The sequence below is a fragment of the Cornus florida genome, unplaced genomic scaffold (genome assembly GCF_030987335.1).
Source record: "Cornus florida cultivar Cherokee Brave unplaced genomic scaffold, ASM3098733v1 CherokeeBrave_3.0.0_Hap2_Chr04, whole genome shotgun sequence".
NCBI classification, from domain to species: Eukaryota; Viridiplantae; Streptophyta; class Magnoliopsida; order Cornales; family Cornaceae; genus Cornus; species Cornus florida.
In genome coordinates, this window is record NW_026775574.1 from 8,968,458 (window position 1) to 9,031,125 (window position 62,668).

Genomic DNA, 62,668 nt, shown 5'->3' on the forward strand with positions numbered 1-62,668 from the left:
TTCTTATTCAATAGATTCATATTAATTAGTGTCTATCTCGTATTCATATCCTACATTTTTATAATTTGATAGATCTAATTTATTAATTGTGATTCATATTAGCCAATGTCAATCTCTTATCCGTATCCTAAATTTTTATAATTTAATAAATCTAAGTTATTAGTGTCTCAACGTGTCCGTCTCCGTCTCTCGTGTTTGTATCAATGTTTAGCATCAAAGTGTTAGACTTGACTGACATAATAATGAAAGGGGAAAAAAAATCGAAACAACTTAAAATTAGATCAACAAATCCCAACCATTTAAATTTATGATAGTAACATAAAAGGATATAATGACTCCCACCATAACATGTAACTTCAGACTCAGTAAAACGGTACACGAGAGTCACAAAACTTCAAACAGAATCAAAACCATATATACACACACTCACTGTATATATACACACACAAATAAACATATACATTCATAGATAGAAAATGGATATAACGTACCTTTCATAATAATCTCATCAAATTTGTTCTACGTATTCTTCAAATTGAGTATCTCAAAAATGCTTCTTCACGGAAACATATCCATACCTCTCCGTTCATCGCTCTTTCTCAAGACTCCCAAAACGTACCCCCGCAACGTCGCCGTTTCAGCCCAATTACCGATCAAGAACTACGCAATCTCCGACGAAGATCTCCAATCCCGAGGCTTCACTCTACGGCGATCGATCGCCGACCTGAACCTGGACCACCTCAACTCCGTCTTCGTGGCCGTCGGGTTCCCTAAGCGCGACCCGGATAAGATCCGGGTGGCTCCGGAGAACACGGACTCGTTGCTGTGGGTGGAGTGCGAGAAGACAGGGCGGCCTGTGGCGTTTGCTAGAGCGACAGGCGACGCTGTGTTCAACGCGATCATATGGGACGTGGTGGTGGACCCCAGCTTCAAGGGATTGGATTGGGGAAGGCTGTGATGGAGAGATTGTTAGAAGAGCTGTTACGGAAAAGGGTTACTAATATTGCTTTCTATTGATTGGTAGAAGGCTGTGATTATTTCTATTGATTATTTGTACTTCAAATAACTTATGCACAAAAAGACAAGGAGGACGGACACTTTTAAGTAAGTATGGTGTTTATGGACACTCTTAGACACGCGTCTATGCTTCTTGGCCGTGTCTATAATTTAGAAATATTTTTTTTATTATTTTAGACACTTCATTAACATATTCATATCATCGAACACTCGGACTAATATATCTCACACTCTCAAGTCTTATAGAACACATACATATGACAATTGTGGAGGCAATATTATGAACATTCATCAAAGTGTCCACCTGTCCAACATTTTTTTGGTTATACAATTAACTTAAATAAAATGTCATGGTATTAAATTATTAATGAACAAAATTATAACTATAATGGACAAAAAGCATAACTATACTGATAAAATAATAATATAATATTTTTTTATATTCGAATAGGTTATGTTCTAAGAAACTTTAGTATATATGGAAATTATAAATCAATTAAAGTTAAATAAGTTTTTTATTCAAAAGATTTATATTAGCCGTGTCTAGTACGTTTTTAAAATATAATGGGTCTAATTAATCGGTATCGCATCTTGTCTGTGTTTGTACCTATGCTTCTTTGTATCAAAGATTTTGTAACGACCCTTAAACTGATACCATTTATAAAAAAAATTCGGCATGACCTCCGCTAAAAGTTGTCCTACGACAACCTGCTTAAATGCATAAAATTGCAAATAATACATTCTAGCATCCCTTTCATCCATTCATCAGGTCTCAACATAGTTCATCTCACGGTGGAGCATCCACATACCATTTAATCCAAATATCGTGATTACAATCTCAACAATATATGGTTAAGATCTAAAGTCTATCTCTTACAACATTTAGACCACTTATAATAAAATTACAATCCATAAATATAATTACAATAACAAGAGTTCACAAATCTCAATACTAAATATAACAAACTAAGATTTTACAAAAAATATGGGACTTAAATATAAATATAGCAAAACGATATTCTAATCCAATTTAGGTCTGTGGTGGAACGTCATCCGCCACTTCTTTTCCGTTTCCTGAAAAAAAAAAAATTAAATAAAAGGGGTGAGCAAAATTGCTCAGTAGGTGATGCCTAAGACACACCTCTTGTGTCCCAGTGAATTCAAACAAGGAATAGGACAATAGGAATCGGGGTCATACTATGTCAGGAAAATACAACATTAAATCCAATCTCAGCATACATAATATGATGTTATGAACTGCAGTGCATGCCGATATCGCTCCCCATTTTCAACATTCAAATCCATCACTTTCGAGCTGTTAATATGACCCGCCCTTTGGTGACCCCGCAGCGCCACGAGAGAATGATTGGCTAGTGTCCCTGACCCTTGGTATCCCCACAGCGTCATTTTGGGCCCAGCTAGCTCAACCATGCTAGGACAATCTTTCTAGTTCCCTCTAGGCTATATTAACACACCGGCCCTTTGGTGACCCTGCGGCGACCGAGTTTTCTCAAAACCATTTTAATCAAAATTTCTTCCCAAAATTTCCCTTTTTATTTTCAAATCATATTAATCCCATTTCATGCCCAATGCTAGTGCATAGATACATCATGCCATGTCCAAGTTCATCATTCCATAACTAACTCAAACTTAATTACTATAGCATGATTCACAAGAATTTTCAAGTAAAACTACAACATGCTTTCATACAATCGAGATCTAGCATGATAGGCATATAAAAATCAACAGTTAGGCATGCTCTTCACATGGGTCAATTAATACACATAACTACACATCAACATATATACAACAACCAAGTAATTTGCTAGATTTTACACAAATTAGTCATGCTAGACAATAATTCATAAAGGATCATGAACTTTATACATTACAACACAATTATTCTAGGATAATTATCATCAATTAGACAAATTAACAACAATTACATGAAATTAACTCACAAAGGAACAAGAGAATGTGGGTTAGAGACCTCTACCTCAATATAAGCCAAAAGCCTCAATTTTCACCTCAAACCCTCAAAATGGGTCTCAATTTCGGACTTCCTAAAGTGGCCAAAAGCTGAAATTGCTGGTATGAATTTGAAGATCTCGTCGTGGGCTTCAATTTGCCGCAAACGGCACTTAAAAATACTAAGAAATAAGGGAGAAATCAAGGTACAAGGATTTGTGGCCAAAGAAAAAGAAAAAAACCAGAGAAAGAGGGTGAGAGAGTGAACCAGCGGGAGAAAAGAGAAATGAGACCATATGTGGTATCTTTGGGCCTTAATTGGTTTAATGGTGGGTCCCACCATTTTTTAATTTTTTTTTAAATTTCTTTTCTCTTTTTCTTTTACTTTTAAATTACACCACACACACACAAATATATACACATATGCACTTATATTTATAATAAGATACAGACATTATATTAGACTTTAATGGCAAAATTTATAAATTATATTATCCAAATATAGATGATTTAGCTTGGCTAAATTTGATGAAAGAAACAAGAGGATTAAAAATGAATTTAAATTCTCAATAAAAACATACAATTGTTGTGCATGACCTTACCTTAAAAAACAGAAGACTTTATCCTCTAATGTATAGTTTTTACATATTCAATAAGCGGCCGTGTTGGACAATATTATACAATTGTCTGGAACCAATTAGATCAACTAATCCCAACCATTAAAACTTATGATAGCAACATAAAAATAATAATAATAATGAGTCGCACCACAACATGTAACATCAGGACTCATTAAAACGGTACACGAGAGCCACAAAACTTCAAAAAAATCAAAACCACATATGGAGTGTGAATACACAGTACACACAGCATATACACACACAAATACTCATATACATTTGTTCTTGCTAGACTTAAGCTTCATCTTGGCTTTTTCTATTCCTTCTGTTTTTGGGTTGCAATCCAGGAAAAATTATCAACTCTCGAGTCTTGACAAGAATTTAATGGATTATATGATGCAGCCTAATGTATGTATATTGTGCTTTAGTGATGCAGAGAGTCATGAACTCAATTTCTATCAATGTTCATACTCGAAACTTGTTTAGAATAGAATTTAACAGAAATGTAGGTTTACTACAAACCCTAGTTCTTGGCAAATTTCCTAATTTGGGCATCTTCAAATTGGAAGCAAAAAGCAAAGGATTGTAATATACTTACTTGGAAGCTAATGCTAGCAAGTTTTGTCTACCACATATGGAGGGAACGCAACAACATAATCTTCCGCAATTTGAGTGGTGATCCATCTAAGACACTCAATATAATTGTCAATTTGGTGACATACAAAATTGTTCTCCATCAAGAAATATTCATACCCACGTGCTTAAGAAATTGCAAAGGATTGGAACCTACATAGCTCCTTCTACGAACCAAGCCACTCGAACATCTTCTACTCCTTTTCACAATCCTTATCTACTCCCAACCACAACCAAAACCATCACCACAACTGCCATAGCCAATTCCCAAACCTCTGCTGAGACACTTTAGATCTTGTTGATGAATTCCCTCCCATGCTTATGGACTGGGTTTGTGATTTTGAGACTTGATATCCATATTGGGCCAACTATTTAGACAATCTGGATGTGTGTATTTTTATTTATTTATTTATTTTTTATTTTGGGCTTGTTGCCTTTTCTTTTGTTGTTTGTTTTTGCTTTGGTCTTATGGCCCATTGTTTTTTCAATGGGGAATGCCCCATGTGCATTTGTAATGTTTTCTCCTATGCATACTATTTACCCAAATAATAATAATAATAATAATAAGCCGTGTTGGACAATATATACAACAGTCTGGAACTATATATATATATATTAACAAGGTAAGAATAATTAGAAGTTAAATTCGTAAATGCAGAGTGTCGAAGCCTGAAACTTCAAAATCCACCGGAACCACTAACCTACTAGACTATCGAGGCATCTGCGGTCTGAAACTAATTGGATCAACTAATCCCAACCATTCAAACTTATGATTGTAACTAAGTGACGTAAAAGGATATAATGACTCGCACCACAACATGTAAATTTTTATTTCCTTTTTCTTTTTCTTAGTTACTCACACACATACATGCCTCCACTGAGACTCGAATACCTAACTTTCCTTTAGAAAGTAGGGATCTAATACCGTTAGGCCACCTACCTACTTTTTAAGACATACATTATATCCATCTCTATAAATTCAAGTTAGAAAAATTAATAGTAAATTTTTTGTTATAATGAATTACGTCCATCTCGATTTGGGTCAAGGTATTAAATTAATAATTTCGTTAAAATTTATAAGATAAATACATTTCAGAAAAATCCTTATAAATTTTACAAGTCTCACTTATTAAATTAATAATTTGGTAAATGCAGGATTGATTATAATATTTTTTTTGAAATATGAATACAGTCTTACTTGTCTTTCCTAATTTAAGAAGTGCATGTGATAACCCGAATTTTTAAGCTTTTAATTTATTTCATTACATTTTTTTAGTTGTCATAATTAATTTGATTAATTATGATCGGAGACTTATCAATTGAAGATTGATTATTGGATTTAAGTTGGTTTTATTACATTTAGATATATATAATGGAATTTGATATGAAGACATGCAGGTGCCGAATTGTGATGGAAAAAGGAAAAGTGGTTCTTTTTTTGGCAGGTCCCACTTGGTTTGATTTAGTTACTTTATATATATATATATATATATATATATATATATATATATTGTATGTTGTCTGTGGGTTAGTCGGCAATATGTGGGAAAAGATAAGGGAGCAGCCGAGATTAGAAGGAAAAGAGAAAAGAGAGGTGATTGTGATGATGTTGGTGTGGGACCCACGAGAAAAAATTTGTGGCCAAGGATTCTTGTTGCTTAGGCATGCATGTGGCTGAGGTACTGAAGGAGTGTTGTTATTAAGTGATATATAGATGTTTGGTTGTTTAGTGATGTATAGAAAGTAAAGAAAATTTAAGGAAAAGATAACAGTGGCAGGGTCCACTAATTGGTTGATATTTATGTGTCGATAAATTGCCTATTTATTAGGTGTGGTGTCCGTATTGTGACCTTGTGAGCAGATAGAGAAAAAGAGAAAATTAGACAAGATTAAGATAAAGAGTTCGAGAGACAGAAAGAGGAAAGAAATAGAATGAAGACACAGAAAGAGTGAGCCGAGAAAGATAGAGTGAGCAAAGAGAGAGAGAATGATAGCCGAGATGAACAGACAGGGAGAGGTCCGAGAGTTACAGAGGAGGCCGGGAGCTTGAGGCTTTGATGATCTAGTGAGGAAAATTCTTTTTTAGGGTAGGGGTGCTCTAATCCACAATTTCTTGGATTTCTTGTGAATTTTTCCTTTAATTTGACTCTAAGCATGCTTAATTTTAATTATCTTGATCATGTTTATTATGGTTGTTGGTATTTAAGTGATAAAGATATGTTATCTGTTAAATGAGTTTATGAATATGATTAAATTCTTGATGGTGAAGAAACATGTTTAGCGTTGATATATTATATGCCCTATAATTTTAAATTGCTATGAAAAGTGATGTTATAGTTATGAAAATAAATGATTTTATTTTAGGCCATATGTATTTAATGTAATGACCCAAACCCGAGGGTCCGAATTGCTAATCAAGTCCTTATCCGAACCCGAGGTCAACTAAGGGCACTACTATCATTTTCTATGTCAATACATAATAATAATAATAATAATAATAATAATGGGATCATAACTATAAAATATGTCAAAATAGTCCACTAACCCGTCAAAACCTGTGGAGGAGCGTCGTCCGCCACTTCCCTTCGGTATCCTGAAAAATGTTAATAATAAAATGGGGTGAGCTAACCGCTCAGTAGAAAGTGTCTAAGATACACCTCTTATGACCCTGTGAAACCACATATAGAATAGAAATCAAGAGAATGAGTTCATACTATACCAGGGATATAATCCATAACCACAACGTCAAATATAACCACAATTGTCATCAAAGTCACAAGTATACCATGTATGACAATGAAGTGCAATGTCATTCCCATGTCGCTCCCCTTATCCGAAACATCTCCGTTTCAACTTCCAAATCGTTAGTGTAATCCGACCCAAGGCACCTCCAACGCATCACGAAAGGAGGATTGGCTAACTATCCACGACCACACCTCTAAGGTGTCGCATCCGGCCTAGTTAACTCAACTACACTCCCTTCTAGACTGTAATGACCCGGTCAATTTCCTCCCTTTCCTTTTTCTGAAATTTTACGGATAAATTTTTTCCGTTTAATTTTCTTTACTGAGTTCAGTTTCCTTATCTCATAGTGTCGTCTTGAGTGCTCGAAAATGGTTTTTGAGACTCTTTCGTTTGGATTGACAACTTCCTTTAAGGACCAAGTCATTTCCACATTTTTACTTTTCGTACACTATTCACTTTTCGTCATTTTCCCTATTTTGTCTTTTCACTGTTTGTCACTTTTTGGCACGACCTCACTTTTCGTGCTCGGAATTGATCTCTAACTTCACGTGCCTTCATTCTAAGTAGTTTTCACGAAATACGTATTTTTACTTTTATAGAAAAGTATTCTGGTTGCTCCCGGTGTCCATAGAGGTATGGATGCACAGCTTTTCAGAATTTTTTTCTTTTCTTGGGGTGTTTTTCATAAATATCTTTTGAAGATATTTTATTTCAGGAGTTTTTTAGAAAATATTTTTGGAAGATATTTTCATTCTGGGTCATTAGTGCAGTTAACCCTTTTTGGAAGGGCCATTGTGCAATTAACGAAAGTTATTGCAAAATACCTTGTTTTGAGCCTGGATCCTCGTACAGGATTTATTTTCACATTTCATCGAATTGTGTACTCTTAGAATTTCCTTCTGATCATTTTTCTCTAATTTCAGGGTTTCTGGCCCCGATTGCTGCCGAACTTGTTCGGGGCATATCTCTCTGTTCGGGACTCAGTTTTCGATGCCGTTTCTTCTGTTGTTCATCTTTTCTCATTTTGGTTCTTTGTCGTTCACGGAGTTTCACCGTTTGAGCGTGTCTGCTCAAATTAGACTTTTCCGGACCCGGCGGGACCCTTTCGGGGAACTTTTTGAGGTTTTCTATAAATTTGACTTTTTGAGTCTTAAGTCAAAAAATCAGATTTCATCATCTTCCTCCCTTCTCTTGGCCAGATTCCATGGCAGCTATGGCTGCCACCTTCTCTTTCCTCCTTTGAACCACTTTTCCTTGGTGAAAAGTCTTCGGCCTTAACGTTTATTGCTCGCTTTAACGACGCGCATCTTTCCCCCTTATTAGAACCCATTTCTGACCATTTTTCGAGTTTGGGTTTGAAGTCAAGTTGTGATTTTCATGGGGCTTCCTTGGGGTTAATGATCATCGTGTTGTCCCCGACAAAACCCTAAAGTATCGTCGGATTCAGAACACTTTTCTTTCGGTGAGGATTTGAGATTTTCATCTCAAATTGAGGTAAGGGTGTTATAATTTATATTCTTGATGTATTGCATGCTATTGATGTTTATACAACTCATTTACATGCTTTGATACAAAATCTAGAGATTTTATTATTTATTTTTCTTGTATGAGATTTGATTTTCTGGTTGGTTATAGCTTGGTTTAAACATGTGGCATAATAAAATATTATTCTTTGATATGTTCATTGACATATATTAAATTGAGAACATTTGGATAAGTATTAAAAGTTTTATTTAATATTTATCTTGAATAAATATTTAATTCATGTGGCCTTAATTAGCTTGAAATTAACACGTGTTGTTATATTATATTAGGCCCTAGCATGCTCTTCAACATAGGCAAATTTGAGAGTAATCGGAGATGTTTTGAAATCTAGTAATAGTTAATTAATTTGATTAATTAATTTATTCCATGTGCACTATTCACTTCATTGAAATTCCGACTTGATATTCTTGATGTGCATGCCATATAGTTTCACATATATTAAATCGCGAATATTTGATTAGGTTTTAAAAACCTTGCATTTAATTATTTCTTAGTATTAAAGTTTAATACTCATGGCCGTATCTTGCTTAGAATTCACTTGTATCATATTTTTAAATCAAGTCTTGACATGTTGTATAACATATATTAATTTGAGATCATTTAGATGAATTTCAAAATCTAGAGATTTTAATTAAATGAATTAATTAAAATCCATTCAATAGTTCTATGAGCTTAATTCACATTGTCGTGTCTTGTATGAAATGAACTTGTAACTTGATATTAAACTTGTCCTTAACGTGACCCTTGACATGCCTTGTTCATGGAATATTTGGACTTGCCTTGTAATCTTGATTATTTAATCCCTTTAGTAGATTAAATTCCCTTTTATGCTTCCATCGAGTTAATTATGCTTTGATATTGAACTCTTGTCAACTTATGAATCGGACTTGTATTTCACGGACTTTTATCATTTTATCAAGCATCGTGACCCCTTGTACCTAGGTTTCATTAATGTACTTAATGAACATGCACATTTGTCTTGGAATGGTTTAATTACACATGTATTGTTTAGTAAGTAATTGAATCATGTATCTTATACTTGTGGTATATTTACTTCAATGGATTTCTTGTGCTATATATCTTGGTTCTAGTCTATATAGATGCACACTATGATTTCTTAACATTTCACATGCTATCATAGTTGAGAACTTAGGGCATGACTTGTGTGTTCCAAAATCTTGGTTGTGCATGAAACGTGGTTAATGCATTTATTGTATTTAGATACAATCTTGACTTGCACAACTTGTTGATTTTGGGACTTGGGATATCAATCAAGAATTGACATGGTTAGGACTTGGTTCTAGTACGGGAGATAAAGAGCTCCCTACACTGTAGTGCGCACTAGGGGAAGGTACCCATGGGTTAGTAGTCCTAAAGTGATCCCAAAAGTACGGTTTTAATCTGGGCGATATCCGAGTTTCCACATTGGTTAATTTCACTCTTTAAATTTCAAGTTATTATTTCTTGAAGATTTAAAACTTGTCGTGTTATGTGAAATGCTCCAATCTTGTTAATTACATAGATATTATGCCATGTTCTTGATTTCAAGTATCCTTCTTATCGTGTTAATTTGAAATGTTCCAATTATGTAAATTGCATTGATAATGTGATCTATGTATTCAAGAACCTTTCTTGTTGTGTTGTATGGATTATTCCAATCTTGTCCAATTATATTGATAATGTGATTCATGTTCAATTATAAACTTGTCATGTTCTTTGGATTATCCCAACCTTGATTCGTTTCATATATGTATATATCATAATTCTTGTTGATTTATACTCTATTGTAGCTTAGGATGCTCCCTGAGTCTCACTTTAACATAGACGTTAAGTGGCATGTCCCTTTTCAACTGTTTCAAGTTAAGGTAAAAATCTCTAAAGAAATCGAGTTTATACATGCTCATTCTCTACAAGTAAACTTGTTTACTCACCCCGAAGTTAATGGGGGTTTTGTTCAGGTACGGAGACTTGGTTCGTGATGCTCATCATTCTTTGGATGACTTGTAACTTTTAAGTTTCCATTTCATGCAAATGTTAGCATGAAATGTCATTTTGTAGTCTTATGAAAAAACTTGTATATTTGATTCTAAATATGTAATGTGTACATAAGTACACCTTTTGTGATGTATTTGATACGTATGACATGAGGCCAAGGGCCACAAACTTTAAAGTTCAAGTGTATGTATGTAAACTTCAACTTTTGCCTTTGAAATGCATTTTTTCCAACCTTAGAGGTTTGACATATAAAATTTTGTAAATGGAATGTAATGAAGCCGTAGGCCATTGTAGCACATTTAAAATGCAATATTACACTTGCGTGTATGTTCACATCATCACACATTAGCATATAATGTAAATTGATCATGCCATGGGGGATTCAAATAAGACTTAGGGACTTTTCTTCATTATTGGTGCATAGCAGACCTGATTTTCAGTTTTTCGACTTGTTTCAGTCGACCGATGGCTTGTTCAATTTGGTTTGAACAACATTTTGTCAAATCTAGTAGCCATTTTTCATCTTGAGCCAGAAATCAGTCGACCGGTTCATCATTTCGGTCGACCGAAATGAAGGCTTATTCTTCTCTTTTTCCTGGCTTACTTTGGCCTACCGAAGCTCCATTTCGGTCGACCGCAATAGAGCTGCCATATGGGTTTTGTTTGGTTTGTTACCTAGACAGGTTAACTTCATCTGTTCATTTCCACTTGATCTTGTTGATCTTGTTTAAGCCATTTAATGGCGTACGTGGTCTAGTTTGAACTACATCTCGTTCCTTCGGTTGTCATTGGTGCCATAGGGTACCATTTAACCTTTTTATTCTAGTTTCCGCTTCCGGTTATTTTCTTGGGTTTCGTGACTTCATAGAAGGTCACATTTGTGTCTAAGAGATGATCTATATCTCTTAAGACTTTGGTTTATCTTTTGCTTCCGCATTTACTTCCTTTGGGTTCTGTGACCTCATGGAAGGTCATCTTAGGGTCTTAAAAGTGTGTTATGGCTTGGGAGACCGTCATCTTGTTTCTTGCTTCCGCATCTGGATCCATTAACAGGTCAATCTTCGGTTTATCACTGACGCACCAGGTTGAATTAAAACTCGGGTCGTTACATAGACTACACTAATACCATGGACCACTAGGTGCCTCCTAGGCGTCCGGTTTTCGCAAACACATTTCAAAATTTTTTTTTAAAAAAGAACAATTTCATTTGTTTTGTAAAAACACTTTTCCCTTTCTCTTTGTTTCCTAATGGATGCATGAATGTTTCATACTTTTAAGCACAATTCAACAATAAAATTCTACATGTTATTCTACATCATCATCATTTTATTATTATTATATCAATTTCCATAGCAATTGAGAATTCACAAGTCACACAATATACCAAAATTAAGCATGCTTCTTCGCAATAATGTAAATAACTATGTATATAACCCAATTAGCATGTAAATTTGTCATTTTGAGTACATACAACCACAATAGCAATGGGCAAGATAATTAAAATTAAGTATGCTTATGGTTAAATTAAAGAGGAAAATTCACAAAAATCCAAGAGTCATGGATTAAAACACCCCTACCTTTTAAAAGAATTTTCCTCACTAGATCATCAAAGCCTCAAGCTTCAGCCCTTTTTGAAATCTCGGTTCCTCGTTGTCTGTCCTCAAACTCTCACTCTGTTTTCTCAAACTCTCGAGTCACTCTTTGCCTTCTCTCTCTGTATCTCTCTATCCTCAAATTCTCTTTCTATGCACTCTCGGTTCTCTCTCTCTCTCTAATCTCTCTCTCTTCGGTCTTTACATTCACTGCCCAAACACCCATTAAATAGGAAATCCACCGACACTACAATACTACAACTCACCAACAAATATCAATATCAACTCACTCCATCAGGTACAGCCCACGTGAAGCCCAAACAAAAAGGCATTTTTGGTCACTAATTTCTACCCGTGGGTCCCACCAAATATCACATTACAATCTCATTTCCTTTGCTCCCTACTATGTCGGCTACCATCCCTTCATGATTAGACAAGTATATATATATATATATATATATATATATATATCATATGTATTTATGAAATTTAACCAAACCAAAACCCATTAATATCTTCCTTGTGGGTCCCGCGTCAACACATTACCAATCTCTATTATTCTTCACTCAATTCCCATGGCTGGCACTTGCCAGCAAGCTTCTGAACTTCATCTGATATCATATATATATATAATACGAACGAAATCTAATCAACCCATTAAAATCTCTAGTGGGCCCCATGAAAACATTATCACAAGTATTACATATATCTTCTTTTCCTTCCTCATTTTCGGCTCTTGCAAACTGATACACCATATATATATATATATGTGTGTGTGTGTGTGTGTGTGTGTGTGTGTAACCAAACCAAATCCAACCCAATTAAATGTCTCAATTGGGTAAATCCCCAACCATAATCAAATAATTAATTATGACAAAAAAAAAAAATGAAATAAATTAAAAACCTAAAAATCCGAGTTGTCACATTCTCCACCACTCAAAAAGAATTCATCCCGAAATTCAGATTCAACAGTTTTCGCATACCCGAAAACGTCCAATTCCAACTTATCCCTTAAAAAGATACACAAAACCTTAGACAAGGAATCCTGTCCGTCGCATAATCAAGCTGAAACTCAAATCTATACATCCCTGTTAGACCAAACATTCGCCGTCTACCGCATAACTACACCATCGTATAACCGCACCAGCGACTACCAACCGTATTATATGATAATCATCATATTAAATAACTACAAGATGGCTAAACAATAAATCTCCCAACGACTACATAATCATAAGGTCTCTGAAATCCTTACGATGAATTGCAAACATGTTTAGTGGCTCCAGAATCTATTCATCAGGAATTAATAGATGCAACCACATAACATGGCTCAATGATTAAATATATATTTTCCTATACCACGTCATTGCTTAGACAGTTCGTCCTATAGTGTTTTAGTTAGCGGCAAAAGAAACAGTTTCATTCGCCCTCAACATACACTGCCTTATTCCCTTTAACCTTTTAGATACATATGTTTTGTGCTAGCCTAGTCCTATTATCATCTTTCTTCTTTGCTTTGCCCGTCCACTTGGGCCTAGAAGAAGATGGTATAGACTAGGTTAGATTAATAGGAACGCCCATACTCTTGATTATCCCTTCATCTGTTACCAATTCTATAAGAATATCAGCGAGTGTGAACTCAAACTGATTCCTTATTTAGTTCACTCTAACAGAGTCGAACGAGTTTGGTAACAAGGCAATAATCATGTCAACTTGAAACTTACCACTCAAGTCAGCCCTTTTGATCTCCAGCTAATTTTAAATAATAAACAATCATTTTCCAAAATTCGATTTCATACTGGAGTTCCTTAGGCTATTTTGATGCTATTCAAGTCTGACATAGTACTTTGGCATACTGTCTATCTAATCTCACTAAAACATCTCATTAAGTATCTTAAAGTAAATGAATTAGGTATAGGAGTATTAAATACATTTTGTACTCTTACGTTATGAATAAAATATCTAAGTTCCTTTCTCAGTCAATATTAATGAAATCCAGTTACATTGAATATGTAAGCAAACAGATAAACTGGATTAGACATAATTAATCTGAATATAAATACATTCATACAATATGCAAGGTGAATTATTAATACTGTCGTACATATTTAAAATTAAAATGAGTTTGTTAACCACATAATATAATAAATCTCAATTGAACAAGAGATCATTATCATTATTGGTGAACAATCCCTTTTAATTAATGCGGGTCCCTCAACTCTGTAGCAAAATAAATCAACCAATCAATATGTCAATAACTTATCCTGTTGGAGGAGTTCATTATTACTATTGTTGAGATTCATCTACTATTAGGTGAGCACTTCCATTAAAATAGTATGTGGGTCCCTTAACCACTGCATGAAAAATCGGATAACCAATACACCAATAACTTATTCGGTTGGCGAAGTTCATTATTGCTATTGGCGGGCAAATCCCATCATCTCCATATCTCTTAAGACAATGCCTTGTCTATCTATATGAAATGATTCCCGATTATGTTTAGCCTTTCTAAAATCACCTAGTGTAGACCACTCCGTTGGGGAGCTAACACTATTGATTTTAGATTGAGTGTATAACATTATTAATGCTCTAATGAAAAATAAAACATTAAAGATTTTGTCATTATAATCTAGACTCTTTAAATCATGCGTGGGGCCTTATTTTTAAAGATCTAATTACAATGAAAATTTAATATTATTATTTTCATGAGATAACCATTCTTGTAATATTAAGACTCTTCAAATCATGCGTGGGGCCTTATTTTTGAAGATATAATTACAATGATTTTAATAACGAAGGTCATGGGGTAATGTATAAAAATCCCCGCTCCCACTCAATTTTTAATCATTCATAATTAGAGTTTTGAATTTATTTATTTACATGATATAATGCATGCAAAACGTCTTGATTTTAATCCAATTAAATTTAGAAAATATTTGGACTTTAAACGATTCACTAATATTTAATTTGAAGCATACTTTAAAAATAATTTACAAAAATAATTTTGTGTTTCCCAATAGGTGTCCTCAAATTAATTAGTAATCAAATCTAATTAATTTTCACAACTTAATTAATATAAATCAAGCCATTTAAATAATTATCATGGATCTAATGCATGAATAATAATTAATTAACAATTATATATTCCATTTATTTCATACATCGCATAAATAAATAAATGACAGATAAAGCAAATAAAATGGCCAATGGAATAAGCTTTTAACATTTAACTACTCTAAGTATTGCGTGAGGATCATCCATCGGCTTGCAAACACCCACATAAGGCTGGAACGCACCGGGAGAAGCAAAACACCGCTTGGAACGCGCCTGGAGGGCCCCACACGGGCCTGGGGCATGCTGCAGGTGAAGGCACGCTCCCCCACGCGCTGGCACCCGCCTGGGGCGCGTGGGACGCGCCCTCACGCGCTGGCACGCGCGTAGGACGAGCCTCCACGCGCCTGCACGCGCGTGGAGGTCATACAACCTTGGCTGGCGCGTACAATGCACGCGCCAGCATATGTCACCTCCTCACGCGCCAGGCTCACCCTCTATGCACCATATCTGATTCCAGCCTCCTCCGACGCCTCTTCTCGCCGCCGGCGATCCTCCGGCCACCGGAAAAACGCCGAAAAATTTCAGAAAAATTCCCAAAAAATTAAATTAAGCCTCAAAAAATTCCAAAAAATTCGAAAAAATTCCAGAAAATTACTGAAGCATAATTTAACCCTTTTGGACCTTCTTGAAGTTTCATAGCATCCTTTGATGAATATTACATGGCTTTAAAAAAATATTTACAACTTGAAATACAATGGGAAAAATAAATTACATTATTGAACTTTCAAACGGCTAAATCAAAGCCTTAATTACATTCATCCAAAGATAAAATTACATTAATTTAACCTATAAACTTCATCTATGGCCCAACCATACATCATCATTCATTCACAATTATTCATACATCATCATGTATCAATATATATCAACATATTAAATCATACATCAACATACATCAATAAAAATATATATGAATATAATTTTGGATCCATGAATGATGATTTTCATAAAATCATGATCTCTAGTAATGAATCAAACCATGCTCTGATACCACTGTTGGGAAACGTGCTAATTTTAAAAAACTTTTCAAGGGATTTAAATTCATAAATCTTGATTCATCACATAAAGACAAGTTTTATACAAAAATAAAACATGATGTATCATTCAATTAAAAGATTGAATACTTACATCAAGGTTTGAGTAAACCTTAGATCTCTCCTCTAAAGTGAATGTTCTCACTTATTGTAGATCCCTTTTGCTAGACACCTTTTTCATGGATCTCCATCTTCTTGGTAATTGTTTTGCCTTTAGGAATCACTCATAAGCCTCCATGAATGACCTTGGAAAATTAGGCATGTGGGAGCCTCCATTAGATGAGAACACTAACCCTAATTTTCTAGAGAGAGAAAATATATTCCTTTTTCCTTCTCATAAAAATCACCCCCAAAAATATATATAGACCATGTATATTTATAGGCAATATAAAAATAAAGAAAAGGAAACAACAAATCCTTCTCCATCTCTAATTCATATGTCTCAAATCTAATATGATTCCAATATCAAGTTGGGCTATGAGTGAGAATCCATTGGGCCTATTATTTTATTGGTTACAATGAATTAATGATTGGCCCGGTCCATGAACCCAATTAAATTAATTCATAAATTAATTTCTACTCCACTAAAAGAAATTAATTGAACTCCAATTAAATAATAAATAACCTCTAAGTCAATGTTGCACTTTGACCCCTCTATGCATAATTAGTTATCGGATAAATAATGCCATCAATCCGACTACTTAATTAATATATTTATTTTGATACCTTTGATTATTTCTGACTTGATCACAATAAAACATTTGTTTGATAAAAAATAATAATTTAATAAATAAATATATAATATATCATTTTGTCTAAAAACATACGAAGGCCTTCGAATTTACTTTGTGATCAACCATAATCAATACAAAATAAATACAAGTAGTAATGATGCAAATATTGAAAATATAACCCTCTAACTATTAATTACATAACTATCCAAAGTATCGGTCTAAGGATTCCGAAGAATCCGCCGAACAAATCAAAGTAATTATTAATTAATAAAAGAGTCTATAATTTTCTCATTCTTAAGAGTCAAATGCTATGACGGTGATAGGGAGCAATTACATACGACGGCTCTCGCAATATATCTCAACCTAACGCGGATCCAGTTCAAGTCTTAATTAATTATGAGTCCATCCATAATTACCGACTATGAACAATTTAAAATTACTATGTATATATCATGCATTGATTGCCATCACATACATATATATAAATATTTCTCGTAATCACAGGGACATTATCAATTTCATAGTGAATCGAAACATAATACATTGAATTCACCAATTATATAAATCATAAATATTTCAGATATGTCAGGAACATATGTCACTATAATCCAGATAAGAATTTGCTATGCTAGGGCATATAAATCCCAACAGTTCATGCCCACATGCTCAAGATATTGCAAAGGATTGGAACCTACCTCCTTCTATGAACCAGGCCACTTGAACGTCTTCTACTCCTTTCCACAATCCTTTTTCGGTCCCCAACCACAACCACAACCACAACCACAACCACAATTACCATAGCCAATTCCCAAACCAATGCTGAGACACTGTAGATCTTGTTGATGAATTCCCGCCCAACTATTTGGACAATCTGGTTTTTTTTTTTTTTTTTTTTTGGGGGCATGTTGCCTTTTTTGTGGTTGTTTTTGCTTTGGGCTTACTGCCCGGTGCTTTTTCTCCTGGGGAATGCCCCATGAACACGAAAACCACATAACTGAAGAAGAATCAAAACCATATATGTGACACACAGTATATACACACACACAAATACACATACACATTCATAGATAGAAAATGGATATAATGTACCTTTCATAATAATCTCATGGGAATACAATTACTGTGTGATAACACGTGAATACTATATACTGCACATTTAAGGTTTTTATTTATTTATTATTATTATTATTATTTTTATGTGTCTTACTGAGGGCCTATTTAGTATGACCTCTATAAATTAATGTTAGATAAATTAATAATTTTATAAATATATGTTAGATAAATTAATAAATTTTTTTTTTTTTAATAAATAATTACGTTGGTTCTCCACTTGGGTCAAAGTATTAAATTAATAATTTCGTTAAAATTATAAGATAAATACATTTCAGAAATTTCCTTATAAGATTTTATAGGTTTTACTTATTACATAAATTAATAATTTGGTAAATACACATAGGTCTGACCATAATAATTTTTTTTAAAAAAAAATATGAATCCAGTGTTACTTGTCTTTCGTAATTTAAGAAGTACATTATAGATGTTTTAGTACTATGCATCCGAATTTTCTCTGCTAGTAAGAGCACGCAAGACAATCAATCCGATTGGAAAACAAGCAAAGAGAAATCGTTCACGCGAAAATCATACATACAGAAATCGATTTTTTAGACCAATCAGATATGAACAGATTTGAGTGAGATGTACACACAGATATTTTTATGTCCTTTTAGTCATTTCAGTTGTAAGGTTCATTTGTAATTTAAAAAAAAAATCATAACAAGAGGAGTGTTTTGTGTAATTAATTTATATAATTTTACATAACAAATTAACAATCGTGCGTTACGGGCACAGACTTCCGACTCTGCGGTCTAATTTTCAATTCTTAGTACTACAAATAAAGGATTCAAGTTAAACTTGACGTTTCCACTTGCTTTTTGACTTTATGGTCCGAATGACATTATAGTAGCAGCTTCATTCGGATGGAATATTTAGAGAGTCCAAATCGGCTGCTATGAATTTTCCACCACCCCATTTTCCCAATAAAAAATTCCGCCTCCCCAACTTAATTTTCTTTCATACTTTCGTCACATACAACATCTTTAGGATATTTGAAGTTCCAAGTCTTCGCCCCAACTTGATTTTCGTTCATACTTTCATCACACACAACTAACCATTAATCAAATACATCTTACAACTCTGTCTTTTCATGGCAGAATGATTGCTCACAAACAACTGATTCATTCAACACAATTTCAGTAAACACAGGCCGGCCATTTGAAGTTCAAGTCTTCTGTCATGTTCTTTAAGATTCATCTGGTGCTCCTTCTCCTGATCAAAGTGGCACACTCTAATATCAATGGTGGTTTCACCTTCAATGGAAACTTGATGCTAGGTGGTACAGCGGAGGTCAGGCGTGACGGTCTTTTCAAGCTCACCAACGGAAACCCAGGCACTATTGGCCATGCGTTCTACTCCCAGCCTTTTAGCTTCAAGAATTCGTCAAATGGTAACGCTCTCTCTTTCTCCACTGCATTTGTTTTTTCACTTGTCCCTCAGTTTATCAAACTTGGTGGCCCTGGAATGGCATTTGTCATCGCGCCCTCAAACGAAATACCCGGAGCTTTACCTTATCAATATCTCGGATTATTCAATAAATCAAATTATGGAAATCCATCAAACCATATTGTTGCCATCGAATTTGACACAAAACAAAACATGGAGTTTAATGATATCAATGATAACCATGTTGGCATTGACATTAACAGCTTGGCATCAATCAAATCCATTCCTGCAGCTTATTTTTCAAACGAGAGTGGTGAATTCAAGAGCCTATACCTTAAAAGCGGGGATCTAACACGCGCTTGGGTGGATTATGATGGTGTGGAGAAGCAACTTAATGTCACAATATCTCCCATCAACATAGATAAGCCCAGCCGTCCACTCTTGTCACTGAAAATTGATATTTCACCATTCATCTTAGACCAAATGTATGTGGGGTTTTCTTCATCTACATGCCGTTTGAAACAGTACACTTACATTTTGGGATGGAGTTTTCAGTTGAATGGAAAGGCCGAAGAGCTTGACATTTCACACCTTCCATCTATTCCGCGCATAAAACAATCCAAAAAGAAAAAAAAAGTTTTAGAAATTGGATTGTCTGCAATTGGAGTAGTTTCAGTGTCAACAACAATTTTTATCATTATTTTCTTGGGGAAAAGAAAAGCTAAATTTGCTGATATAGTGGAGGATTGGGAGGTTCAATATGGTCCTCACAGGTATCAATACGAGGATCTGTTTCTAGCCACCAAAGGTTTCAAAGATGCTGAATTTCTTGGGAGTGGAGGTTTTGGTGAGGTCTATAGAGGAGTGCTGCCCGTGTCCAATACTCAAGTTGCTGTAAAGAGAATTTCGCACAAATCTAGACAAGGAATGAAGGAATTTGTAGCAGAAATTGCCACAATTGGGAGGGTGAGACACCCCAATTTGGTAAGACTCCTTGGTTATTGTCGACGAAAGGGTGAGCTGCTTTTGGTTTATGATTTCATGGCCAATGGCAGTCTTGACAAGTTCCTCTTTAATGATCCAAAGGCCATGCTTGACTGGAATCAAAGGCTCAAAATCATCAAAGACGTAGCTTCAGGACTCGCTTACTTGCATGAAGAATGGGTGGAAGTTATTATTCACAGAGATATCAAGGCAAGCAATGTCTTATTGGATGATGAACTAAATGCAAAATTAGGCGATTTTGGGCTGGCAAGGTGTATTGCTCGCGGAAACGATCCTCAAACAACTCATGTAGCTGGCACGTTGGGCTACATTGCACCCGAGCTTGCTAGAAATGGCAAGGCAACAAAAAACACCGATGTTTTTGCATTCGGAGCATTTTGCTTGGAGGTTGTTTGTGGTAGGAGGCCGGTGGAGCAACGAGCACTACCCGAAGAGGTGGTTCTAGTGGACTGGGTAGCAGAATGTTATTGCAAACAGGAAATCTTGCAGACTATTGATCTCAAACTAAAGAATGATTTGAAGGAGCCGGAGATGGAATTGGTGTTGAAGCTTGGACTGTTTTGTTCTCACCCTGTGGCAGCAATTAGGCCAAGCATGTCTCAAGTCTTGCAGTATTTAAAGGGTGATGCTTCACTCCCTGAGAACTTGGACGCTCTTGTTTTGAATCAAGAGTACCGGGCAGGGCTCAATGATTGTGACAAATCACACAATCCTGCTTCCCAGTCCAAGGATTCTAAGCTATCGGTGACCATCACGGAAATGTTCATTACTAGTGGTCGTTGATTGTATGGAGAAAAACTCATAGAAGCTTTAATTTTACTTGCTATGTATAGCTATGATTGTCATATATGATATAATGAAGGGAAAATAACAGGTTTTATGAACCCTAAGCATTGTCTTTGTTTATACAAGTGATTGTTTCTATCGACTATTTGTATTTCAAATAACTTATACATGAAAGTTAAGAACGGGCACTTCTACAAAGGCGTCGTGTCTATGTCTGACACCGTATCAAATATCAATACTTCAAGGTCACTCCTAAATGCGTGTCTGACACTTTATAGTCGTTATCGCCGTTTCCATAATTAAAAATATTTTTTATTATTTTAGATGCTTAACCTACACATTTCGGTCCCTGACACTTAGACTAACATATCCCACATTAGGTGATGCTCGATAAAACTAAAAATTTTAAGAACTGAAATTTAAATGCTGAAATTTTTAAGTGATAATTAAAAAATAAATATTTTTTAATATCTTTTTAAATTTTCAGTATTTACAATTTTTATTGATATCTATATAATGTAAGTGGTAAGTGATTTCTATGCCATTAAGAAGTTTACCCAATTTTAAGTGGCATTTACGATTTTTATTGATATTTAAATTACGCTAGCGCTTAGTCTATTTAGAATTAAATGCTAAATTGAGTTATCAAACAACGGCTTAGTCTTATAGAACCCAAACATATGACAATTGTCAAAGTGTCCAACATCTTTTTCTTTATAAAATAACTATATACTCCGTAATATTTATAATATAACTTTTTTGATATATATTCTAATAGCTTCATGTTCTTAGAAACTTCGTTATGGAAATTATTAATTAATTAACATTCAATGAGTTTCTTATTCATTAGATTCATATTAGTCGGTGTCTATCTCGTATTTATATTTTTATAATTTGATAGGTAAAACTTATTAGTTGCGATTCATATTAGCCAGTGTCGATCTCTTATTCATATTTTGCATTTTTATAATTTGTTAAATCTAACTTATTAGTGTCACAACGTGTTCGTGTTCATGTCTAGTGTCTCTATTTATGCTTTAGAGCATATCCAATGCATTCTCAAAGGGCCTCTCACAGTTAAAAGTAATGCACTCTAATGAACTCTTAAAAGACCTCTTATATTTTGAGATGGTCAAAAATATTATCATATATAGTAGGTCTCAAAATTTGTTCAGAAGTCTCTTTTTTCTCATTCGTATCGTTCTCAAAATATAGCAAGTGGATGAAAATAATATACTAATAACATTTTAAATGAAATGCATTATTAGAACAAAATTACTAAAATATACTATTTTGACCCTGTAACTCCTCTCAAAATATAACTTTCGCATGAAAAAATAGATTAAAGTTTTGGACTTTGAATGACATAATGAAAGGGGGAAAAAAAAATCATAACAACTTAAAATTAGATCAACAAATCCCAACCATTTAAATTTATGATAGTAACATAAAAGGATATAATGACTTGCACATGTAATATGAGACTCATTAAAACGGTACACGAGAGCCACAAAACTTCAAGAAGAATCAAAACCATACACACACTTAGTGTATATATACACACACAAATACACATAACATTCATAGACAGAGAATGGATATAACGTACCTTTCATAATAATCTCATCACATTTGTTCTACGTATTCTTCAAATTGAGTATCTCAAAAATGCTTCTTCACGGAAACATATCCATACCTCTCCGTTCATCACTCTCTCTCAAGACTCCCAAAACGTACCCCCGCAACGTCGCCGTTTCAGCCCAATTACCGATCAAGAACTACGCAATCTCCGACGAAGATCTCCAATCCCGAGGCTTCACTCTCCGGCGATCGATCGCCGACCTGAACCTGGACCACCTCAACTCCGTCTTCGTGGCCGTCGGGTTCCCGAAGCGCGACCCGGATAAGATCCGGGTGGCTCTGGAGAACACGGACTCGATGCTGTGGGTGGAGTACGAGAAGACAGGGAGGCCTGTGGCGTTTGCTAGAGCGACAGGCGACGGTGTGTTCAACGCGATCATATGGGACGTGGTGGTGGACCCCAGCTTCCAAGGGATTGGATTAGGGAAGGCTGTGATGGAGAGATTGTTGGAGGAGCTGTTACGGAAAGGGGTTACTAATATTGCTTTGTATTCGGAGCCCCGAGTTTTGGGGTTCTATAGGCCCTTGGGTTTTGTTGCGGATCCGGGTGGGATCCGAGGAATGGTGTACTCCAGTAAACAGAAAAAGAAGTGAAAGTAAATCCAAGTTATTCTTTTTTATCAGTTAGTTAATTCCTTAATTTTGTGATTGGTAATTTTATCCGTGTTTAAAGGAGTAATGTTATTTTTGCAACGGTGGAGTAGGGGTGCAACTTGAGTTGGGCAATCCGAACTCAATCTAAATCCAGCTCAATTTTCATGAACTTGGACAACCATTTTTATAATTAGGATTAGACTTAAGTTGAAAATTTTATATCCAAATTTAATTAGGGTTGAGTTTGGGTTGAGATGCTAGCAACTCAAGCAAACTCAAACCCGAATTATAATATTATTACATATATATTTTTAATTTTAAATACATTATATATAATATTTAAACTATGATTACCTTTTTTTAATTTTCAACTTCATTTGTTAAATCTTAATTTATTCTATATTATCATTTAAGAGAATTAATTTTCTAATAATTATTTGTAATTTATTAAAAATTTATAAAATATTTTTAAGCTTTTTTTTTTTTTTTTTTTTTTTGTTAAGAGTCATTTAATGTAAAACTAATTCAAGATCTTATTAAATTTTCGGTGTGAAAATTAGTCATATAAGTAACACGAATTAATCTAAATTTTAACTCGAAATCTAAAACCTGAATTACAAGCCTGAATTTAAAAATATAAGGATGGATTGAGTAATTAGGGTTGAAGTTAGTGTTTGGGTTGGGTTTAGGTTTAGCATTTCTTATGCTGGGTTAGGCTCAAGTTATACCTCAAACCCACCCGAGTTGCAGCCCTACGATGAGGCAGAGTGGGTGAGTAAATTGTTTTAATTTTCGAAAAAAAAAGTTACCAATCTAAAAGTTGAATTAGGTTTGTTTAGGTCACATGTAGATTTTAGTTGTGATACTTGTTGGACACACTCTTGGCATGACAACAAACGGCACATGGTACATTGAATTGTTAATCCCCTATATTTTTAATTTTCAGTAATGCAATTGGGACCTAACACCCAACATTACCAAACCATACGTAAAAGAAAAGAAACTTCGGCATTATCAAGAACAGTAAAATCTCAAACCATTTTCTACAATCTCTTGGCATATATTAATGATGGGGTAGTTGCAATAGTGCAAGTAAATCCACCCCATTTTACACGTGCACAAAACCAATTGCAAATCACTCCTTGCCTCATACAACACAAATGGTGTATTTGAAACTCAAATTCGCATTCCTTTTTTTGCTAGCTATGCACCTAATTTCATTATCTGCTGCTCTTCTGTCATGCTGGTTCGAGCTGACATGCACGTATCCTCCGTATTCAGCTCATGACTTCATAATAGAATCCTTCCTGCAAAACCAAAACAGAGATAATTTCGAGATCAACCATCGATCGCTTCTTTCCCCCACCCCTTGCAAAGTAATATAACAATTGAACATCGGTTGAAGTAAGGCAGTAAGAATGTCATGAAATCACGAAGATGAAGAGTAAGGCAAAAAGCCCCAAAGGGTATTACTGCTCAATGCTGATATATTGCAGCTTCAACTGCTTTGAACAATTATATATATATATATATATATCAGTTTGCAGTATCAGTGCTGGAGAAATAAAATTTGAAAGAAATTATCTCAATAGCATGGACTGGAAATTTTAAATGACACAGGCATCCAATCTCTCAATTTATTCCAATGAAGCCAGCCAACTTCATGCATTTATTATCAATTTCTACTGCAACAGTCTAGACATCTTATACACTGTAAGTTATTTCCCTTTTTAGAAAAGGCAAGCTATGACACGTTTAAGAATATGCATCATTTTCAAAAGAACTACTGCTAAATCCTATAATTCATTCATATCATGATCATGTGTTACAAACAAACGCTAAAGTTACCTTTGGTTTGCCTATTACTAACTTAGTTTGACAATATAAGGGGACATTGCTGATAACCGTACAACCGTTAAAGCAAAATTAGAAAGATAACGCACACACATCTATTCATGTGCCCGAGACAAAGAAATACTTGCGTAGATTCTGATAATAATTGAAAAAGACATATTGCATAGACCTTGAATAAGGCTAATGATTCCAGGTTGCAATAAGAGCATATCTAAAAAGTTTCATATAGGCAAAAGTTAAGAGAGTCTAAAACCAAGAACACCCACCGAAGTTCATAAGACCAAACAAGAGAACATATATATGATATTGGATAATAATCTAAACCATACATATGAATGTGTATAATTTGTCATGTGATAGTATAGAGAGTTGAAAAGAGGTAGAGAGTCTAGAGACTGACCATTTTAGAGAGAAATTTATCCTGCAAATGTTTCTTTGTGGAACTTTCTCAGCAATGCCTCCACAAACTGAGTAGGCATGCCTCCAAGGCCTATTGAAAAGAAAAATACCAGAAACTCCAATGAAGTACCAAGAAACCAAATTCAATCCATAAAAAGAACTTTACAAGTTCGAGGTCCTCTCCATCTTTAGTACTTTCATGAACATCTTCATGACCATCAGATGATGCACAACTCTTACAGATTTGTGGTCCACAAAGTCCATCGTTGCCAAGATTGATGGACGGATCATTGAAAGTCTCTGGTCGCTGTCTTGTTGGTATTTTCCCAGATAAGTTTTTGAAAGACAGATTTAAATAGCTGAGAATGTTCAAACCCGACAAAGTTGGAGGGATTGGACCGGAAAGTTGGTTTATTGACACATCAAGATATTCCAATAATTTCTAATTTCCAATTTTCTCATTGATTTTTCCTTTTAAATGATTCCATGATAGATTCAGAATTCTCAAACCAACAAGACCCATTATTTCTTCAGGAATTTCTCCAATTATGTAATTATCAGACAGGTCAATGGCAGTGAGTAATTGGAGTGATTTGGTGTATTCCGGGTCTCTTCCTTTCAAATAAGCATAAATGTATTCATTGTAACCTTCAACTAGATGAGATCAGGAGAATCATTACTGTGATCAACAATCATGGCATTCCAAAGCACTTCGGGATAAATCCAGTTGTACCATTATGTGCCAAGTTTAACACTTGAAGACCTGAGAGGTGACACAATGAATATAACCACAAATGATTATACGTATATGTTAGGCACTCTCTAGCATACAATTTTAGAACACTATAAAAGGGTTAATTGGGGTCTGAAGGAGGCCTGAAGATGCTTGTGTTGTATGAAGGTACGGTCTTGTCTTGCAGTAATCAATTGGATTCATTTCCATTATCAGTATTATTTTCTTGGCCAACAATCAAAAGAGATCATAGAAAAGAGGAATAGAAAAGGTTGAGATGAAGCTCAAGTCTACCAAGAACATAACATCAACTCTCGATGATTGCCTCCAAGTTATTCCTTGAAATTGTTTACTCTCAATGATTGCCTCCCAGTTGTTCCTTGAAATCGTTTAGTGCATGGTAGGTTTTTAATGGTGTAAAGTTTGAGAATAAGAGAAGATGTATAGTAGCTGGGCAGTTAGTGTGCTAGGAGCAACTGAACACCACTGTACATACATATATATATATATATATATATATATATAGGAGTTTCCGAAACAAATAGAGTAATTAAGAGAATTGTTGATGCAGGATTCTGCCACAACTAGGAACGGTGTCATAACTGCAAAGAAAGGAGTGACACCAGTGTGGTACCAGTGGAAGGTTCTTGATGGTGGTGTCCACCTAGGGGACTGGTTCCCTTTCCTTGCCCATCACGAATTGGAAGAGTCATCCCTCTTACAGATTGAAAGAGTCATCCGAGAGGGTGGTAGTAGTTATATCCTACCCTCTAGAATTTCGTGTCGTTCAGACTCCTGCTACGATTTTAAGGTTCTGTATCAAGTATACATGTAATTGTACTATTTAATTGGGGAGGGGTCAAACAATATGTAAAAGAAACGAACTTGCAGCCTACTGCAATTGGGAACCAACATCTGACATTGCCAAACCATATGTAAAAGAAAAGAAACTACTGGAAAATTTTCTTCATTCTCTTGGCAAATATTGATGATGGAGTTGCAATAGTAATCCACCCCATTTTACATGTGCATAAAACCATTGCAAAACACTGCTTGCATCATACAACACGAATAGTGTATATGAACTCAAATCTGCATACCTTTTTCAGCTAATACATAAAACAATACAATCCGATAGATGACAAGTCACCCAATTTCATTGTCTGCTTCTCTTGTGTTGTGCTCATCTGAGCTGACAGGTACCAAACTCATCGTCAAAGCAGGTATAATATAGGATGCACAGAAAAGCAGACCACTTTCATGTTTATTCAACTCGTGACTTCAAAATAGAATCTTTCCTGAAAAACTGAATCAGAGGTAATTTCAAGATCAACCAACAATCACTTCTTTCCCCTACCCACTGAAAAGTAACATAACGATTGAACATCGGTTGAAGTAGGCAGTAAGAATGTCATAAAACACAAGGATGAAGAAGGAGGCAAAAATCCCCAAAGGGTATTCCTGCTAAATGCTGATTATATTGCAAAGCCCCAAAGGTTTTTTTTTTTTTTTTTTTATATAAGTTCAAAGCCCCAAAGGGTATTACTACTGAATGCTGATATATTGCAGCTCCAACTGATTTGCACAAAAAAGTTTTTATAAAAATCAGTTTGCAATAGCAGTGCCGCAGAAAGAAAAATTTGAAGGAAATCATCTCTATGGCATGGACTGAAAATTTTACATGTTACTTCCATCCAGTTAAGTTCTCAATTTATTTCAATGAAGCCAGCCATCTTCACATATCCATTAACAATTTCTACAGCAACAATCTAAACAATCTACACATCTTATACATTGCAAGTTATTTCTCGCTTTAGAAAAAGCAAGCTATGGCACTTTTAAGAATATGCAGAAGTTTCAATAGACCTATGACTAAATCCTATAGTAACTATAATTGATATCATATCACGCGTTCCTCTCAAACACTAAACTTACCTTTGGTTGGCTTATTTTGACTAAAAATAATATGCTAACTCTAACCAACATGTAATATGTAGGCATTGCTGATAAACATTCAACTACTAAAGCAAAATTAATCATGCTAAAATTATTAGAGACGGTATATAAAATGAAACAAATTTCTATAAGCAGTTATTTTATTTAAAATCGTAAGATTACCATTTCATTATTTCACCTTAATGTAGAGCCATAATTTCTTAAATTTTGTTGTGGCAATTACAGAAAATCAGCAATAGATCACACAGTTTGATCAACTATGAGACAGCACTCTTACCTGAAACATGGCAATAGATCACACAGTTTGATAAACTATGAGACAGCACTCTTACCTGAAACATGGCTCAGAGGCTTCTCTTCTCAGATCAGCAATTTAATATGCTTTCCGTTAAACATCAACATCGAGAACCGCAAAATGAGGTGGAAAACACAATTGAAGGTTCTAATTCATATTTCCGTTAAAGAGTTAATAGCGACATTCAAAAATTCTGAGAAGTCAACATTTGTTACCAAACAAATCCTTTTTAGAGGCGTCTAGGCTCTCTTATTCTTAGAGGAGTCCTTTCACAAATTTCTATTAACACCTTTGTCTGCAGGAATACAAGAGAGGAATCGTATGACTGTTAGTGTGGGATTGCCTACAGTAGACTCTCGAGAGTAACTGTTTTTTTGTTGCAAATAAGAAAGGAAAAATTGCAAATGAGGAAATCGAGAATAAGATATTTTGACATTGATGAGCATTGTATCCGGAGTCTTTGTCAAGATAACAGTAATTTGGTTGTTTCAATTTACACCTGATTATAAAATACATTTTCTACTAGAAGTTCCAACTTGAAACTATGAGATGTATTTGCAGCCACCGTGTAACTGGACGACAAAAAGACCAATGACTGTTGCTACAAGTTTAAGGTTTTCCAAAATATTGTTAATATATATAAATATTTTACACACCACATTTATAAACCCATCTTGATCAAGCTCAAAAGTGTATTTTTATCCCCTTTTCCCTCTGAAAACCAAGTGATCAATATTACTTGGAACAAACATAGATGAAGTTACAATAGGTATCAGAAATAACCTAAATTATTTCTACAAAAGAACTTCAATTTCACCACAAACCCAGCTATAAATACCATTTTATTCTCAATAAAACCCTTGAATCAACATCATATAACAAGTATCAACAAGTAAATTAAAAATCTAAAACATAAAATGCGAAGAGATCCTTCAAATCCCAGGTACAAATATGCTCGAAAAAACACAATACGGACTTCAATTCTCAAATTTGTTCAGTTAAATTCCAAGACAAGATTACCTTCGTTTTTGGGGTATTAAGAAGAGAGGTCCTTGGCGTTGTAGAAGAAAGCAGCTGAGCAAAGAATTGAAGCGATGAATGCGAAAATCCCCAAACCAATCACCAGTGAAAATCCTGCAACCACTAAATCCATTAAGCATTGTACACTCACTCCCATCAACAACATCATTTTCTCTCTCTTAATTATCCCTCCCTCTCTGTTTCATATGTAGAGATATAAAACACACACACGTATATATATAGACGGAGAGAGGGGAACTTCGGAAACCGTGATGAGAAGTTGCAGAAATGCCTTGGGAAGGCAGACACGCATTCAGATGGGCTAATTCATGGGCCTGGCCCCTTTGAAAGGAGCCCAATTTTGATAAGTTGAAAGTTTAAGTCCTCAAATTACCCTTACCTATATACAGACTATACAGTAAAAGGATTTTCTTAAGAGGGCTACACTGTCATTTTAATGACACTTAACATTTTGGACACAAAACTGTTTTTGGGCCTAAGGGTGTTATTCTTGACAGGCCCATAGTGACCCATTTGCTTAGGTATGTCCAGTTTTCACATCCTTTTCTTATCCCTGCTGAGTCCATGACATGAACCAGACACTGACATTTTTTAGAAGATCAATTATGAAGTGATGAATTCAAGAAAATGTTTATACAGTTCAACTAAACTTTGTGCCATTGTTATCTTGAGTTCATTGTTCTAAGGTGATTTTTTTTTTTTTTTTTGGGTAAGGTGAATTATTTTAGAAGCAATAAAAGTTATATTAACTAGATGACAACATAGTAGACAGTGTGTCTTTTTTTGTGTAGGATTAGCTGCACTCTCTCTTATTCATCTCCCAAGCTTATTTCCTTTTCATCTCATTGGGACAAGCATCAAACTTTTTTTTTGGCAAGTTGGCTCTCTTTCTCCCTGAAATTTCATTTATATGGTGAAACCCCATTTCTCAATGAAATTCTCTACGGAGATTTTTACCTCCATTTTCTCAAGAAAATGTTTCTCAGCTGTAATCTTCAATTAAACAACAATGTTAATAGTTTCTCACTTTTGGGGGGCTAGTAGCTACACGGTTAACTCCAATCAATTTTTGTATATTCAGTTTCATTTTTATATCTTTGTAAAAAGGTTGAATAACTTACTTGAAAGAGAAATGATACATCCTCCGAATTCAGAAAATGTCGAATAAGATATATATAATATATGAATCGGATTGTAGGCCCCACCACATGACGGCAACACTAAGTCGTGTGGCAGGGCCCACACCCCACTCTCACACCCGATGTTTTTTTTTTTTTTCTTAGAACACATGTATGGGCACCACAACACACGCACCATTCAAATCAGAAATGCGGTTCAAAAGTGAGACTTCAAGAACTTACCTCCTAGATCCCTACCAATGTTATGCCCTTTGGGGCTTCTTTTCTTAGAGCACGATATCTGCCCCATAACACACGCATCATTCAAGTCAGGAATGCGATTTGAAAACAAGACCTCAAGAACTTACCATCCGGATCTCTACCAACACCGTTATGCCCCTGGGAGGCAACACCCAATGATTATCCTCCAAATTTGGAGCATGAATCATTTTACTACTTTAAAGGGCAAGCATGCAAATTAAAATTTCCCAAAGGTTGGAATTCAATAATTATTTTATTAAAATGCATCAAGAATTACACCAATCTTATGAAAATACCAAGCTTTTTATTAGTCCATCATATAAATTAAGACTGATACATCAGATGACATTGGTGATTTTCCTCTGAAGCTCTTCAATGCGGTTTTGTCTTTGTTATGATCCCAAGTGCACTGTATATTTATCCTCAATCATTATATTGCAAAAAATTTCACATGGTGTAAAAAATTCCCCATCAAATGTGAGTTATAAAACTAAAAACTAAGCCCCCATCAGGTCTTGCCAAATTCCCTCTTCATCAGATTGACCTTCTTTAACTATGCAGATTTCAGTGAATATGCGTGTTACGTTGCGAAAAACCATGAATTTGATGTAATCAACCAGATTTAAACCACTTTTCTGGCAATTCCGCTTTCAGTAATATCATCAGTTCCTTTAACCAAAAATGAGAACTCTCAGACTGTTCTGTTTCATGACTCCGGCATAATCCTTTGTGTTTCAAGTATGGTGGAAGCAAAGTCCAGACAGCCAAAATGATGAAGCTATGCAACTTCAGCTACAAACTAAAAGCCAATGGGTCCAATGCCTGCACGATTGAAAAAAGGAAAAAAAAAAAGGCGGGAATTTGTTAAAGCTCGTAAGGATGCAAAAGATTAAAAGCTCTCGAACTTATTCCGGAACTACTTCCATCAACATTGATTCTTTTAAGGTAGAAACAAGTTACCTGATGTTGGCACTGGTTTTCTCATTTGGATAGGTGCTGGTTCTATGATGTCAACAACAACTGCATCGGATGTTAAAAATGTCTTGGCAACAGATGCTGCATGCTCCAAACAACATCTAACTACCTGCTCCAAATATTGATTAGTACTCATGAATATTCTATGAGCTATGCCCCAACAAATAACCAAAAAAAAGAGAGAGAGAAAGTAGTCAAATTCATACATCTAATGCAAGTTAGCCCCTTTTAACAAGCATTCATAGTAATTAGGAGCCAATTGGTCCAAGAACATTCCTCTAACATGGCTTGGTGTAATTTGTCAGACCAGATATTCAAAAAATATTAATGAATACATGTTTTACATGTTCAAAATCATATTCTACCTCTATATAGGTGTTATTATGTTGTAAGCATGCATCCTTTTTGTTCACTATCCCATCATGCTAAAAGGGCAGTGGTATTACCTTTGATGGATCCAAAACTCCAGCAGCCATCAAATCCTCGTATTGGTCTCTTGCTGCATTGTATCCATACCTTATATCATCGAGGGAGAGAACCTGTAAAATGTAACAGGATTCAACAAAACATCTTATTGGATTCATTTTCCGAGCTAAATTACTTTAGATACATTAAAAAAATTCAAAGGTCAACATTTTATATAAAAACAATGCAAAATTCTGCCGAGACCTTCTCTATGACAACATTCCCATTCACACCAGCATTTTTGGCTATCTGTCTCACAGGATAGACCAAAGCCCTTTTAAAGATGTCAGCTCCAATCTGTATGCACATTTTTGGACAAAGATTTAGAACTTCTATAAACAAATAATGGGAAGAAATGGAATGCTACTTGACGGATTTGGAAATTTTAACAAGACGGAGAAAATGAATTGTTACTAATAAAAAACAGAAGTAACTTGAGCTATTAACTCAAAATAACACATAAAGCACATCAACAAACATAGAAAATTTCAAGTCCCAACTGTATATCAAGTTTTGAGAAAAACAATTGAAGTACCCAAATTAACACAGAACAGAAAAAAAATATATAACAGAAAGGGAAAGGGAGCTACCTTCTGCTCAGCATTGTCGAGAAATTCTTTGATACCATCCACCTTTAAAGACAGCCTTAAAAGGCAACAGCCGCCACCAACTACAACTCCTTCCTCAATAGCTGCCTGTAATATAATAGAATGCAAGAGCTAGCTACTAATAACTGATGAATTAACCACTTAAACATCACGAGAGCAAGTATCTACCTTGGTTGCGTTCAAAGCATCTTCAATCCTCAGTTGTTTATCCTTCAACTCAACTTGTGTTTGTGCCCCTACCTATTTCAGTCGATAGCATTAGATGCATTGGGTTGTAAGAAAATCACTCCCCAAAACTCCAGTTTGTGAAGAAGCTAACTTCCAGCTTACCTGAAGAATAGCAATCCCCCCTGATAACCTTGCTATTCTTTCATTCAAAATTTTCTTTTCAAAATTTTCTTTCGTGTTCTGCAAAACAAGCCATTCTGCCAGTATTCATAAGAAGGCTAAAGATGTACAAAATGCAAGCAATGGAGTATAATAAAACAGATTATGATATCCTTCACAATCCTACCTCCAACTCTTACAAAGGAACTTTGCTGAAAGATGAAAATAAAGAATCATCCAACATACTTGTGCAAATTTGGTCGGTCCCAATTCCCAAAAGTTCTATTTAGTCAACTAATTATAAACAATAGAAAATTGAGTATTTTCTTCCATTGCAATTTTACAGTTCTGGATCTGATCATGCGGATGATGTTCTCTTAATCATTTTCATTAAAGCGGCCAAAGAGATAATAAATTAAATATCTTGCTTCAACTATTGACTTTGCAACTAGATATGTGGAACTTTGTAAAACAAAAAAACAAAAATCAGAATAGATAATATTAGAGGAAAGATCTGGTGCACCTCAGCAAGTCTTTGGATCTGAGTAACCCTCTTCTTGACAGCCTCTTGAGTGCTTCCATCGGTAACTATTAATGTAGTATCCTTAGTTATCACCACCTTAGTAGCAGTGCCCAATAAGTTTTCATGAGCCTTTTCAAGGGTTAACCCCATGTCATCTCTGATTACCGTCCCTGCAGGACTTAAGATGTGTAAATATGAAGACTAGTAATGAAGTAAATTTAGACAACTTCAAAAAAAAACATCATGAAAAATTAGTTTTCTGGATTTGCAACAGATAACTTGGTCTAGTGCTATCATAATTTCTTGCGATGATAAGATTATTATTAGTACTGATGCTATGTTTTAAAGAGACCCTATCGTAAATGATGATTTTGTGCCTACAAATACTATGAAGTTCAAAGAGGGACCACTTTAGCGCAGTCATAATGGTCCATTTGTATAAAAGAACTGGAATTGGTTTCTCATGTAACCATCTGTTCACAAGCTCATCTTCGGAGGTGTTGTTAAGATCGACATACAAAAACTATTAACATGAAAAGATACTAATAATCTTATATTGTAGTAATTGTTTTACTACCTCCAGTCAAGATAGCAATATCATCTAAATATTGGCTCTTGCGCTCGCCAAAGGCAGGAGCTTTAATAGCAGCTGCCTTCAGCACGCCCCTGAGTTTGTTCCTAATTATCGGAGCCAGAGCTTCCTGCTCAATGCCCTCTGCAACTATCACAATTGGGTACTTCTCCTTAACCGCATTGTCCAATATTTTAAACATCTCCTTTGGGTTCATGATTTTTTTGTCAACCAAAAGCAACTGCAAACAAAGAATCCACACCCTCTAGTTACTCCATATATATGAAAACAAGCAAAACTATAACACAACTAATAGGCCTACCTTGCAGTTATGGAATTCCACTATCTTCTTCTGTCGATCAGTAACAAAATAAGGAGACAAGTATCCGCGATCAAAATGCATCCCTTCGACAATCTGCAGACTGTTCTCGAAACAATTCCCTTTCTCAATTGTGACCACACCCCTCCTTCCAACTTTTAGAAGGGCATCAGATATCATGTTTCCCACTTCATAATCATTTCCTGCGCTAACTGCTGCAACATCTGCAATCTCATGATCCTCAACCTGCATTGTTAAAGAAATTTAGCAGACATGAAATTAATAATTCTATGCTTCAGACATCTTGTTTTTCCATGTCTTCTGATTTTTTTTTTTTTTTCCAAGAGATGAAAGAATAGTGATAGTGCTGTTTACCTCTCTGGACATCAATTTAAGTTCAGCAACAAGGGCTTTAGCAGTTTTCTCGATCCCACGCGATATCTGAATGGGATTCATGCCTGCTGCAATGACCTAGTGAAAGGCGAAATTTGGTAAATTACATGATACAAAGTTTCATATGAAGAGATGGAATTCATTCATATGTTGACAAACCCTAGTTACAGCATTCATTCATATTTCATACCTTGACACCCTCAGCAATTAGACCCTGAGCAAGCACTACTGATGTAGTAGAACCATCACCGGCAAGATCATTTGTTTTTGCACCAGCTTGCCTCACCAATTTTACTCCAACATTTTCCAAAGGGTCTTCTAGCTCAATCTATAAGAAACAAAAAAATGTCATTTAGGATATGGAAGTACTCAACCAGAGTTTTAACCCAAAAAAAAAAAGTACTCAAACAGAAAATTGCAAGTGAAGAGAAGCCAAGCTCCTCAATATTTCAGCATTTAACACACAATGGTCTAACCATTATGTGAAAAATATATATCCATGTAATAACACAAAACAAAACAAAATTGAAATGAAAAATATATATATATATTTCCAACTTAATAAATTATCATCATACAACTTTTTTCTTAACTAACATTAATAAATACAAATGGAATTATCATCCATTTGAATGTAATCCAAGTGAAATTAACAAAAATAGAAACTGGAAAAAAATTAGGAAAAAGAAAGAAAAAAAATAAGCAACACATAGCTTGGGGAGCAACCCATTTCTTCCTTTTGAAAATCGTGAACGTGAAGAGTGTGCAAAACAAATAATATCTCTGTAAATTGTGACAAAAACATTAATAAAGCCGTGGGTATTAATTTTATTTTATTTTATATATTTTTATTTTTACCTCTTTGAGAATAGTTTCTCCATCATTAACAATCTTGGGAGGTCCATACTTGTTCTGCAACACCACATTCCTCCCTTTTGGACCCAAAGTGACCCCAACCAGCTGTGCTACCATGTCCACCCCTGCCTGCACCAAAACAAAACAACTTATATCTAGTAATGCGCATCCTAATTAACATTAATTTGTGGAAAATCTATATATAAACAATTGTCTGTGAAATTAATGTGACCAGAAGCTTCTTTGTAGCTGAACCATCATGGTTGAAGTAAAGCTCTTTAGCAATGGCTCTTGTGTTCATAGCACCCAGATTTCTTCTGGTGAAACTGTGTAATGTTCGGTTGGTTAAAGAAATTGCAGATATGGAGGGTAGAGAACATGCCATACTTGGGGTTTCAGTTGGTGAAACTGGTTCGACCACAAAAACATTTCTATTTAATATTTTCGGATAGCTTTGAAAGATGAGAGAGACACAGAGAGACAGAAGGGCAAGGGAAAATATCTTTCAGAACTTATCTAGGCGCTATTCCACCTTCCAGGACTATAGTCTCTTCTATAAGCTACCCCAAAATAAAAATAAATAAGAGTAAAGCTATTAAAAAGAATTGGTTTTTTTTTTTTTTTTTTTTTTTTTCCAATCTAAAAATAAGGTTGAATAAAGGATAAATTATTAAATGTCGTCCATTTGATACTTGATACACTAATTTAATAAAAATTAATGTGAAATTTTTTTTTGTAATATATTAATATAATCTTATGAGATAAAAAAATTTGTTTTCAGTATTTAAAATATATATAAGCTTTTTTATCTCCAGGGTAATGTTAGGGAATTGACTCCCCAAACCTTTGACCCTAATTGCAAGGGACTGTCTACTCAACTCGCAGTTGGTTCTCTTATCAGGTACGAGAGAAATTATATTACATGATTTGGAATTAAATCCTCCTTAAAAATTACAATTTAACACATCAAACAAAATTTGAATAAAATTGGTTATTTTACTTATATGTTGTTGAGTTATGATTGGAATTGTTTAGTTCTGAACTAAATAAAAATATATTTGCAGAAAGAATTATTATTATTATTATTTTATCTCAACCTTTAATTATTACATCAGTCACTAACAAATACTACTGAGATCAACCGTCAAGTTTACTAATTTCAAATAAATAATTCAGGACCATGACAGTATTGGTATGGTTGTAGACTTATAATTACCATACTATTAGCACGGTCTATAATCGCAAGGCTGAAAACGGATTTGAGTATGTGAACATAAGGGCTCAAACACAAGGCCAACCTCAAGCCCATTTGGCTCAATGTACTGAAGAGCTTCTTCAAGTTATTTTAAGGGTAAAGTGCACTAAACCTTTCAGAACTTTCTTCTCTTTTTCATTAGATCCCCTTAAACTTTAAGGAATACACTTAACTCCTTAAACTATTCAATTTGTTATAAGAAATCAAACTCTGTTAGTTGACCGTTTGAGAATTAACAGGTAGAGGAAGCACGTGACCCATGTGCCTTGGTCAAGATTTAGAATACCATCTATACCCTTATTACTGTTATAGACTACGTATTATATTAACATTTTATATATATTCATCATATATACATATATACGCATTCTTATCAGAGAAGCCCTAAAATTTGAAGCCCTAACAGTCAATCTCAACAAATCCTTTCTCGTTCGCCATCGATTTTCAACAATTCCATCTCATTCGTTATCAAATCTCCACATCCGGTTCTCTCTCTCTCTCTCTCTCTCTCTCAGCATTGTGACTTTGTATCGCTCTTTTTGGCATCTTATCACTCTTTTGTTTGGTGATCTACTATGCATGCACACTAATAAATCCCAGCCATTCAGTTATTTGACTGTGATGGTAATTTGTGAGGAGGCCAACTTGCTTGTGATCTGTTTGGATTTCCTTATCAATTTGAATGGAACCATTTAAAAAAATTTGTTTCTTTAAAATGACAAATTGCATGGCTAATTTTAATTGATTTAGTACGTCGTCATTAAGAAAAAAATATTTGTATTTGGATATAGAGTTATTAGATTCATATAAAATAATGTGGCAACAAAATGAGATATTTTGTTGAATATATACAAAAATAAGTTTGAGAATCTTAAAAGATAAATATTTGTTAAATATGAATACACCAAGTAAGATTTATGGAAAAAAAAAATACGATTTGTTATTTATTTATTTATTTAGTTAATTTGACCTAATTTTAATACAAAATATTTATGTACTCGATTATTTATATATCCAAACGACCCCTTGGGTGGACTTGTACTTGATAATGGATAACTAAAAAGTATAAATCAATCCACCTTGTTTTTGTCAATAATAATTTGGTGATCTGCAGGAAAATGGCTTCATCATTAAGGGCATCATTATCACTAGTTGATCGCTTATATAATAGGAAATGTTGGTGTGGGCTAAAGGTGGCGGTTTACATATTTGACTCCGGTAGTAATCCTAGTAGGATATATTTGAATGTCGAACTGAGACATGCAAATATTGGAAATAGGCGACGACTAATGAAAGCTATAATGTTGCATTACAATTGCCATCACCAATGGAGCTGCCACCAACACCAGTTGGCCCTATGGTGGATCTATTTATTACAATTGCAAAGGCTCTCTTAATTGGAAGCTTTTTTTGTTGTTCCCTCTCTGTTCTAATTTTGGTTTGTGCCTTTGTGTATAAAGGTTAAGTAATGATGTTGCTGTGACTTGGGTTCTATTTTGTATCGTTATATTTAATAGGGTTGCATGTATGTTTTGGTGTTGACTTTGGTTCTCTATTATGTATGTGTATTCTATTTAGATGTTACAATGTCTTCAATGCTACAATATATTGAATGATAGTTTTGGAAAGACAAAATTGTGTGCAAAAGACTCTCTATAAAAAGAATTTCTCATGTTTTGGTACACTTTGGAAGAAGAATTTTTCATGTTTTGGTACACTTCTACATGATGTCTCAGTTCAATTAAATGATACAATGTGTGCCATAGTGGTGCCAATAATGTGTATTTTCATGTAAGTGTCACAGTGGTGCCAATAATGTGCATTTTCATCTCTCTGTGCCACAGTGGTGTTAATAACCAAGTGACATAAAACATGTGTTGTAATAACATATGGCAGTGCAAGTGTAATAGTGGCATGTGAAATTTGATCTCCCTGTGTCATACAATGTCAATAACCAATTGTAATAGAAGTGCATTACAGATACTACACATTAACCCAATATATTAATAGAGTACCATACCATATTTAACAAGTTTAAACCAAAATAATCCCAGATCAACAGGTATCCACCAACCACAAAAAAGATTGTTTAAACCAAAGAGACTTATTCACAAACCAAAAGAGCAAAAACAACATTTTAATTCATCATATCAAGGTCTTCAACTGCTTCTACTTGTCCCATTTTAAGAAAACACCAAAAAGTTACTAACTGCTTTTCCAACAAGCATAATCATCATTTATCATTGACCTGCAATCTTCAACTGCTTGTACTTGTCCCAATTCAAGAAAACACCAAAACATTACTAACTGCTTCACCAACAAGCATAGTCATCATTTATCATTGGCTTGCAAAAACATTGAAGATAGTTAGAAATCTAAAAAAATCTTAGTTAGAAATTATACAACATTAATTCACCTTGAAGTTGATGACTAGCTTTCAAATAATTGAGAAAATGATATATTTGTTATCTGTAATAAATTAAAAACATTATTTATTGATAGAATATTGAGATTGTTTAATTTTTATTAAAATAACTAAGAAAATGAGTTTAGTTATACCTCATGAGATTGCTTTAAAAGTCCAACAGACGTACCATATGAAGTTCTAATAGTTGCCCTCCACCATTTGCATTTGTGCTTGACATTTTACCTCTTCTAGTTAATTTAAATGTTTATGGTGGTTTTCCTCCTTTCTTTGGTGGAGTTTTCTCAACAACTACTTGCTCTGCAACTTTGCAAGTCCTTGTATTATAGCCATATTCCAAGCATCTTGAACACTTCAGTTTTTCTTTTGAGCTGCTCAGATGGGTTGAACTGGTAGGCTCATCATTTTTTTTTTCTTTTTTGGTCTATCAGTTAGCTTCTTAAAGGTTGGAGGATGGATTGGGGATGTGGGCTCTGTTATTAGCAGTCTTCTCATAGGCATAGGGTTGATTATGCCACCATAGGCTTTCAAATATGTATCTTTGTGATAGTAGGGAAGCACATATATCTCAGGAAGTTCATTCCTTATAAAAGAACATACAGGTACATGTATCCAAGGCACACCAGTTACATCCCATTGCCTACAATTGCATGTTTTGGCAGCAATGTTTATTACATCTCCAATTCCTCTACACTGCACATCATATTTTTCATACCCAGTATACTTAACTGTACACATTCTTGCTTCCCTTTTCCTCTTGTTCAATTCCTTTTGAATTCCTAAGCATATCAACCCATAATTTGAATTAATCCACTGCCTCTTACTTTCAAACCTTAACATGAGATGCCTTCTAATCCACTCCAACATATACAGGATAGGATTATATCTTGTAAGAAAAATGACTGCATTCTAAGACTCACACATATTGTTGAGCACAAAAGCACATTTTGACCTCTTAGTAAATTTGGACCTTGACCAAACCTCAGGTGGCACCTTTTTTAGCCACTTATAAACATCAGCTTTCATGTCCTTAATCTTCTTCATATGCTTATCAAATTCAGCATTTATGTATGATTAAGTTGTTTCCAACAAAGTATTTTTGAGATTTTGCCCCTTATATTTCAGCTTAACATTTTCACATAAATGCCTCACACAGAATCTATGATTCGCCCATACAAGATGGTATCAAGTGTGTCTACCAAACCTTACAACAGAAAGTTAAAATAAAAAATTATGACTGAAATGTCCCACAAAAGTTACAGAATAGTTATAGAAAAACTGGGAAAAAAAATGAAACTAAAGTACTTACTTTTTGCCTATCTGACATGAATGTAATGTCATAATGAAAGCCAATAACATCCATCAACACTTCCATGAACCACTACCACGAATCTTTTGTTTCAGCTTCTATAACCACAAAAGCAACAGGGAACATTTAATCATTTTCATCACAGCCCACAACTAAGAACAAATGACCACCATGTGGTCCCTTTAGAAAGCAACCATCAACTCTAAGAATTGGTCTACAACCATCAGTAAATCCCTTCTTCGTTGCAACATAAGAAATAAAAAATTTCTGGAATGTCCTAATTGATTCATCACCATCAGTAGGCCTAATACACAATTTTACAATGCTTCTTGGATTTGTCCTTAAGATTAATTCACCATATTCCCTCATCTTAGAATATTTTTTAGCTTCATCTCCCTCTATAATATTCAATGCCCTCTTTTTTGCCCTACTTGCTTTGTATTTGGACACATCAATATCCAATTCAACAGCAATAGTCTTTCTAAGAGCCCCATTGTTGATGGTTGGGTTTAACCTAATTTGCTCCAAGTACCTATTTGCTAAATATCTTGATGTGGCTTGGTTACTTTTGTGAACCCACAAACAATTGTTATGTTCATCTTGAAATTAAGACATTTCTTTTTTTTTTCTTTTCTTTTGAAAGTTTCAAAACTTTTCTTCTATTTTTCGGCCAATCGGGTTAGTTTCCAGGCTCGGTTCCTTGACAGAAAATGCTCCCCTCGTCATTATCTATCACATAGTCCAAAGGTTCAATTTATAGTTTAGAGTCGCTTCTTTGGGACAGTATGATCTCCCTGGCGTCAGTTACAACCCCACCAAGAAGTATTTTATTTGGTCGGCATTGACCGACGTTGACCAGAGTTGACCGGCGTTGACTTTCTAGCCGGGGAGGCTTTTGAGGTGCATTTTGAGGTAGAGGTATTTAAACCATTATGTTTCGACTTTTGTTGAGTTTTCTTATTTGATTTCTTGCTAAATATTTTCATAAATAATATGTCTTGAAATGAAAATGTTGGTTATGTGTTTATGTGAAGAAAACATATTCAAAGATGATGTTAGTTGTGTACATATATATATGCTTGGTTGTAAGTTGTTTAAAGGGCATGCCTTGTGATAATTTATTTTCTTGAAATTACGTGTATATATATGATGATGATGATGATAATGAAAAGAATGTATGGTTAAATTGATAAAGTTGCAAAGCATGTATATGTTGATTTCATTCATATATGAATCTCATTCATGGCATGGGCATGGTATAGGGATTGGGGTGAAATTATTTTAGAAAAATTGCGTTGAAATGTTTTGTGGAAAGAAATGATATTTTCAAAGAAAAAGGTTTTGGGAAAGAAACGATTTTTGTGAAAGGAACCGGGTTTTGCGAGTCCAGGGCTATTCGACCTAGAGGGAGCGGAGCGCGTGCCAGTTTTGAGCGTGAAAATTTTGATACTAGGCCCCAAATGGTTGCCGAATTTGGAACCAGGGATAGTTATCAATCTCGCCTCGGTAAAGTCGTTTAGCAATTTTTAGTGTGTGTTGTGTTAGCTCGGAACTATTGCTGGGAAGGCATTGCATTTAATGGCACGTTGGCATTCATGATAATGATTGATTATGTGATGATAATCTTTTGAATTGAATGGTGTGAATTATGATTTTGATGATTCCCTGAGTATGATCCTGACTTCTTTTTTTCCGTTCTTTGGTTGTTGACCCAAGGGAGTCCAAAACTAGTGTTTTAGGCAACTTCTACTGAGCCTCTGTGCTCACCCCTTTCATTAACATTTTTTAAGTCACGACAAGGACTTGGTTGGTGACAGACTTCACAAGCGTACATAGTTAATATCGTTAAAATCATCTTTTTAAACTTCTGTAACCAATGTTATATTTGTAAAGGCTATGAAATCCTTTGGTTATAAGCTTGATTTAAGCTATACCATGTAGTTATTTTGAGACCCAGTAGTAGTCTGATGTCAAGTAAGGCCTCACGGCCATATAAAGTTGTAATCGGGCTTGTTTTGAATTCAATGAATGAATTAAGTCGTTTACATTTCAATTGATTGAATGGGAGTTTATTTATGTTGTATGCCATTAAAACCATGTTTTTGGAACGTATTTATATCTTACACAAGTCCACAAATGGACTAATCAAGGCATCGGAGCTTCAAACCATTAAATCAGGCCAAGAAAGCCACAATAGGGTGAACCGGTCGACGCCTAGCCATTTCACGTCGACCAGTATGTAGGCAGTTGCTGCAGGTTGGGCTGGAAGCTAAACCAGTCGACGTGAAAAGGGAACACGTCGACCGATTTAGCCAAACCAGTCAACGTGTTCCTCCCACACGTCGACCGGTTCTGGGTTCTTCAACTTTGTTCCTTTTTTATTGTGACCAATCATAAGCCGTTTAATGATGTAATGGTATACTATGAACCTCAGAATGACGTACTAATTATGCATTGACATTAGAAATGACCGTTATGTCTTTAGATGACCTCGGGTTCAGGTAAAGACCCGGATAGCGATTTAGACCCCTGGATTCGAGTCGTTACACTAAAGAGATTGAACACATACACACAAAATCTTCGTGAAAAATACATCTATTGACATAAAACCATTAAAAAGCACAACAAAACCATATATTTTGTTATATTCCATGTCGAAAGGCACAACAAATAGACAAGAAAGCTTTTTCTTCTGTTAATCTATTCGCATAACCAACAAATCATATAAAAGCACAAAAAGTAAATTCTTTTGTTTTGTTTAAGATACCATAAAAATCTATTCGCATGACCAACAATCATATACAACTATTGACAACCAAGTTTAGGTTTACCATTACGTCTGTGAGAACTTCTCCTGCCTTCAACGAACTGAGAGCAACAAAACAGAACTCCTACAGATAGCTTAGGGTTTTGTTTATACCTGATTGTTGATTGGGATAGGACATGTTTGGCCCTATAAAATGTTGATAGGTCATTGTTTGGCGCCATTTTGGGATAAGACATGTTATTGATAAGGTTAGGTGCTTACGTGTCACATTTTTATTGGTTCTGTAGATTACATAGTCATATCAACTTATCAACACCAAAATAGCACTAAAACGATGTCGTTTAAGTAAGGGCTAAGCGGTCATTTCCTTTTCTTTTCTTTTTTTTTCTTTTCTGTTAATGGCTGCTAACGGATCTTCACTGCATGCAACAAAATAATACTTTAGGAGGGTTTTGCTTACTTCAGGGGGGTTTATTGCAATCGGGTCATAGTTTAGGGGGGTTTAGTGCACTTCACCCTTATTTTAATGATTATTGTACTATTTATTAGGAATCAGATCGGATTATGCATCAATTCTAATCCGATCCGTTCTCAACAGATTGAAAATTTTTAAATCTGCCACCGATCCGTTATTTCATGGATCGGATCCGTTGAATGACGGATCGGTTCGAATCTGTTGAATATGATGGATCGGGTTGGATTGAATCCGCGAATTGAAATTTTTCCTAATTAGTCCAATATTATTTAGTCTTTTTCCTTAACCGAATAGATAAATTTTCAATTTATCACCATTAATTCATATATTTAAATAATCATTAACTAATACGTACTTTCTTAAAATCCATTAAATGATCATCAACTAATTAAATTAACTAATACATTCTTTAAATATATATATATATATATATATATAAATTTCACGGATCAGATTTTTAACAGTCCAATCCGTGATCCGATCCGTGTGTTATAAATTCAATTTTTTTGAATGTGTTATCAATCCGTGGGTGCAGCAATTCGATCCGTACAGATAGGATTGGACCAGATCAGATTCACGGATTATTTGTCCATCCCTACTATTTATTACTTCTTTTATCTTCAATTTTTTTTTTTTTAAGTCCCTCTCGATTTTTGTGGTGATTTATTTTCTCAATATATATATATATATATATATATATATATATATATATAATTGGATCACTGATTTATTTTCCCATTATAATCTAAACTCGTGAGTTGAAATTTCTTCTCCGGTCAAAGGCCAACGCTATGAATAAGTCAATGCATCAAAATCCCATGCCACATTGTGTTCAGAGAGCCTCGATAACATGTATCTAGTGTCTTTCAACCTTTAAATGGTGATCTTATAAAATACATGCAGACAGGAGAAAAAAATCTTAAATATATGAATATATATACGCACACATACAATAATGGTCGACTCAGATAATTCTTTGAGGGGACGATTAACAACAACAACAAGATAACTTTTATTTTTTCAAATCATCATAATACTTAAATAAAAGAACTTTAATAAGTCACCAATAATTTTATTGAGCATTTTTACAATTGTTCTGCATGAGTTCTCATGTTTAGAAAACTTTTTATGATAATTTCATCATCTATGCTAGGAGTATATCCTTTTTAACACATACAGTCAAAGTATTACTCATACATTGATTTCGCATATGATTGTGCAATCAGTTGTATGACAATCAGTTATTCACCGTATTCATACCAACAAATACCCTATATATTTACCTATCGTGTCAGTCGCAACTGGTAGGACCAATGTCATGGTCTCAATTCAAACATTGTCATGAACAAAAATGCCCTATATATTTTCTTCTTCTTCTTCTTCTTCTTCTTCTTCTTCTTCTTCTTCTCCTTTGTGTTTTTTTTTTCTTTCAATTATATTCAAATTAACATAGTCTCAATTCAACGAACATTGTCACGAAAGGGTTGTCTTGACAGCTTACAAGAACCAGCTGGTACCTCTTGGGCTATTTTTTTTTTTTTCAATTCTTGGACTTTATCATCTTACAAGAACGTACTCATCATATGCATGTACACAGCTAGCTCGAGCTCACTCCAATTCTATACATCTATCACAAGATCAGAGCTCCCAATAATGTCACTTAAATGGGGATGTTTCCAAGAAATGAAGTTGACCTAGATGGATATATATATATATAACGGCGATAGTTTTTTTGACTTTTTGGTTTGCATCATTAAAAGTTCATTCATGTAGCGCGCACACACTGTCTGTGACGTGTCTGTCTACTCAAATCTACACTTGCCCACTTCTCTATAATACTAGTACATAGTCTCTTGGTTCTTGACACCTCTCTCTCTCTCTCTCTCTCTCTCTCTGTAAGCACATTATGGCAAAGAACTTGACTTTCTTCACCATAGCTCTACTACTACTACTCTCAAGTGCAGAAGCCAGACTCATTTCTACCACCACTTGGCCGAAACCTGATCCACATGAACTACCTTCTTCTTCTTCTTTGACACCATCCCCTGTAAGTCTCTCCATCTTTCTCTCTCTCTCTCTCTCTCTCTCTCTCTCTCTCTCTCACACACACACACACACACACACACACACAAATCATGCTTCATTTGGGTTAGCTTTCTACTTTAGTTAATCGGTCATGTTAGTTTATGACTTACTTGTTTTATTTAAATAGGTGGAAACAGACATTGATGGTGATGAATGCAGCAGAGATTTGGAAAGCGAATGGTGTTTATTGAGGAGGTCCATGGTCGATCACACGGACTATATTTACACCCAAGACATCAATGCTCGACCTTGATGGATTAATTAAATTTTACTTCATCATATATATTTTATATGTTCGGTTGTATGGAATTAAAGCTTTAGAATTGAAATCGATGGAATTTAAGAAAATTTGAGTATAAATCATATTATTTTGAATTAAACTTTTTTCAATTTCAAAACTCAAATTCTACGTAATCGAACATAGCCTAAAGAAATTTCTTTTTAATTTCTTAGAAGTAGTGTGGAATAGAATTCGATTCTATCACAAATGGTCTTCAGTTGTCATGTTTTGTATCTCATTTTGTTCTTTTAATTACTCCAAAAATACTGTGCTAATCCAAAATGCAACGTAATGCGCACACTTTGTTGGTAGACTGTCCTCCCTTAATGTGAAAAAATATTTGATGTTCATGTTATTTGTCGAAAAATATATATATATTTTTTATGTGAAGATATCAAGCTTCAGCTCGAGCTCAAGTCAAATCCAAATACGAGCATTTCGTGTTAAAGTTCAGACATTGATAGTTAAATTTGAACTCGATGGACTCAGTTCGTTGATTTAATTAGCTAATTTCAAGCTCAAACACTTACTTGACATGAAAAAGAAAAATTGTTGGTGATTTTAAATGTGTCCTAATAAACATGTTACATATTCACAAGCTCTAATAAATATGTTCAAGAACACGTGTTCATTACGTACACTTCCTGAGCTTAATGAGTTGTTTGAACTCAAGTACCATTTACTTAGGTCTTGTTTGGTAATTTGTTGCGGACGGTGTCTTGTAGCCAAACAAAACACGAACGTATTTGGTAAATTTTATTGCGGCATTGAATATTATTGTGTTTGTTTTCGATAAGGTGACCAAAATCGGAAACATTCAATAGTTTTCACAATGTAATGATAAATAGTACCCAAGCAAAACAAAAAACAAAAATAATTATAAACTATCAAACATGCTTTCAGCCACGTACTATTAAACACACTTTACAATAAAAACGTTATTTTTATTTCGATTAATAATAAAAACAAAAATGATTCTGATCACTAAATAGACCCTGACTTGAAATATTTTTTGAAGTCGATATTACTTAATAAAGAACAAAAAGAGCTTTTATTTAATTGAAATTGACCCCTTTTTTTTTTCTTTTTCTTTTTTTAAAATCACACATTCTGAAACTCGTTCATCTGTTGACTCATTAACCTCATTGGTACCAGGAGATATATCCAGTATATACATATACATATATATATATATATATATATGTGATCTAAAGATCTTGTTTTCATATATGCAGACATTAAGCCTCAGTCTGGAATTTATTCCATATTCGCGATTTAATCCAGTGGCGGAGCTAGGTTTTTAAAAATCAACTGTTCTATGTTTTTTTTATTAATTTAATTAGCCTTAGTCAATTTAAGAATGCACTATAATCTTAATAAAAACAAATCATTTTTTTAAAAAAAAACATATTGAAACTAACAATACACCATGACACTAATTCAAAAAATAGAAGTGAAATAACACTGCATTAATTAATATTCAAATAGTATGTCTTTATTTAAAAAAATTACATTTAAGAAAAATATAAAATACACACATTGAGTTCATAAAATTATAGTAATAAAATTGAATATAAAGAAGAGGAAATATATATATATATATATATAAGAGAGAAAAGGTTACAGTACATTTTAATAAGAAGAAGAATAAATTGCACTCACACCCCTCTAGGTTTGAGTTAAGTACACCCAACTACAATTCAGACACAGTTTGAACAATAATTCATCCAAATTTACAAAATTAAACAATTACCTCAACCATCTTTCACAATATAAATGTACCTTATTGCCCTTTGACTTATGAATGCACTTATTGAACCATTAAAATGTTTAATTACCCATTTAATCTTCCAACTATTTTTAATATACCAAACTAACATCTTCATCACTACACAAAATACATGTGTGTGTGTGTGTGTATATATATATATATATATCATCTGCTTCTCTTATACATATACACACACATAAATATATATATACACACACACACACAGATAATATATAGTGAGAGAATGGGGGAAATTTTTTTAACCATGTATTAAGTCTATCAAACTCATTTGGTTACATTTATACTGAAATTAAACCAAAAATTAATGTTCAAGTAACAGTGATGCCAGATATAGCAAAATTATGACATTTAAAGTTTTATAATTTTAAATTTTTTCTTTGAATTGTGGGGTTTTTTTTTCAATCCGTTTTATGTTAAATCTATAATTTTTTTTTTAATGTTTAACTTCTAATAACACATGTTAGGTATTTAATGACAAGTGAAACACAACATTTTCCCAACCGTGGAGTACTCATTATGCAATTTGAAATCCATGTTATTATTCTTCAACAAAGAAATTTGTGTATTTTTTTTTAATAAATATATTGAAATAGTATTTGGCTTAGTTAGAAAAATAATGAAATCCATAAATTGTCAAAATAAATTATTTGAAGAAAAATATTAAATTTCTCATTAGACTAATCTCAACTTTGTTGTTTAATTAATTTGCAGAAGACATAACTGGAAGTTCAAAATTTTTTAGCATGAATGTGAATATTTTTCAGAAATTAAACTTATAACTCTATTTTTGAAGTTTAACATAAGATTTATTTGTGCTTTTCTTTCAAAAATTGTGCTAAAAAAAAAAAAAAAAAAAAAAAAAAAAAAAAAAAAAAAGGATATTCCTAGAAGAACATCTTTAACGATTCAGATTATTGTACATCTTTTAACTAAAATCTCGGCGCGGCGCGGATTATGTGAATATGTTAGTTTGGTATAGTAAAATTAGTTAGAAGGTTAAATGGGTAATTTAACATTTCAATGGGTCAATTGATAAGTCAATTTAGAAGTCAAAGGGCAATAAGGTACTTTTACCTTGTGCTAAAGGTAGTTGGAGGTGGTTGTTTAATTTTGTAAACTTAGGGGTGTTATTGTCCAAATAGTGTCTAAATTGTAGTTATCATTAACTCAAACCTGTGAGTGTGAGTACAATTGAAGACTAATAAAAATAAATAAGTAACCAAGAGAACAAGAAAAATGAAAGAACTTTGAAAGGAAAAATAAAATAAAATAAAGGCTTAACTTAAAAAAGAGAAATGTAACTTCTTTTTATTATATAAGGAATCAAAAGAATTTGAATATATATATATATATATATATATATATATATATATTGGGTGAAGTGCAGAAAATACCTTATAGTTTTAAAACTGTACAAATAACACCCCTATTGTTTAAACGTCACCCCTGTAGTTTCAAAATAGTACAAATACGGCTTCTGACCAAGAAAATTGGAATGTGACTAAAAATTGGCCTTTAATACCCAAACTACCCTTTTGCACTACCTAAAATACCCCTTTAAAAATACAAGGGGTTTTTTTGCACACTTTTAAAAATATAGGAGATTTTTTTACAGACATGAAAATAATTTTTAATTTTCTTTATTCTCCCCTCTTTAACTAAATAAAGTAATTCATTATTTTTAAGCATTCTATATATAATATATATTACTCTTATTTAACTATTTCTTTATATATAATAAAAATATTTTCTCTCTCCTTTTTAATTTTTTTAATTTGGCTGTAATATATCAGCACATCGATCGTTCAAGGAGAGATCCGAGTCGCCGATGGTGGTGATGATCCGGCGAAATTAGACAACTTCCGGTGAAGGAGGGAGGTTGAGATTGAAATCGGGCACTTTTCTAGAGGAGGTAAGCTTATTAGAGTAATTGAAATCAACGACAGAGGAGGAGTCAGAGTTGCTCTGTATCCCATCGTTAATCTTGTGCCATAAGTCGGTCGTCGGACAGTTGATTCTAAACATGTTCAGATGATTATTTAGAGTCTCATGACGCGAAAGGGAGTTGAAAAGGAATAGAGGTCGCGCCGCCGGTATAAATCCGGCAAAATGGCAGTTTCCCCTAAGATGCGCCAAACTGAGGTCAAGCAACGGTGGAGGAAGAGGAGCAGCGGTGATCGGCGGCGCAAAGCCCGATGACTTAACGATGCTGCTCTGGCTGGTGCTTCGCACATTGTTATTGACGGCGATGGCGGTAGTGGCCGTTGTTTTGTTGTCGGCGGATGAGGCACACATGCTTGATGCTTTGACATCTTATCGGACTCTAGCGACGGCGATAAGCCACTGAAGAAGAGGAAAATTGAACGAGTTGAACATTTCTTGCAACCACACCCATCAATCACTCCACATAGTGTCGATTGAGGCGAACCAGACATAGGCCAAGATTTTTTATTCTCACAGCCCAAACCAGTGCCAATCGGCGAGCTCAAATCCAAGTACAACGTAGTAGGAAAGCCAAACTTTAAGCATAAAACGTCGCCGTTTAGGAATTATCCAATGGGGGCCTTTAAGCATAAAATGTCGGCATTTTGAGAATTGTCCTTTAAAGTAATTTCAACTTTGTGTCATTTTTTATTATTATTGAATAAAGACTATTGGGGGGTATTTTTGTATTTTTATCTATCCTTCTGACAAAAAGCCTTTTTTTGTACTATTTTGAAACTACAGAGGTGGCGTTTGAACACCAGGTATGTTATTTGCACACTTTTAAAACTATAAGGGTGTTTTATGCACTTCGCCTTATTATTATTATCAAATAGTTTTTAAAATTAAAATTTTTAGGGGACATTTTCTAACATTTCTATAAAACACCTTACATATATATGACATCTCCATTTAACTTAGAATGGTAAGACAATCTTCTCCTTTAATTTGAAAACAAAACGAGTTTCAATATCTTTAATTATAAAAATAGTTGTGCCACGTCAGTCCGAATTGGGGGTTGATCCCATTGTCAATGCTTATTTATAGTTAATATGTTTTGTATATCACTTTTTTTTTCTTTTTTTTTTAAATCTTACCAAATGTTTTGGTTACATTCAATAAATGTTTTTGGTATTTGGATATTCTTAATGTAAAGTTTATACTATTGAATATCAAGTTTAAGTTTGCATTCGACTAAATTTATATATGGGTCAAGTGCAAAAAACACCACTGAAGTATGCTTATAATGCATATCATATCCCTCACGTGCAAAAAATACTCCTCAAGTTTCAATTTGGTGCAATTAGGTCCCCTAACACATTTAAAATCTTAATTACCAAATTACCCTTATTGAATAATTTTATAAAATATATAAAAATAATATATATATATATATATATATATATATATATATTTGTAAAAAGACCAAAAAGGATACTGTGTTTTCCCATCGTATCGATTCCCGTTAGCCCAAATCAACAATCATTTGCCGTTGATCACCCCATTCTGCCACTTACCCACAAACTTATTCCTGTTCTTCCACACGTATCGGCCTTGGTCATCCTGGAGGTTTCGCCGCCATGAGTCGTCGTAGTAGTCGTTGTTAGCGTACTACTAGTCGTACCCGTGTTTTTGATCCGTTGACCAGGGAGGTGTCCCCAACGGAGCCGATGAAGGTCCCAAAATCCTCCATCCAACCCGCTTTGAACTCGCCCTTGTACGTCGCCCCCGACAGCTATGAGAACTTCCCTTTCCCGGAGGCCTTCCATTCCCCTTCGTACATACACCCATCGATCCATAGATACTTCCCCGATTCGTGAGGCACGTTTCCCTATAACCCTTCTATGTATAGATCCCCGTTCGGAAGGAGTTTCTTGTCGGCGGTCCTGGCGTCAGATGTGGTGGAGATGGTGGGTGTCACCTAGCGGGTAGTCGCTTGGTAAAGGTGGTTACGACCGATGGGTGCAATCGGTGAGACCACCACCTGTTTGATCTCTGTTTCTACAGCTTTCTCTATCTTTTTCCGATTTCTTCTTATTGGCGATATTAGTGGTTTCATCATTGGGACAGGCCGAGCATACTCACGGAAGTCAAAGAATGGTCCGAAAGACGAGGGGTACAATACACACGAAAAAGCTTTGGTGTAACATCCTTCTAACTATAATGACCCGATTTTTTTCGGATAAATTTTTTCTGTTGTCTTTTCCCTTCTGAGTTTGGTTTCTTGTCGATTAGTGTCGTCTCGAGTGCTCTGGAGTGATTCCCGTGACTCTATTCTATGGATTCACATTTTTCGTTTTTCGACACTATTCACTTTTTGTCTTTTTCCCTATTTCATCTTTTCCTCATTTGTCACTTTGTTTGCGTAACCATACTTTTTGTGTTCAGAGTTGGTTTCTGACTTCGTGTATCTTCATTCTCAGTGATTTTTATGAGATACATATCTTTACTTATGTGAGAAAGTACTCTGGTTGCTCGCGGTGCCCATAGGGCTATAAGTGCAAAGTTCTTTGAAAACTTTTTCTTTTCTTGGGGTATTTTTCATAAATATCTTTTGAAGATATTTTATTTCAGGAGTATCTAAGAAAATATTGTTTGGAAGATATTTTCATTTTGGAGCAGTTTCGTAGTTTTCACTTTTTGGATTGGTCATTGTGCAATTAATGAAAGTTATTGCTCAATGCCTTGTTTTGAGCCTGGATCCTCATATGGGATTCATTTTCACATTTCGTCGAGTTGTGGACTTTTAGAATTTCCTCCTGGACGATGTTTTCCAATTTTAGGGTTTCTGGCCCCGGTTTGCGCCAAACTTGTTTTGGGCATAACTCTCTACTCGGGATTTAGTTTTTGACGCCGTTTCTTCCATTATTCATATTTTCTCATTTGGAATCTTTTTCATTCACAGAGTTTTGCCGTTTGAGCGCGTCTGCTCAGATTTTACTTTTCCGGACACGGCGGGGCCTGTTCGGGACACTTTTTGAGTTTTTCTATAAATAGGGGGCCTTTAAGTGAAAAATCAGATTTTTGCTCTCTCTCTCCTCTCTCTTGGCCGGATCTAGAGGCAACCATGGCTGCCATCTTCTCTCTCTTATTTTGAGTTTCTTCCCTTCGATGAAATACCTTAGTGCCTTAGTGTTTAATGTTCCCCTCGGCGAGGCCTTCGATTCCAGCCAATTGGAATCTCGTTTTGGCCATTTCTTGAGTTTGGGTTTGAAGTCAAATTGTATTTTTGATGGGCTTCCTTGGGATTCATGTTCGTGGTGTTATCCCCGACAAAACTTAGCAGTTTCGTCGGATTCGGAGCCGATTTATTTTGGTAGGGATTTGAGATTTCATCTCAAATAGAGGTAGGGAATGTTTTAGGTTTTTGTGTGTGTTGTATTGAGTGTTTAGCATGATTATACAACTTATATATGTGCCTTGTATCAAATCTAGAAAGTTAGTAATTTTTAATTCTTTGTATAAGATTCAAAATTCATGATGATATATAACTTTGATTTGAATTGTGGCATGGTAGAAAATCTTGTTTTAACATGTTGGTTAACATATATTAAATTTGGATTAATTAAATAAGAATTGCTCTTTTTAATTAATATTTATCTTTTGTGAAAAATTAAAGTTCATGGCCGTACCTTGCATGAAATTGAGTTGTATTATATTTCTAAATTAAGTTTTGGCATATTTGTTAACATACTTTAATTTGAGAGCATTTGGTTGAGTTTGAAAATTTAGAGACTTTAATTAAGAGAATTAATTAAAATCTAATTTTGTGATTTCATGGGCCTAATTAAGCTTTTGTGGGAATATATGTAATGACCATGATATGTCTATTAGCATATATTAAATTGGGGCCAATTGGAAATGATTTGAAATCTAGAGAGTTTAATTATTTTGATGTAATTAGATTTTATCTTGTTTATCCATGGATTTAATCATGTTTTAGAAGGTGCTTCTATTTTAAGATCATGGATTTAGACTTGTGAAGTATTCACTTGATTGTGTTATATGTATTGAAGGGCATTGTTGTTAAATTTATATTCATGAGAGTATGTTTCTATATGAATATATTGTTGGCTTGTGGTTTCGTTGCATTATGGATATGAAATGCTTATTATGCACAATTGAGAGTTATATTGCTAACTTGTTACTATGTAGTAGTAATATGTATAAGTTATGAACTTATTCGGCTTATTTTGGAATCTTGGAACATTGTTGAGTTGAGATGGCTAGGGTTTGGCTCTAGTACGGGGACGTGAGTCCTCTAAGTCATTGAGATAGTGCGTACTTAGGGTGGTCTTCCTTGCGGGTTAGTGCCCGGAATAACCATTGAGGTCTCGGCAGAATTCCGAGCGTGATGTCCAAGTCTTCTACTATTTGTTTTCGCATTCAATTCCAAGTTGACAATCATGTTTACCTTGTTGACTTGTGGTTTTGGCTATTGGCGATTTTGATGTTGTTAAGTACATCCATACTAAATTGATATATTTAGTTGATTTCACACTTTTAGATTTCTAGTTGATAACCTAGAGAATCTATGTCTTGATGTGTGGTATTAGATATTCTAATTATGCTAAATTGTTATATTTAGTTGATATTGCATTTTAGACTTCAAGTTGATAACCTTGAGAATCTATATGTTGTTGTTTTGTGTAAGTATGCTCCTATGTTGTTGCTTTGTGTAAGCATGACCCTATATTGCTAAAATTGTGTGAATGATGTGATTGATACTAGAAATGATCTTAGGTAGTTAGGATGCTCCTTGAGTCTCACCTTTGACATAGACGTTAAGTGGAATGAACCACAATAATTAAATCATGCAAACTTGTAAAACGTAGGTCGATGCATGCTCATTTCCTACGAGTAGCTTTATATTACTCACCCCTACGATACTGGGGCATATTTCAGGTACAAGAATTAAAGTTGAGACTTCCATTATGCTTGGATGACTTGTGGACTTGAAGACTTCCATTTTTGTGAAAGTTGGCTCGGAATGCCAATTGTAGTCTTAATTGTTAAATGTGTATATTTGATTCGAAACTTGTAATGTGTGCCTAAGCACACTTTTGATTCTCATTTTATGTATATGATATGAGGCCAATGGCCAAACTTCTTTTAGAATCACATTTATGTCACGGATGTTAATTTTTGCCTTTAATGAGATTATATGAAATTCATGCGTTTTACTATGCTATTTTGCACCGGAGTGTGTATTGTGTATGAAATTCGTTATCTAGAATTCATTTAACATGTACGAGGTGTGACCAAAGGCCAAACGGTATTTTGAAGTCATTTCATAGTTTTGAATTCCAAGTTTTCATTTCAAATTACATTTTTGGCATTTTGGCCGTTGGGGGGTCATATTTTGCATCAGCTATATTTTTGGGCCATGAACCATTGTAGCACATCTTACTAGGTAAGTTACGTTTGCATGTATGGTCGTTTCTGGATAAAGCTTCTTTTTTGGTGAAATGAGCCTCTTACGGACTCATTTTACACTTTGGTTGCATAATCTCATCTAAGGGTATTTTTGGAATTTTCTTTTGGAAATAAATTCCGTTCTTCACATGGTCACTTAGAAAATGTGATTTTAGAGGGGGTTTCTTCTTCGTGTTTTTCAAGAAAATGTCTTCTTGGCATCGGAAATCAATCCCGAAGTTCAGCTTCTGTTTTTCCATTTAGCAACTTTTTGGACCCTCTGGACCAGTTTTCTTGGGAAGGCATTTTAGACATTTCACAGTGTGTATTTTTTGATTTTTCTCACGAGTCATCTAGGCCCTCAAATTTTCATTTTTTCCGGAAAAACCCCTGCTGCCAAGTTTTTGGGCTGCCTATTCTGCACCCTTCACATGTAAACGGTTAGAAGGGTCTTCGTAACCGGTTACATGTGCATGGGCAGTGTTTTGGTCGAAATTTTTGGTCTCCTAACCGGTTAGGAAAGCTTGGTAACCGGTTAGATGTTCTTTGTTGTCACATTTTTTACCGTTTTGCCCTTTCTTCTTCCGTTAGTCATATCTTATTCATCCGGACTTCGAATCAAGTGATTTTTGAGTTTATGTTCATTAATTTTTCGTTGTCTTTCCAATGGTGTGCTCGGCGGTACCCACTTTTAAGCTGTAAATGACGATTTTGCTCCTAGGTTCATTCTTATTCGTTTTTGAAACGTTGCTTCCGCATTTGATTCATTTGGGTTCCGTGACCTCGTTGAGGGTCATAATGGTGTCTTAGCGCCATGTTGTACCTCTAGAGACTGTTGTTTTGTCTTTTGCTTCCGCATTTCGGATGCGTTATCGGGTCATCTTTCGGTTCATCACTGACGCACTGGGTTGAAAAACTTGGGCCGTCACACTTACACAAACAAAGACAAAATAAAAATTCTAGTCAATAATCTCATTGTTTCTGGAGAAGTTTGCTCGCTCGCTTGTAATCTTTCGTTAAATCTTAGTCCATTGTTACTCATTTTTATTGATACGCTTTTTTTTTTTAAGAGATGGGAGTATTGCCCTTTGACATTGATACTTCACTTCCCGCAGTACCTCTACGGGTAAGAAGTCAAGTTTGATGGGTTTGTTAAAGTAAGAATCAAAGAAATTTCAGCGGTGAACATTGAAATTTTCGGCCAGTGAAGAAGATGATTGCATGGGCATTTTGGAAGGAATAAAAAGGGTAAAAAATGTATTACAGCACTAATTTATGTCAGATTTATGATAGAGGGGTAATTTTGCACAATATCAAAAGATTAGGGGTGTTTATTGTATACTTTTTTAATTGGGGTGTAAAAGTGCTACAAAATGTATACTTCAGGGGTGTTTTCTGCACTTACCTTTTTATATTTATGCAATTATGATTTATGACTAGGCACTAAAAAATTGTACACTATTTGTGTGACGAGAGGGGTACCCTTCCTTTCCCATCGGTGAGACTAGCAAAACACAATGTCATGGGATAAGTTTTAAGTCTCCAAAATCCAAACTTGGGATGTGCTTCTTATAAGCATGATGGCCAATTGTTCTACCATAATTATTTTTTATTTTTTATTTTTGTCACGCGCCAAGTATTTGTAAGGAGGCTACGCTACATAGGCGACATGCGGATGCTAACGAAAGCATCTGCATGATATGAGTGGTGTGCAATTATAGAATTTTTAAAAATTCTCAAAGTATTATAGAAATTGTTGAAAGATTTTAGAATGTTAGAATAACAGAGAATTTTATAAAGTTGTAGAGAGTTTCTAAGATGCCTATAAATAGTGAAGAGTTGATTAGTATCAAATAAGCTCCAACTGAAAGCTCCAAATGGTGAGGAGTTTCGTGCGAGGGTGAGGATTGAATACATATTCTATACACTGATCCGAAAGTTGTACCCAAATACTACACTTATTGATACACTAACACATTTACTTAGGGCCTGTTTAGTAACAGGAATTATTTCCTACTTTCTACTGTCAATTCTGAAAAAGAAAAAATAAAAGTAAAATCACGTTTATTAAATTACTTTCACTTTTTCATTTTGAGGAAGTAATTCCTAAATTTGTGAAGAGAAGAGAATGTGAGAAAATCTCACTTTCTCTACTTCCTGTATTGTGCGGAGGAAGTAATTTTGACATTGTAGCGCTAAACACTGTAGCTTTAACTTTTTAAAACCTAAAACCCGTCCTCGTTTATATCATCATCACAACATTGCAGCCCTAGCCTCTCGCCTCATATCTGTTTCAAGAAAGTTCTACTAGGGCGATCTAAGATGAATCAACAAGCCAAGCTCGGGCCGATCGTCATCCCTTATCTGTGAGCGTCGATCGGTAACAGAGACTCGACGGCCAACCAACAACACCACCTGTAAGTTCGGCCTCTCTTCTTAGATTCTCTCTCTTCTCAGATTCTCTTTCTTCTCAGATTCTCTCTCTCCTCGTATATGAAGATTTTGCCTTAGAATCTGTAATTTCTCTTCCTGAATCATTTTATGAGTGAAATATTTGTATGTGTATATATAGCAATTTCCCTCAGTACCCTCAAATCAAAGACCTCTTCGGCCCCAATCCCTTTGCTTTCCTCAATGTGCTATTCGTTGTATGTGTATATTTAGTAATGTTCCTCTGTGTGGTTTTTTAAATCCGTGAAATTTCAATATTTACATAATTCTGTTTCATTACATTGTCTCTTTGTTGGATATCATGGGTTAATATTATGTTGGATTATAATGCCTGAAAGCAATACTAAGTGTATTTCTTTTCTTTCTTTTTTATTTATTATTATTATTATTTTTTAAAATGATAGGTACATACTCAACACATGCACATATTAGCTGTTGTTTCAATGGTATTTAGAATCGTGAACCTCCCATGTAAGAGGAGGAGATACCTTTGAGCACTTGAATGAGAGGCCTGTAGTTTCGAAGAATCTCTAGCAAACTAATGATGCTTCATGTCTTGTGGAAATTGAATGAGTCCTTTATCATTCTATGTCAAATTTAGATTCTATTTTGGATGACTTAATTGATGGAATTTCAATTTAATCTTGGTGATTTATTGGTTTATACATCTATAACATGGCAATTTCAACCGTCGGGCCATTTAGAAAATTTTTCTCATTTCCTTTATGCGTGTTCCATTGTTTTACGATAAGAAATCTGAAATAATAAGAGTTAATGTTGTACCTCAAAAACTGAGAAAAATGGAATTTCAACTCAACAAATCCTTATGTAATTTATTTGTGGGAATTTATACCTTGTTGCTAATATTATGGATTAAGCTCTTTTTTTCTTTGTGTAATTTCTATGAGAAGTTCTGGTTTTGGATTTCTTACCATCAACTTTGAATTGGGTGCGTTTATTTTGGTTTAACATTCTTCGCATAGTGTAAAGTTGGGTTTTTAATTGGTAGTTGGTTCCTAAATGCAGTTATTGGATTTTAATGTTCCGCATAGTGTAAGTGTGGACTTCCCATAGAAACTAAATGTATTCATTGTGATTCAAGTAGCACTGTGTAAAGGAATCAATCATCTTGAGAGGGACAATTGTAGATAACCTCAGCCATTTCACAGAATTGTTGAAAAAAAACTGATGGTTGCATAACTTACATTTAAGTGGACCGTGATTGAGTGTTTTTTTTTTTCATCAATATCAACTAATAATATATGAACTTAATTATCATTATTTTAATTATGAGCATCCTCATAAGATTATTGTTGTTATAGTTACTGTAATATAGAGATTTGGTTCCTTATATTATTTTACAGTATTATATGTTCAATGCTAGGCTGTTTGCTTATTTATTTTATTCTGATCTAATAAGTTGTAGAAGTGTATTAATTGTTGTAGTGGTGGATCAAAGTACTCAATTAAGTTGTGTTAGCTACTTTGGTATATAGTAATTGTTCACATAGTATTAATTGTTGTAGTGATGGATCAAAGTACTCAATTATTGGATGAGGATAATGTGGTTGAGGATCAAAGTTCTCAATTTCTATGGAGTGAAAAAAATGAAGAGATCTTAATAACTTTGATGGAAAAAGAAAGAAAGAATGGAAATCAGAAAGACATCACATTTTTTACTGAATGATGGAAAAATTTAGAAGAAGGGATGTTAAGGTTAACTAAAGAAAAATATACGAACCTACAATTGAGGAATAAATTCAATGGGTTGAGAGACCGATATAAAGCATACAAAAAATTTATATCTAACATTGGTTCATCATAGGACCTGTAACTGGTCAGGTCACACTTACAGATGCCCAATGGGAGGAGATAGAAAAGGTTAGTTGGAATATATTATTTTTAATATTATCTATTGTTTCATATAAATTAACAATAATATATAATTGCAGCAAGTCAGGCATGCCAAGCGATTTCAGAAAAAAGGGTGTAAACATTATGATCTGCTTAGTAACTTATTCGGTGATACATATGCAACTGGTAATCGTGCTCACCCTTCAAATAGAAGCCCATGTATTAGTGGTAATGAGGGAGATGAAAATCCTAATGAGATCAATAAAGTGGTGGATACTTCTCGTCGTAGAAGTCAGTCTCCTGACCTTGCTCGTACAAGATCAACTAAAGAGAGCTTTCAAAAGACAATTACCTCTGCTATGAGTTGATTTTGCGAATATTTTAAAAAAAAAATGTAGAGGCATTAAACAAGGGTGGAAGCTCAAGTGGTATATCTCAAGTTGATCAAGACTCCGTTAAAGTTATTGAATGCTTGTAAATCTTAGAAGACATGGGACCAATTGATGGCGACACATTTTTCAAGGCCCTAAAACAATTTCGTGATGATCCACTCTGGAGTAGAGTATTTGTTAAACTTAGTGATGAGAAGAAGCAGGAATGGCTTAAAAGGCTGCAACTGGGACTAGATTAATAGGCTGCAACTGGGACTAGATTGATAGGTTGCAACATTATGTGTTGATGGGTTGCAATTGTTGTGTTTGTTTGAGACAATGTTTTTTCTTTTGGTGTTTGTAATTTTTATTTGGGATTTGTTTAAGCTAGTAAACTTATGTCTGTGATTTAGAACTAGTACACTTGCCTTTTAACATTGTTTTGCTAATGTTTATCATTTTTTCTCCTAACTTTTATTGGTTGCATTATCATTTTATGCATCTCATGTTTCATTACATCAGGTTTACCATTATGGATCCATTTTGTTTGCCTACTTTAATTAATGATGATGAAGAAGATGAAGAAGAGGAAATGGGGGTATGTTTGTTGTTTATTTACATGATCATAGAGTATATGGAATATTATATGCTTCCACCAAGACCATGTATGACTTCTATGCTTTAAGGCCATAATTATATACTTGAACTAGTAAATAGCCAACCCATTAGGTGTTATCGACTCTTTAGGATGGATAAACATGTATTTAGAAATTTATGTGAACGGTTAAAGGGATTGGGCTTGGAAGATTCTAGGTACGTAACAGTACAAGAACAAGTTGCAATGTTTTTGTATACTCTAGCACACAATGAAAGTGTTCGAGTGGTGGCAGAAAGATATCAACATTCTATTGGGACTGTGTATAAATATTTTCACCGAGTTTTAAAGTATGTTTGCAAATTAGGGAAGAGTATAATATGTCCACCAAATATGAACGAGGTACCCTTGGAGATTTAACATAATGAGAAATAATTTCCATTCTTTCAGGTAGTTTTTTAAAATATATATATTTTTACTTAATTAATTGGTATTGTGAATTTATATTTACTAACAAAATAATAGTTTGTAGAATTGCATTGGTGCAATTGATGGTACACATATCCATGCAAATGTCCCAGCATCTTCACAAATTCCTTATCGTGGAAGGAAATCAGACACAACACAAAATTTAATGGCTATTTGTTCTTTCGACATGAAATTTACATATGTGGTGGCAGGTTGGGAAGGTTCCGCGAATAATTCAAGAGTATTATTGGAACTATTTTTGATCCTACAATGAATTTTCTGTTGCCACCCGAAGGTATTAAATTAAGATATCATATGTTTAAGATATCATATTAAATTAGAAAAAAATTAATTGTTTTTTGTTTGTGTAGGTAAGTATTATCTTATGGACTCTGGGTACACCAATATGAGGTACTTCTTAGCACCTTATCGTGGCAAAAGATATCATTTACAGGAATATAGGGGGAGACGAATAAGGGGTCCTCATGAACTATTCAACTATAGGCATTCGTCACTAATAAATGTGATAGAACGTTGTTTTGGTATATTAAAAATACGTTGGCCAATCCTTAAGTTGATGCCTCCTTACAAACTGAGTGTACAAGCACTCATCATTATTGCTTGTTGCACATTACATAATTTTATTCGTGACGAACCCCGTTTAGATTATCATTTTGATGAATATGGGGATGAAAATGCCAATCTTCAAGAAGAAGAAGAAGAAGTGGAGTTAGGTGGTACTTCTCAGAGAGTGAATGTTACACATGAGCTAATTCAAGAGATGAGTGAAGCCTGTGATGCAGTTACAAATGAGTTATGGAACAACTATCGTGATAGATTAATCACTTCTATTTGCTCATTATAATATTGTCACTTTTATTAGGATTATTTTTCTATTTGGATATTGTAATATTGTCACTTTTATTAG

At 34.4% G+C, this 62,668-nt stretch overlaps 5 protein-coding genes and 1 pseudogene across 8 annotated transcripts; 4 read left to right on the plus strand and 2 right to left on the minus strand.

Annotated features, from left to right (window-relative positions):
• The first annotated feature begins 289 nt into the window (after positions 1-289).
• On the plus strand, positions 290-1,108 carry LOC132302703 (GCN5-related N-acetyltransferase 1, chloroplastic-like; annotated as a pseudogene).
• Positions 1,109-18,738: 17,630 nt separating this feature from the next.
• LOC132302704 (L-type lectin-domain containing receptor kinase V.9-like) lies at positions 18,739-21,505 on the plus strand. Its single transcript, XM_059799624.1, has one exon. The coding sequence runs from the start codon at positions 19,290-19,292 to the stop codon at positions 21,282-21,284; it is 1,995 nt and encodes a 664-aa protein (XP_059655607.1). The 5' UTR covers positions 18,739-19,289; the 3' UTR covers positions 21,285-21,505.
• A 1,283-nt stretch (positions 21,506-22,788) lies between these two features.
• On the plus strand, positions 22,789-23,555 carry LOC132302705 (GCN5-related N-acetyltransferase 1, chloroplastic). The gene has a single exon (XM_059799625.1). The coding sequence runs from the start codon at positions 22,956-22,958 to the stop codon at positions 23,520-23,522; it is 567 nt and encodes a 188-aa protein (XP_059655608.1). The 5' UTR covers positions 22,789-22,955; the 3' UTR covers positions 23,523-23,555.
• Positions 23,556-24,511: 956 nt separating this feature from the next.
• LOC132302706 (uncharacterized) lies at positions 24,512-30,065 on the minus strand. Of its 4 annotated transcripts, none has more exons than XM_059799629.1 (2): positions 29,780-30,065; positions 24,512-24,829 (listed from the first exon to the last, which is right to left on the minus strand). In XM_059799629.1, exon 1 carries the CDS (start codon positions 29,946-29,948, stop codon positions 29,796-29,798), a length of 153 nt encoding a protein of 50 aa, XP_059655612.1. In that variant the 5' UTR covers positions 29,949-30,065; the 3' UTR covers positions 24,512-24,829; positions 29,780-29,795. The 4 variants fall into 4 exon arrangements, with proteins under 4 accessions (XP_059655612.1, XP_059655610.1, XP_059655609.1 ...); XM_059799627.1 differs by lacking the exon at positions 24,512-24,829 and adding an exon at positions 27,445-27,806 and having other exon boundaries at positions 29,780-30,064; XM_059799626.1 differs by lacking the exon at positions 24,512-24,829 and adding an exon at positions 27,445-27,814 and having other exon boundaries at positions 29,780-30,060.
• A 1,337-nt stretch (positions 30,066-31,402) lies between these two features.
• Positions 31,403-36,743, minus strand: LOC132302707 (chaperonin 60 subunit beta 4, chloroplastic-like). The gene is made up of 14 exons (XM_059799630.1): positions 36,448-36,743; positions 36,219-36,344; positions 35,551-35,688; positions 35,343-35,438; positions 34,971-35,213; positions 34,655-34,889; positions 34,078-34,247; positions 33,558-33,635; positions 33,396-33,467; positions 33,210-33,314; positions 32,824-32,916; positions 32,601-32,693; positions 32,140-32,263; positions 31,403-32,001 (listed from the first exon to the last, which is right to left on the minus strand). Exons 1-14 carry the CDS (start codon positions 36,598-36,600, stop codon positions 31,979-31,981), a joined length of 1,749 nt encoding a protein of 582 aa, XP_059655613.1. The 5' UTR covers positions 36,601-36,743; the 3' UTR covers positions 31,403-31,978.
• Positions 36,744-60,796: 24,053 nt separating this feature from the next.
• On the plus strand, positions 60,797-62,605 carry LOC132304699 (protein ALP1-like). Its single transcript, XM_059802430.1, has 4 exons — positions 60,797-60,918; positions 61,200-61,275; positions 61,805-61,952; positions 62,112-62,605. Exons 1-4 carry the CDS (start codon positions 60,797-60,799, stop codon positions 62,603-62,605), a joined length of 840 nt encoding a protein of 279 aa, XP_059658413.1.
• The last annotated feature ends 63 nt before the right edge of the window (positions 62,606-62,668 follow it).

Coding starts and splice junctions, on each gene's coding strand:
- LOC132302704 (XM_059799624.1), top strand. CDS start 19,290: ATGTTCTTTAAGATTCATCTGGTGCTCCTTCTCCTGATCAAAGTGGCA.
- LOC132302705 (XM_059799625.1), top strand. CDS start 22,956: ATGCTTCTTCACGGAAACATATCCATACCTCTCCGTTCATCACTCTCT.
- LOC132302706 (XM_059799629.1), bottom strand. CDS start 29,948: ATGATGTTGTTGATGGGAGTGAGTGTACAATGCTTAATGGATTTAGTG.
- LOC132302707 (XM_059799630.1), bottom strand. CDS start 36,600: ATGGCATGTTCTCTACCCTCCATATCTGCAATTTCTTTAACCAACCGA. Junction 35,439..35,550: donor TAATTGCTGAGGGTGTCAAG/GTATGAAATATG, acceptor GCCTTTCACTAG/GTCATTGCAGCAGGCATGAA. Junction 32,694..32,823: donor GGAATGTTGTCATAGAGAAG/GTCTCGGCAGAA, acceptor TACATTTTACAG/GTTCTCTCCCTCGATGATAT.
- LOC132304699 (XM_059802430.1), top strand. CDS start 60,797: ATGGGACCAATTGATGGCGACACATTTTTCAAGGCCCTAAAACAATTT. Junction 60,919..61,199: donor CAGGAATGGCTTAAAAGGCT/GCAACTGGGACT, acceptor TCATTACATCAG/GTTTACCATTATGGATCCAT. Junction 61,276..61,804: donor ATGAAGAAGAGGAAATGGGG/GTATGTTTGTTG, acceptor AATAGTTTGTAG/AATTGCATTGGTGCAATTGA.